The 72,089-nt window shown below is 49.2% G+C and overlaps 1 protein-coding gene across 2 annotated transcripts; it reads right to left on the bottom strand.

Annotated features, from left to right (window-relative positions):
- Positions 1-36,458: 36,458 nt before the first annotated feature.
- LOC112900209 (mitochondrial inner membrane protease subunit 2-like) lies at positions 36,459-38,628 on the bottom strand. 2 transcript variants are annotated; one of them, XM_025968990.1, is made up of 3 exons: positions 38,165-38,621; positions 37,914-38,079; positions 36,459-36,861 (listed from the first exon to the last, which is right to left on the bottom strand). In XM_025968990.1, exons 1-3 carry the CDS (start codon positions 38,383-38,385, stop codon positions 36,754-36,756), a joined length of 495 nt encoding a protein of 164 aa, XP_025824775.1. In that variant the 5' UTR covers positions 38,386-38,621; the 3' UTR covers positions 36,459-36,753. The 2 variants fall into 2 exon arrangements, with proteins under 2 accessions (XP_025824775.1, XP_025824776.1); XM_025968991.1 differs by lacking the exon at positions 36,459-36,861 and adding an exon at positions 36,905-37,726 and having other exon boundaries at positions 38,165-38,628.
- Between the last annotated feature and the right edge of the window lie 33,461 nt (positions 38,629-72,089).

Raw genomic sequence — 72,089 nt, 5'->3', positions numbered from 1 at the left:
GCATCGTTTCGGCTTCCCCAACTCCATCATCACGGACTTGGGATCAAACTTCACGGCGAACCAGTTCTGGGAGTTCTGTGAGAATGCTTGCATCGAAGTCAAATATGTCTCGGTTGCACACCCCAGAGCTAACGGACAAGTCGAACGGGCGAACGGCTTGATCATTGACAGCCTCAAGAAGAGACTCTATGATGAGAACAGTAAGAAGGGAGGAAAATGGGTGCATGAGCTACCACATGTCGTCTGGGGGCTTCGGACTCAGCCGTCCAAAGCCACAGGACAAACACCTTTCTTCCTCGTGTATGGATCCGAAGCTATCCTACCGGCCGATATCATGTGGAAGTCCCCAAGGGTCGAAATGTACAATGAAGGCGAGGCGGACGAGGCGTGGCGGTTAGAGCTCGATTCCGTGGAAGAAGCTCGCTGTACCGCCCTTGTTCAGTCAGCCCGGTACCTGCAGGGGATCCGGCGATACCATGATCGCAACGTCACGGAGCGGTCATTCAGCATCGGCGATTTGGTCTTGCGTCGCATTCAGGACGAGTCCGGCCTACATAAGCTCAATTCAAGGTGGGAAGGCCCGTTCGTCGTCAAGCAGGTCACAAGGCCAGGGTCTTATCGACTACAATTCCCTGATGGTCGCGAGGTCCCGAACTCCTGGAACGTTCAAAACCTACGCAAGTTTTACCCTTAAATCGAGACCCGGTGATCGCTAATTCCCCGGGGGCTCCGAAGATTTTCTTTCCCCAGACATATTTGGAGGCCGTGAGCCACATAACTCGGGTTGTACATGCTGGCAGGGGTCACGTGCAAACATATATACAAACAAATCGACTTCTTGTCGCCCATGACGTGGGGGCCACGGCCACGGTCATCTCCTTTCGACTTCCGTTTCTGGCGGAGCCCTCGGCTCCGGCCAACTCCTTGGCATATCGAGTTCTGCCGCGACCTTCGATGGTCGCACGCGACAGCAGTCGCACTTTTTTCCAACGCAGTCGATCCGTTCGACTGGCTTACACCTAGCACGTTGGAACGGCTCGCATACAGAGCTACATTGACTACATTCTGAGTGGCTGCACTCAGAACAGTCTTGTTTTTGCCAACAGCATGGCAAACTCACGGCACTGCCCGCACCTGCTCCTTGCAAGTTTGATCCGTTTGTCCGGGTCCTACCCAGCTTGCGGAGCACGCTCGCAGAACGAGCGCTCCTCGACAACACTCCGAGGCCTCGAACTCGGGGTAGTCCCCTTTTCGCCCTATGCACGGCAACCCCGCGACGATGCTCGCGTTTTTCCCTAACAAGTCTAGACCCGCTCGATCGAGTTGTGGCTACTCTGTTAGACAAATTCTAGCTGCCCTTCGGGTCGTTGCACCCAAGGACACGTCTCCTACTTGAGTCTCGTAAGCCTGGATCCCAATTCAGCTAAGACATGCAAACAAGTAGAGATGTCAAGGGAAGCATTTACATAAAAGAATGATTAAAGTGTTTCATACACCCTAATCCTGCAGTACATTGTGTACAATCTGTTCTGCTACAGGCTGGGCCTCCTGCAGGTACTCTTCGAACCGCTCGTCTGGGTAGTCCGCCGCCATTCCTTGCGCGAAGATGCTCAGCTGCACGGTCGGCACGAAGGACTTGACGTATGCGAGCGCATTGCTCACGCACGCGACCGGAGCCTCGGACAGGAACTTGAGCACCTTCTTCGGGGCTTCGCGGAGACGCTCCAGCAGGGGCCGCGGGCTTGCATCGCCTTCCTCTGGCGGATCCACCATGTCCACCAGCTCCTGGGCGGCCCCCCGAAGCTCCTCCAGTTCCTTGCGCTGCTGCTCGTCCTTCTCGCCCAGAGTTTTGACTTGCCGAAGGCAGTCGACGAACTGGCGTTCAGTGTCGCCGATCACCTTCTGCAGCCTTTCGACTTCATCTGTACGTCGATACAGCATATTCTTCACGTTAGTAAGCAACTCCTCTTTGTGTTTCGTTATTTTCCTAAGCTCTGTGATAAGGGTACTTCAGCATCTAATGGGGAGCTACTAAGGGAAAGTACTCGAGGGGAGTGCGGGCCTACCTTGGTGCGCCTTCTTCTCCGCCTTGCGCTGCTCCTGGTGCTCTGCTTGTTGCTCCTTGAGCTGTTGTTGGAGCTCGGAGTTGGCCTTCCCCATGTTTTTCAGGTCATTCTTGAGCAGCCAGGTCTCTCGAGTCCTTTCTTGCTTCAGCATATCAAGCTCCCGCTGCAGATAGCAATTCTTGATAATCTCCTCGGAGACGCGCTTGTCCAGAGCAGCTAATTCCCGCGTGTCGCTCACGACCGCGCGGAGTTTCTCCGACTTCTTCTGGGATTTGGTGATTACATGCTGCACAAAAGGAGGAGAGCGAGTCATAAACAACTCACCAAGGCGCACATCGGGACCATCACCCGAGTCTTACCATGGAGAAGTCGTACAGCTCCTTGAAGGTACTCGTGAAGGTCTTCAGGTTCTCCGCCGACAGCAGAAGGTCATCCACCAGGTCGGTAGTGATGACGTTCTGGTGCCCGGACCCGGCCCTCAACACCGCACGGGGACTCCTCGAGGGCCCGGCGGCATCCCCTGGCTGCGGCGGCTGGACACCTGCAGGCATACGAAATGGTAAACACATTACGCCCAGACCCCGGCAGCCAGACGCGGGCGGGTAATGCATACCTATGCCATCAGTATGAGCGGCGTCAGGGGCCTCGACTTGTTCCCCGCCACTGGGCCTGGCTTCCTCTAGTCGGGGCTCGGGAGGCGGCAAGTCGGGGAGCGCCGCATCCGCTTCAGGGGCCACCTCCGCGGGTACTGGCCCCTCAGGCGCCGGGGGCTCGGGGGCTGCAGCAGCCGAGGCAGGCGCCGCAGCCGTGCCTGGTTCAATCTGGAGTTTGACGGCGCTCGCAGCCCTGGTGACATCGACAACATTGTTATCCGAGCGGGCACGAGCAGGATCTTCAAGCGATTGAAAGGAAACTTACAGCGTCGACTTCTTCTTGGCAGCCTTCTTCACCCGCCAGGCCCGTCGGGGGACGCTCGTTGCGGATGGCGGGGTCTGGTCGGCCGATGGAGGGGTCCCCGCCACGGCGATTGTCACCATCGCGGCGGCAGAGAGGCCTGCCTCCACCCCTTCGGGTTCAGTCCCGGGCGGCGGAGCAGGGAGACTGCAAAGGGACGCTGTCAGTACTCAGCATCATGGAAACTTTGGAACTGGCCAAAACAGCAATTCCGTACCTGGAGGACTCGACTTCTTGAGCCTTGCGTTTGCGCACCTGGCGCTGGCCCTTCGGCACCGGTGGCAGAGCGCCGACCAACTCCATGCTCCGGTCGGAGGAGTTGTCCCCGCGCGGCTCCCCTCCGGTTCCTTCACTCGCCTGCGAGCCCACGCATTCGGTGGACTCGCTGCTGCCTTGGACCGCAGCAAGGCAAGCCGCCTTGGTGGCAACGGCGGCGGCAGGGCGCAGACCTCCCTCGGCTTCTTCCCCCGCTGGCAAGTCCACGCATTCGGCAGACTCGTTGCGGCTTTGGGTCGCAGCAAGGTGAGCCTTCTTGGCTGCCGTGGCTGCAGAAGGAAGGAGGTGATACGCTCGGGGGAGGTCCGGCTGCGGCGGGTAGCTGCAGTACAGCTCCGAGTGTCCCTGCAGAAAGTCCTTCAGTTCAGTATCGGTGTAGTAGCCGATCTCTTCAGCAAAAGAAGTCGAATACTTACCGGTGGGGACGGATGTTGCGCGGAGTACAATGTGGGCACGTACGGCACGGTGTTCACGTCCAGCAGCACCCGCTGAACCCGCTGGAGCGCGACTTCATCTGGCACCTCCTCTGTGCACATGCGAGAAGGGTCAGCGGGGCCGGTGTACTCGAAGCCCAGGCAACATCTCTGTTGGATGGGTTGGACGCGGCGCTTGTAAAATGAGAACATGACGGAGGCACCGGTCACCCCCTCCTTCTTCAGTGCCTCGATGGCCTCCAGTAGCTCCTTGACTTGTATCATTTCCATGCCGGAGGGTTCGAGGTTCCATTCCCCCCTCACCACTGGCGGATTGCTCGACTTCGTCGGCAGGGGGGAGCATGGTTTTCGATGTAAAACCAGAGGTTTTTCCACCCAGGAAGGTTGGAGGGGAATTTATATGAAAGGTATTTTTCGCCGGCCTGCTGTCGCAGTTGGATGCCGGCGCCCCCCACTACAGTGAGTTTTTTCGTGGTTGGCTGGGGTTTCACGCGGAAGAGGAAGCGGAATAGATCCCAGTGAGGTTCAATTCCGAGAAATGCTTCGCAAAAGTGGATGAAAATGGAGATGTGGCAGATGGAATTCGGGTTGAGGTGATGTAGCTCAAGCCCGTAGTAGTAAAGAAGGCCGCGGAAGAAAGAACAAGTGGGGAGGGCCAATCCCCGTTCGGCAAAATCGTAGAATGTGACGATTTCGTCGACATTCTCCATGGGGAAAGGTTCACGGAAAGAGGGGCGCCAGTTGACGAGATTTTTCTCTTGCAGCAACCCCTCGGAAACAAGTTTTTTCAGATTGTTGAGGGAGCACTTACTGTGTGTCCACTCCGCGGTCGCGGGCTCCGCATCCTTCTTCATTCCCTCGATCTCTGACTTCTTGGACACCATCTCCGGTGCGCCGGCCACGAGATGCTCGGGGGCTGCGGGGAGAGGGGCGGGGAGGTCGGGATGGGAGTTTTTCTTGGGGGAAGGCGGCGGCGCTTGGCTCGGATTGGGGAATTTGGTGGCTCTTGATGGAATGCAAATTGAAAGCGTGGTTTTTTCCTACAGTTATCGCGGGGTTAAATAACCAGCGGAGTGGGGGAAAGTTACTGTTCTGAAGTTCAAGAGTCGTTTCGTGGAATATTCCGAAGATGAGGGGTCATTTGGTGATCTGATTAGATTGAATATTTGATTAATCATTTTTTCAGGGCTAATTAGCTCGAAAAAAGGGGTTTTTCGAATCTTTGGTCTAATTACATCATTTGTACCATCGCTTTGGTCTCCCCTTAACGTGTCATTGTTTAGCCTGTATGCCACAATTTTTGGACCCTTATCTCCAATTTTGTGGGATTTGGATTCAAGGCTCGGGGGCTGCGGGGTACGTGGCATCGACTACTTATTTTTCAAATTTCTTTGAAGGGTAAGGAAGACTACAGACAAGTGGGACCCTCAGCCTGATTCTCCGATTCAACCTAAGGCTCGGGGGCTACTCCATATGGAGTGCGATTTTGCAATCGCACACCATATCAGAAATAAAATTCAGGGCATGAGCACCTCATAGCTTCGATGCAGCCAAGCAAGTACTCGAAGAAGGACTTCAAGACGAATCATCAGAAGAAGTCGAAGACTGCTTCGAAAGTACTCGATAAGCCTGCAGTACTCAGCTACGAAGAGCTCGGGGGCTTGTCAGACCCGGGACCACCGGGCTGGGCATGTCACGAAGTTTAAGAGATTAAGCCCATCTTATCTCTTATTCGTGTTGTTTATCTCTTGTTTATCCCGTTTAAAAAGGAGATAGAGCTAACCAACACAGAGAGGATCTACTCGAGATCAGTTCTGGTGTGATACCTCGGAGGGGGTTGGTTAGCATCTTTGTAACTCTGACCTCTCGGATATATAAGGGAGGTCAGGGACCCCCCTAAAAACAGAAGATCATTAGGTCATTCTACACCAAAGAGAATACAAACCACCATACAGGACGTAGGGTGTTACGCTCTGTGCGGCCTGAACCTGTCTAAAGTCTTGTGTTCTTTGCACCTTCGAGTTCCTGATCTCGACGTTCCCTCACCCAAAACTTACCACCTTGGGCATATCCCTCGGTGGGCAGCCGGTTAAACACCAACACGTAATACCCTATGTCCTGTGTGGTTTGTATTGCCTTAGGTGTTGATCGGAGTGATCATTTGTTTGGAGGGGGTCCCTGCTCGCCCTTATATAATTGGGGGGATAGGGTTACATGGAAGTCCTAGTCGAATCGAAGCCCAAGAGTCCTACCCAAGTACTATTCGGGTAGTTTCCTTCTGTTCCGACTAGTTTTACTACTATATGAGAAGTTCTACAACGCTACGAGTAGTTACAACAGGTGTAGAACGTAGGCCATGTCCCACCCCTTATCCTGTAAGATGTAGGTAATGTGCGCAGTCCCGTGGGCTCGGGTCTGACATGATTGTTGTGTTTCAAATAGATAACTTTAGATCTTACTTGGTTGGTGCAAAGGTTATCATTTTTACCGATCATGCTGCTTTGAAATACTTGCTCACCAAGAAAGATGCTAAACCTCGCTTGCTAAGATGGATCTTGCTACTCCAAGAATTTGACTTAGAAATCAAAGATAAGAAAGGAGTAGAAAATACTGTTGCCGATCACTTGTCGCATATGCCTATCACTAACACGTAGGATCTTCCCATCAATGATTTCCTGCGTGACTACATGCTGTTGAAGGTAATGGACTCCAACCCGTGGTACGCAAACATCATGAATTTTATGGTTTCATGGTTTCAGGATACGTACCACCGAGGGAAAACAGGAAGAAGTTGTTATACGAGAGCAGACGCCACCTGTGGGAGGACGCATACCTTTACAGGGTATGCTCTGATGGTCTGCTTTGAAGATGTTTTGCGATAGCTGAAGGTGCCAGATCATTGAAAAGTGCCACTCTGAACCGTATGGAAGCCACTATGGTATATTTTGCACTCAAGTGTCAATGTATGAGGCCACTCGAGAATTCATCCGACAATGCCGGAAGTGCCAGATGCATGGTGGCATCACCACTCACGATGATATGCCCCTTAACTACAACCTTCAAGTTGAGTTGTTCGACGTATGGGGCATCGACTTCATGGGACCATTCTCAAAGTCCAAAGACTATGAGTACATCTTGGTCGTCGTCGACTACGTGTCTAAATGGGTGGAAGCATTACTGTGCAGAGCTGCAGATGCCAAGCATGCCCGCAAGATGTTCCACGAGATCATTTTCCCTCGTTTCGGAACTCCCAGGATGGTCCTAAGTGATGGAGGATCCCATTTCATTGATAAGACCTTCCAGAACTTTTTGAGGGAGCTTGGGGCATAGCATAACATCGCAACTCCATACCATCCATAGACCAGCGGCCAAGCAGAAACATCCAATAAGCAAATCAAGAACATTCTGCAAAAGACGGTGAATGAAATGGGGAAGGGATTGAAGAATAAGCTACCTGATGCACTCTGGGCATAGAAGACAGCATTCAAGACCCCCATAGGCATGCCACTATACTAGCTGGTTTACGGAAAAACCTGTCATTTACCAATCGAGCTACAGCACAAGGCTCACTAGGCTATCCAAACTTGGAACATGGATAGCAAACTGTTAGGAAGAAATAGGAAGATCCAATTATCCTAGCTGGAAGAGTGGAGAGAAAAAGCTTACCACAATGCCAAGATATACAAAGGTAGAACAAAGAGATGGCACGACAAGAGGATCAGACCTAAGGAATTCAAAGTTGGAGACAAGGTACTTCTATTTAATTCCAGGGTGAAGCTCTTCAAGGACGGAAAACTACGTAGCAAATGGATAGGACCATACACAGTCGTCAACACATCTCCACATGGGGCAATCACGATCCAGGCCGATGAGATCACAAGTGCGGAATTAGATTGAAGAGGATGTGGCTGATGGGCTTGTGCTGAGGAGGATATGTTTTACAGATGTGCAGCCGATTGTAGTGTGGTTGAGGGTATGTGGCCGATAGGTGTGTGTCCTATGGGTATATAGTTAAAGGGGTGGGTGGCCAACATCTCAGTCGATAAATCGACTGACATAAGTGTGCTGACAGAGAAGGTTAACCAAACATCACAACAGTCTGCCATAGGGGCAGCAAATACATCAGGCATGGTGCACAATTTAACTTCAGTCAATCTATCGCAAGGACTTTGGCTACCAAACATCACAACAGTCTACCATAAGAAGCCCGTGCTTGACAAGACCCCCTAGACATGCCTAACCCACGTCCGAGCGGTACCACGACGCTATTGAGGTGGGCGGCGGTAAGGGCTCAAGAGCTCTCAAGGGGGCAAGGGCGCAGATGGGGAACGGCTCGGGCTCCGGCAGCGGGGAGGTGGAGAAGGCAGAAAGACGAGACTGCCGCGGTGACGGCGGAGGGGCCGAGAGCCCTAGTTATAGGCAGGGGGACAGAAAGCGAACCGCCACCTCGACTCCCACGACCGCCGTAATGACCGCGTTCGCCACATCGCATCACCCCATCCCATCGGGAGGTGCGCGCATGCGATGCCCGGCCCGAGCCCTTAGGGGATGCGCTCGGCGGAAAAGGGGCCAAAAGCCCCCACAGGTAAGAAGGGACACGGGCTAAAACTGCCCCAACAGCCCATTAAGGTCCAAGGGTTCGAAGGTTGGCCCACCGACGGCTTCACAACTGCCCTAGGGCACCACCAGAGTGAGGGGCGGAGATGGACGGGCCCACTAGCGGCTGGCACCCTGGCGTGCGTGCGCCATAGGCATCCCGGCCCATATCCAAGTCTTGACTAGAGCATGATCCATGGGTTTTCTTCGAAGAAAGGCAACGAGCCGTCTGGACCGGTCGAACAGACCTGATAACTATACGGATCGGCCGTCAAGAATCTGGAGTCAATCACCAGCTGACCCATGCCGGATCCCCGCAAACGAGAACTGGGGCCCCACTCGGATCAACCCGTTATCAGCTCACCGATCACCATGTTTCAACCAATGAGGAAAAATGTGGCACGGCTCAATCGTTCCATCTCATCGAAAGAAACCCTTGAAGGGAAGCGACTGCAAGATGAGACAGCCTCCTGACCAGACTCCCGCTAACGCGTGGGAGCTCGGGGGTCGGACTCGCAAGGAGATCAAATACGTGGTCGCATATGAAGCGAAGGTGAGAGCCGAAAGAGAGAGAGTCCTCTCCACCTTTTGGGTCCCTCCCGTACAGAGGGACCCCTAGGATAGCGCTCGACCCTTCTACGGGCTCGGGGGCTGCCATGGGGCGTCGGGATCAAGCGCCATAAAGACCCTCCATTTATTCCAAATTACCAAGGGGATACGATTACATGGTGCGCTCTAGGTGCATAAGAAAAGACATAACCTAGATTTGCCAAAATGACCTACATTTTTTATGGAGGGGGTGGCTGGCTGTGGGCTATGTAGAAGTACAAACAACTTAAGCGCTACCACGCAGGGTAGTGCTGAGAGTTGCCCGAGGTCTGTTTCAGCAGGGGCTGGGGATGGAACGGACGACTGTGTTGCAGTCCATCCCTTAACAGTGAGGCTATCTCAGAAGCAGGAGCAGTACGCGGCCGTCGACGCATATGTCTCGTGCCACCTCAACGTACGCCTCTACCACCATGAGGCGACCCCGGCAACGGCAGCGGGGAGGATGAGAAAGAGGGAAGCCAAGTGAGGCCGTACGGCACCAAGTGGAACTGATGTTCTCGCACGAAATCAAGGCAGGTGCGACAAGGCTTGCCTCCGCCTCCTACAGGAAGGAAGTAAGGAGACATGGGTGAGCCGCTACCTACCCAACAATTTCACAAAGAGCAACGAATCTGCCTCCACCCTCATGAGGAACCAGCACCTAAACCAAGGCAACCGCCTCACGAAGGCAAAGTTGAGGATCTGGACGCTCGAGTTCTCCTTCCTCACGCTTTTCCACTCACGGTCAATCCACTAACAACAACCGATGAAGGACCGGGATCCAACTCAAGCGAGCCGAACCCAGCCTCTAGGAGGCCTAGCTCTACCATGCATTGTTGGAGGTTCTGCTGGCTGGACTTGGTGAAACAACCAGGAGCCCACCACCACTATTTATAGCCGCGCCCAGGCAGGGCGTTGCCGTGGGGCTGGACGGGCCAAAACCAAGCGACCAACATTAAAAAAGCCTACCTGCCCTGATTCCCATCAACGACTGCAGGCCCGATGGGAAAGCATGGGATAAGATGGGGCGGGCAGGAGTTGGCCGAGATAGGAGCAGACAGTGGGCATCGCGCGAACCCCGAAGCAAACAAGGATGGGTGCAGCTAGAGAACCCACGCAGAACGATCCGACGACTGCAAAGGCTACTGCCAGCCGCAGTCAGCAGAAACGAGACCAACCGAAGGGACGCTTGGACCAAGGCGTCACCAGGGAGTACCCTCTGAACGCGCTAGCTAACCCTCTGCGTGAATCTCTGTCACACCCGATTTATAAGAACATAAATCGAGCAATCATATATGCGCCAGGATCAAGTCACGCATATATACAACAGATTATCAAGATATCACAACACATGTCACGAATAAGAGCGTATAAATTATAAATGAATATCTTTATTACAACTGAATCAAGAATCAGTTCAAGGAATGCGGAAGCGTAAAATGAATACATGAAGAGCTGGGCGCCACAGGGACGTCGACTGGGAGACAAACGCCTAGAAGTCGTCGAAGCCGCTGACGTAGTCCTCCACGTTGCCGGGCACTAAGCAGCAGTCGAAGATATCCGAAATAGAACAGAAGAGTAGAGAGGCAAGTGTGAGTACAAACTCGTACTCAACAAGTATAACACGAGCATGAGGCTCTAGGGTTAGCTGACTCAACTGCATTAGCTTTTAGTCTTGGCAATTTTATTAAAGCTAATTACTACAAGTGGATGAATTACCATAAACCCAATTGCATAATAAATTAATCAATATTAATTAAGAACTACTGAAAACCATCCAAACCAAAACCACCCGGGGAATCGCCCTCGTCAAAGGTTGATAACCCCACTAATCAGACGGAGGATCTGGGCCGCTCATGACTGTGAGCACAGCTGATATATCAGTTTTACACTCTCGAGAGGTTGCACAACTTTACCCATAAGTCGTGAGCTACGCTAGTTATTCATCACACTTCCTTAGGTGAGATGGCTAGCAAGCACACTACGAGACCGTTACAAAGGACACGTTGGTAAGGTGTAACCGCTAAGGATTCTGGATCAGCGACGATGGGGCCCACCTCCGGGGGTACAAGACACACAGCACAGACCAAGCCGGAGGAGCAGGGACCATTGAAGCTTACCACCCCTCTTGCCCACGCAGGTAAGTTACTCCGGAACCAACACGACCTAATTAGTAAGTCAAGACCGTCCCATTCCAGTCTTGTGGTTGCGCGGTTGTCCCAGGTTGTCTCTCTATGAACCGGTCCTTATGGAGAGTGGCCAACCAAGCACTAAGCACCGTGCTGGCCCCCTAAACCATGTTTCTACCAAAACATCTTTTAAGGAGACGTGAGCCGCTCAAGCACACAGCACAGAGGACCACTCTCAGAATTAAGTTGCATAAGACCATTAATCAATTTAATTAAAAAGGACCAAGTGTGTTATAGCGCAGCATCCTAGCACAACTAACCAAAATGCAACCCAAAGGATATATATATAGGATATAAAGTGGCTAGGAAAGTCCTTATAGGCATACAGTATTAAAATGCAGTATGAAATTGTATTAAAAAGTGATAGGAGGTTCATGTTATACTTGCCTTCCTCGTACTCTCCCGGCTGCTGCTCGAACTGCCCGGAAGAGGGCTGCTCCTGGTACTCGTCCAAAGGCTCTGCGTCTACTCACGATCATCAAACATAGTCCACACATACACACATGCACAAACAATAGCAAACTATAAGAAAACAGTACACCAATACAATAGAACAGCACATGAAACTAGCCTAGAACTATTCTACGCGTTACAACGATCGCGTGCATATAGAGAACACCTAAAACGGAGCTAAAACGCGAAAACTGCGCTTAAAACAGGATCCAGGGACCTATTTGTAAGAAAAACAGGGCAACCAGGGGCTTCTGGACAAAACCCGGGGACCTAAATGTAATTAAAGCCTAGATCTAGGGGCTAGCACGAGAAAAACCCAAGAGATGGACTGCGGTTTCAATTTCCAGGAAAGACAAGGCTTAAACGAATAAAATCAGGGCTGAACTGCAATTACTTTCGAATTAAGATGGACCGCGGGTTGATTTCCAAGAAGGACAAGGACTCTTTAGCAAAAAGACCACCACTGACCGGTACGCCTCCAGTTTGACTCGCGCGTGGGATGCATCTGGGCCACCGGATCAGAAATCAAAGGTCAGGATGAGGCGGCTCGGATCTAATCGGTTCAGCTCGGCTCACGACCGCGACGGCTCAGCTCACGGCTCGGTTCACCTCCCTTGGAACGGCTGCGTGGTCACCGGGTTCTGCCTCCGCGCGGCGCCTCGCCGGCGCGGGGAATTCCTGGCCATCCGGTCTCGATCTTAGGTGGAGCTCGGTCGGGAAGGAAGCTAGTGGCCCGCCTAACCTATCTAGGGTTTGATTGGGCACGGCTCTGCCTCCGCACTACGGTCACGGCGGCAAGCCCGTGTCTGCTTGGCGGCGCTCCGTCGCGAGGACGTTCCGAGCGTGGGACTGGCCTACCAGCTACCGCTTCTTCCCCAAAAGCACCAGGAGATTGGGAGGGTGCTTACCGAGGCACTAATTGGAACGGAGACGGCCTGCCGGGGCGTGACGGCGGTGCTTGGCGGGAAGGCGGTGCGGTGCTCGGCGGGGAGGACGACTGCCGGCGCTCTCCGAGCTTCGGATCTCTTTGGTCCGGTACGGGGGTTCCTGGGAAACGTTGAGGGGGGGTCAGGAGGGTGCGAGGCTCACCGGCGTCGATCAATTGCCCGGAGTGGCTGGCGGCTTACCGGACACCGAGCTGTGAAGAAAAGAGGCAGTGCAGGGGCGGCGGCGGCTAGGGCTCGCGTGCTCCAGAGGGTCAGGGTCCAGGGGGTGCGCGGGGAAGCCAAATAAGGGCCGGGCGGAGGCTGGACGCGCGTGCTCGCGGCGGCCGCGGAAAGTTCGGTGAAAACCGTGGCGGCGGAGGAAGCGGATCAGCTCAACGGCCTCATGCGAGACTGCTCGGGTGGCGAAGGTTCTAGAGAGGAGGGGGAAAGGGCCTGGTCGTGAGCCAGGGTGCGGCTCGGGTGCGGTTCGGAGGAGCGGGCCCGGATGCAGAGGCGCAGCCGGCGGGAAGAAACAGAGGAGGGGGGGATCGGTCGCTGGGAGGAAGGAGAAGGGGAAGGCGCCGACAGGCGGGCCCGAGCTGGCAGCGAGAGAGGGAGGGGAAAAAACGCGTGGGTGGCCGGCCTGAGGAGAAATGGGCTGGGCCTCGGGAAAGAAAAGAGAGAGGAAAGGGAGCCTAAGGGAGAAAAGAGAGTGGGCCGGCGTGGCCCATGCGGGAAGAGGGAGGGAAAGACAGGCCGGGCTAAGGGGGAACTGGGCCGGGGTAGAGAGAGCCCGTGAGTGAGAGAGGGAGGGGATTTGGGCTGGCCAGGCTTCTTTGTTTCCTTTCTTTTCCTTCTCCTTTTCTATACTCAAACATTCAAACAAACTATTTGAATTCAAATGCAAATTGGATTCAAACCTATGAACTCAACACAAATAAAACAATGCTGCAGCATGATTGCACAAACAATTTAATCCTATGATAGATTTTAATTACTTGCGTTATAAAATTACTTTAAATGCCATAAAAATTAAAGAAAAGCCTGGGAAATTTATTTAAGCCCAAATAAATTCATTAAAATTTAAGGAAATTACCTTAGGGTGTTACAAACCTACCCCCCTTACAGGAATCTCGTCCCGAGATTCGGATAGGCTAGCTAGTAAAGAGATCAGGATATGTCTTTCTCAGCTCGTCTTCTCGCTCCCAAGTAGCCTCGTCTTCTGTGTGGTGACTCCACTGAACACGGCACATCTTGACCTTCTTGTTTCTGGTAACTCTCTCAGATGTCTCCAGAATCTTTACCGGATGCTCGACATAGGTCAGATCCTCCTGCACATCCATCCCTTCTATCGGTGCTTGCTCTTCTGGCACCCTCAAGCACTTCTTCAGCTGAGATACGTGGAACACATCATGCACTCCTAAGAGATTGAGAGGCAACTCCAAACGATATGCCACTTCACCTTTCCGTTCCAACACCTTGAATGGACCAATGTATCGAGGGGCTAGCTTCCCTCTCACATTAAACCTGCGGATTCCTCTCATCGGCGAGATCTTCAGATATACATGATCACCCACTGCGAAGGTCAAATCTCGGCGACGAACATCCGCATAGCTCTTCTGACGAGTCTGAGCGACCCTCAGATTCTCTCGCACCTGCTGTACCAGCTGTTCGGCCTCCTCAACAATATCCGGACCAAACACCTGCCTCTCACCAATCTGATCCCAATACAGCGGAGTCCTGCACTTCCGACCATACAGGGCCTCGAAAGGAGACTTCTTCAGACTGGCCTGATAACTGTTGTTATACGAAAATTCTGCATACGGCAGGCATTTATCCCAGCTGGTACCATACTGAATAGCGTAGGCCCGAAGCATATCCTCCAACACTTGGTTGGTTCTCTCTGTCTGCCCATCTGTCTGAGGATGATAAGCCGTACTGAAGCGCAGCTTCGTATCCAACGAATCATGCAACTGCTCCCAGAACCGCGAAGTGAACTGAGATCCTCGATCAGATATAATCTTCTTTGGTACCCAATGCAGACAGACGATCCTGGAAATGTACAACTCTGCGAGTCTAGCACCAGAGTAAGTAGTGTTCACCGGAATAAAATGAGCAACCTTCGTCAACCGGTCCACTACTACCCATATGGAGTTGTACCCTTTCTGAGTACGAGGCAAGCCAACAATGAAGTCCATTGTGATTTCCTCCCATTTCCACTCTGGAATCTTCAACGGCTGCAATAACCCTACTGGCCTCTGATGCTCTGCCTTGACACGCTGACAAGTGTCACAGATAGCCATGTACTCCGCAACGGAACGCTTCATTCCATACCACCAGAATCTTGCCTTCAGGTCGTAATACATCTTCGTGCTGCCTGGATGGATAGAATATGCTGTATCATGAGCCTCACTCAGAATCAACTTCCTGAGGTCATTCACATCCGACACACATATACGACCCTTGTACCACAAGGTACCCTGATCATCCTCTCTGAAATGAGGGGCCTTGCCAATCTTGAGCAACTCACGAATCTCCTGCAGCCTCTGATCTTCCTTCTGATGCTGCCTGATCTCAGCCTCTAAAGTGGGTTCTGCCTCGAACGACGTACCCGAGGTGTGATGCAAGAAACCCAGACTCAACTGCTCAAACTCCTCGCATAACTCCTGAGGCATCTGAAAAGCCACGGCCATGTTAACATAGCTCTTCCTGCTCAGAGCATCTGCTACAACATTAGCCTTGCCCGGATGATAGTGAATTTCCAGGTCATAATCCTTGACCAACTCTAGCCATCTTCTCTGCCGCATATTCAGCTCACTCTGAGTGAAAATATACTTGAGGCTCTTGTGATCGGTGTAAATATCACACCTCTGCCCAAACAAGTAATGCCTCCATATCTTCAGAGCATGCACAACTGCGGCTAACTCCAGGTCATGAGTGGGATAATTCAGCTCGTGCCTGCGCAACTGCCGCGAAGCATAAGCTATCACTCTGCCTTCCTGCATCAGGACGCAACCAAGACCATCCCTCGAAGCATCACAATACACTGTGAACCTCTTGCTCTGGTCTGGCAGAGTAAGGACTGGCGCCGTAGTCAACCTCTTCTTCAGCTCCTCGAAGGCCTTCTGACGCTCATCAGTCCAAGAGAAACCCACGTCCTTCTCCAGTAAGGAAGTCAAAGGCTTCGCAATCTTGGAGAAATTCTCAATGAACCTTCGATAATAACCTGCTAAGCCCAGAAAAGAGCGGACTTCCTTCACCGTCTGTGGTACAACCTAGTCAAGCACATCCTTCACCTTCCCGGGGTCCACAGCAATACCTCCCTTGGAGATAACATGACCGAGGAACGGAACCTCGTCAATCCAGAACTCGCACTTGCTGAGCTTGGCATACAGCTTGTGCTCTCTGAGCCTCTGCAACACAAGCCTCAGATGCTTCTCATGCTCCGCTTCTGACTTGGAATATATCAGGATATCATCAATAAATATCACCACAAAGGTGTCCAGATAATCCATGAAAACCTTGTTCATCAGATGCATGAAGAAAGCCGGAGCATTGGTCAAGCCGAAGGACATGACCGTATACTCGTATAGCCCATACTTGCAAGTGAATGCCGTCTTCGGAATATCCTCGGAACGAATCTTCAGCTGATGATGTGACAGTTCGAGTACTTGCAATGCTAGAAATATATTTTGTTAGTGTGAACTATGTGTTTGTTAGTATAAAGCTCATGTGTGTTTGTGTGAAGCTTTTAAAAATTTAAAGTGCAAGTGAAAAGGGGTATTTTTGTAATTACAGAAAAATCTAGGGTTGTTTTCGTAAAATGTATTTGGATTAAGGTAATTTTAAAATAAGTAAAAGGTGGTGTTGTAAATATGTTTTCTTTATTTTATCCCTTGTAAAAATATATATTTATTTATTCAAAAGTTGCATTAGAAATGCAAGTGTTGAATTGTGTAAAAAAAATTTTGGGTAAAGTGGTAAAAACAAGGGTGCTTGTGTAATTTTATAAAAGTACAAGTCCTTTTACGCAAATGTTTGAGTTACAAAAGTAACTTACAAATTTACTCAGGGCTAAAGTGTAAAGTGCAAGTCATCATGACGAGTCTATTCCGTCATTATGACGTGTCATAAATTCTTGCATTTAGGTCCTTAATATTTTAAAATTACACTCTTAGGACAAAAGTAATTCAAATCCAACTTTTGCTCAAAATTTCACGTGCAAAGATGCGAGTTTTGAGTTTTTGAATTTGAGCCCTAAAGCAATATTGTAGAGCTTGAAAAACTCTCCAACTTTATTTTTGGGCATTTCTTCATTAGGGTTTTAAATCAACGGAAAATTTTGTTTTACAAATAGGCCCTTGTAATTTTCTGTAATTACGTATAAGTCCTTGGAGAATTCCATCCCTTCCTCTCCTCTGTTTTCTTCTCCCTGGTGCTCCCTTATCCTCTGCCGACGGCACTTCTTTTCTCTGGTCTCCACATTGGTTCTTTCCCCTCCCTCTCTCTCCTCCAAACGCAGCAGGCGAGCGGCTCTGCACGGCAGGGGGCAGGCGCGCGCGTGGATGCGGGGGGCCCTGCCCCAGGCGACGGCAGGTGCTGGGCTGGCGGCCAGAGCGCGCGCGGCAGCTCGGCTCGGCGGCAGGCGAGCGGCCCACGCGCGCGGGAGGCGCAGCACTGGCGGGGCGGCGCCAAGGCGGTGGCCCAGGCGCGGGGCGAGCGGAGCTGGGCGCGGGCGGCGGCAGTGCGCGGAAGCTGGGCGGCGTGCGGCCCGGTGAGGCGAACGGCGCGGGCCGCGGGAGCCGGTGGCGCGCGCGAGCGGCGCAAGGCGCAGGCGGGCAGCGCCGGGCCCAGGCGCGCGCGAACGGCGCGTGGAGCGGGCGGACCGGGCGCTGTGCAGGCAGGCAGGCGCCAGGCAGCGCTGCTACAAGCGGACGCGGAGCGCACGCGACGCGGGAGCGGGTGACACGCGGCGGCGGGCGCGGCCATGGCTCGGGTGGCGCGGAAACAGGCAATGGGTAGCTCCAGGCGTGGCGCGGATCGGTGTGCGAAGCGCGCGCGGCAGCAGTCATGCGCGACGCGGAGGAGCGCATGAGCAAGTGCTGTGTGCGGCGACTTGACTGGAGTGCAGACACAGGGAGCCGGTGAGGATACGGCAGTGGCGCGAACGAGCGCGCGCAAGTGGAGTGGAGGCCGAGCAGGACGACGACGTGCAGGCGTGCGTGTGCGGATGCGAGACCGGCGGCGCGTTGTGGAACGGTCTGCGCAAGCTTGAGCGCGGAGTTCATGGTGCGGGAACGCGCAGGCACACGTATGCGGAAGTGTCGATGAGGCTGTCGGCGATGGTGCAGGAGTGGCGATGGCGGCTGTTATTCAGGAACGGGAACCCAATCTTCAAGCCGGCGCCGACGCGAGCAAGCATAGGAAGGAGACGGTCGCCAGTCTGGGGCACCGCCATCAATGGAGCACGCCCGACGAAGGCCGACGAATTGAAAGGAAGGATGCAAGCTCGCTCGCTCAGTAGATACACGAGGAGCGGCAAGCCGAAAGGAAAGGCGGCAAAGCGGAGGTGGCGACCGGATGCAACGAGCTCGGAGGAGCCACGCACGACGAGTTCCTTTCATCCGTGCGGAAGTCGAGGCAGAGAGGGCGAGCGTGGCACGGCGAGGCGAAAGCGAAGGTCCGGACGGATTTGGACTAGCACGTCCTCGGATACGAGCGAGAGTGCTCTACCGGTGACCGGCTTGACTCGATTCAGCAAGCGCGTGCGTGTACAAGGCAACAGGCTATCTTCCACCCACGACAACCCTTCCCGGCGAACTTCTTCGTTATCCACGGGATCTCGTCATCGTCGAGCTTTTCTCTTCACCGATCCTGTTCGCCACGGGAATTCACTTTTCATCCGTTCTTCTCCACAACCAAGGTTTGCCCTAATCCACTGAATCTTCTTAATGCCGGCGATTCCTTTGCCGGAATGTCGTCGTTAACTTCCTATTATCTGTTTTCCCGACCAGGGACTTAATTACTACGTTTTAGAAAGTTCTAGGGTGTCCTTCGTAAAATTTTCAAAACTTTCCTTGTTTCAAATCAGTGAACATTTACGAGTTTGTGTTATGCTCTTGAATTGGAAGTCTTGACCGGTGGTCTAGGTTAAATGTTAGGGAATGAATGCTTTGTTTGTACCATATATTGTATGCATGTGTTTTAACTAAAAGATAAATCATAAGATGTATGTTTCAAGTGGAAAAGTGTGGTAAATTCGTTAATCCATCACACAAATGCTCCTATCCCTACCGTCAAGACGTTATCCTCGTCTTGATTGCTGTTTCTTTAGGTTCCTTGTCGTATAAGGATTCCCGTTAGTTCTTGTGTGTCTGCTGCTTAGCCAAAACATCTCTGCGGCTATGCTTCGGCGTTGGCTATTAGTTCAGCTGCTAAGCATCCGCTTTCCTTGAGTCTAGGATGTTTCTGTATAACAGCAGTCAGTCGATACTTCTATCATCGACCGATTAGCTGATATGGTTGTTACCTTTCTAGTATCGGCTACTGCCGATACAATTCTGTTGTTCCGTCCTGCATCGGCTATCACATAGCCGATCAATCTGAGGTGCACACATGATCTTAGGGTTCTTGCTATCGGCCGATCCAAGCCGATTCTAGTCGTTTTCCATATCGGTCAAACACGGCGGATCGATCCTTAGTTTTCCCACCCTTATCTATACACTTCTATCAGTCGATTTATCAACTGAGAAATCGACTACATATCTATCGGTTCTATGCCCTTAACCATACCCCATCGGCTGTACGTCACTCAATAGTTGTGCTAGCGAAATCGAGTCGATACAACCACACTTAGTTACCTAGAATAACGCTTAAGCACATCTTAGCTAAGACCATTGCTTTAGGAATCATCCTTCTGCCAAGGTAATCGAAGTCTTCATCGATCATCTAGGAACTCGATGCACCTTTCCATTGGCTAAACCTTTGTTGTTTCCAATCGGCTCTGTTGTAAGCCTCAACGAAAAGCTGATTCTAATTAGTTGTCCACCTACAGCTCTGTTTAAGTTTAACTTCAAATCTTTTGATTGTTATATGAATAGTGTGTGATATGAGTGCTGGATTGCAATTGTATTGTGAAGTAAGATAGTTTCATATGCACACTGTGAATGTAATGCTGCATTGCATGTAGATACGACTACTTCTGCAACGGTACCTACAAGTTTTCCCAGGAGTTTACGAAGGATATGTCTGAAGATCAAGTGAACGTCACCAAGGAATATCGCAAGCCCCGAACCAAAGTTCGGAAGATGTTAACATTTCTGACTTCAGACCCACCAATAAAGGCAAGCCCCGGACATATCCCACTATTTTATTTACACTGCAATCTATATCTATCTATATTATATCTTGCATTAAGTCTAGGAATTGAAGTGAAACCCTAGATGCATGAATCCTAGGAATCCAATGTAATGCTCCCGAGTCCTTATCGGATAGATGCTCCGCTAATAGGACCGGTAGAAGTCGAGTGATTTCCTGTCACTCGCGCGATATAGGAGTTGCATGTTTACATTCCTGCAACTACTATAAGGATGACGGACAGGGTCATGTGCTGTATCATGACCTGGAAGTTTACCCTGTCTGTTTTGTTAAAAGTTGATAAGGTCGATCCATGTGGTAGTGGTGGCTAAGTTTTTGAAAGTACTAGCCACATGCCGCGAAATATGGTAAGCGGTAAGCCTAGTACCCGATTGGCCCGGCAAGTGGACGCGCTTCCACCACTCGACTTTTATTTTATGTTTACACGCACCGACGTGTGGGAGTACGTTCTGCAAGGCAGACAGGAATACGGGTTTTGTAGTCGCGCTACAGACGTATGTCCTGTACACATTGGGTGTGCGTACGGTCCTGCAGTCGCTTGTGGTGGCCCTGATCCACAACCCGGAATATGAGGGAAACGGTTGCTTGGAACGCCCTGTTGGTATTCCGAGCGTGTGAGTTAGGTTTACCTTGCAAGGTTAAATTCGATTCGAATCGTCCGCCTCTCACGAGGATTGAGACTGCTTATCCCTTCTGCCACATTGAGTAAAAAGTGTAATTGATGATGAGATAATCTTGACGGATGATAATATCTATCATGCTTGTTTAGTATAGGTGCTAACCTAGAATGGCTAATCAAACTAGAATCTGAAAGCTAAAACTTGAAAGTAAATTATACTCTTAGTTGCTTTTCCGCTAAAATAAACCCAGAGCCTTTACAATGCCTTCATAAGTCTAATTATGGGCTAAAGTATACCCAATCCCGGGTAAGCCTTGCTGAGTATTAGTATACTCAGCCTTGCTAGTTTTATGTTTTTCAGGTTGGTTCTGCCACAGCTGGTATCAGAGCTATAAGGTTACTCTGGAGATACATTTTACCTTAAAAATGCTTTCAGTATAAAGTTTGACCAACAAAATGTTTAGCAAAGCCGTGTTGGACTCGTTAAGGATTGAGTTTAGTACGTAAAGCCCTAGGGTAATGCTTATAAGGGAAATAGAGGCGGCTATAACATCTATATATATAACCCTAACTACCAGCATTACTTTTCTGTCAAAACTTAAATTCATGCACAACTCCAACTTTACATTCTGTAACGACATCTTCGATCGTGAGGTAAGAAGGTAAGGATCCTCAGCCAACTGAGGGAGCTTGGCCTTCCCGTCGGTGATGCGAACCGAACGCTGTTTCTCAAGCAGTGGCCTACTTGAGATGCTGCCAATGTACCAACTTCAGTTGATTACATTGGGAGTATATGGTTCGGCGCAGGGTATGGCGATCGCAGATCATACCCCCGCATTTTGCGGTACCCCCGTGAATACGTTATCTCGATAACGTATGTTAACGTTGTCTGTACGGCGGTAATTGTACAGATGCTGTTTCTATAGTGAACAGTAATGATTGGGGACGCTTTCATGACATGCTGGCATGAAAGGTTCAACATATATATATTGTGATTTTCTGCAGGTATGCTAACCTCGTTACGTAAGCTTGAACGTAAGAACGACTAGTATATATATAGGGAGAGACGTATTTATATGATGCCACCGTACTTAACCACGTAAGACCAAGATTACTTGGCAGTTATTTTTGTTTGTGAGGACGTGTAGAACATGCATACATTATGATATCTTGGATTGACCTGATTGCTTTGTTTGATACGTTGATGTACTGAAATATGCGCTTGTATCTGAATGCTTGTTTTGACTTTGTGTGGTAGGAGCCGACATAATCTGATAGGCTATCCTAGAGTTGGGAAAGTCTTTAGTGAATCAAATCAGTTGGGTCATGTTTGGACCTTATCGTCGATCTTAGCTTGACCGCTAAATCAAATCCTTGATCTCGTTTTAAATCTGTTTCGGCAGAACCATTGAATTCCTTCCTTTGATGGTTACATTTTGATAATCATCAACAAACCCTTCAATTCATCATTCAGTGATTTATCCATCCTTTCATGATGTTGTACCTTATATTGTTGGCTATTCCGGTTACAACATCTGAAAGTTGTACCTTCGATTTTTGCTCAGATGATTTTGGATAAATTAAAAAGATGTATGACAATAATTACATTTTGCATACAATTCTCCCGGCAAAAGTCATGCATCATAACACATACCATCTTTGGTCAGTGCATGGTGTTGCATCATCATCGAAAACCCATAGACTAACTAACGGGTGTGCCTCCGATACAACTTCAGGTTGCCTTCGGTTTCCTAAGATCTATCTTGCTGCTGTTGGCACTACAAGGTTGCTATTCTTCTTTTGTGGTGGTGTTTAATCACATGACCATGATGCCGTGTCGGAACCTAAGGCCTCATGTGCACTGCAGTCACATGATTGAGCCATTAGGAGCGCACTGGCGACTAGGTCTATGTGACGTAACCCCACTGCAATCTCTTTCTATGCAACCTTACTAGTGTCCTAACTTTTGATCCTTGCCCAAGGATATAGACCTACCCAGGTGTTAGTCATGAGAGAACGGTTGTAGGATGCAAGTCATATGCATCATCAACTCATGAGGGTATGCATCATACTTCATGCATTTTATACGAGCATACATTGCAAGTATCATCATCCTTGCATCATGGTGTATACATCATTTGGTCGACATCATGGTAATTGCATTGTGGCATATGCATCATTTTGGTCATGCATGGGATTCCTCATCCTCATGTTGCATCATCATTGTAATCATACATCTCAGCAGTGCATCATGTTCATGGTTATATACCGAGCATTGCACTCTGAATTGAAGCATCTTATCATTATCCCTTGATTGCATCAGCATCAATAGGCATGTTTTACAATCAATCTCATCTAAATCATTCAGATAATAAATTCTGAGCAAGAATGTTTTAAACATCACCTATCAGTCTCTTATGCTATCCTCACTTGCTATCCATGAGCTTTGTGATGAATGTCGCTGACATTTATCATCTTCATGGTGATCTTAACTTTATGAGAACTTGATCACCTTTCTCTTTCTTCTCTCGTCATACTCATTCGCTATGCCAACTCCTATGCCATAGACAATCTATCGATGCTCTCGTTGTACTCCTCTCGTCGTACTCCAATGGCTTTTACCATCAACATCAATCATCCCTAGTGTGATTGCTTTTTGTCACTTTTGATGTGTGATTTGCTTTTCTTCCCTTAAAGAGTCTTTCGTCCGAATCTCGGGACGAGATTCTTTTTAGGGGGGAAGGCTGTGACAGTTCGAGTACTTGCAATGCTAGAAATATATTTTGTTAGTGTGAACTATGTGTTTGTTAGTATAAAGCTCATGTGTGTTTGTGTGAAGCTTTTAAAAATTTAAAGTGCAAGTGAAAAAGGGGTATTTTTGTAATTACAGAAAAATCTAGGGTTGTTTTCGTAAAATGTATTTGGATTAAGGTAATTTTAAAATAAGTAAAAGGTGGTGTTGTAAATATGTTTTCTTTATTTTATCCCTTGTAAAAATATATATTTATTTATTCAAAAGTTGCATTAGAAATGCAAGTGTTGAATTGTGTAAAAAAAATTTTGGGTAAAGTGGTAAAAACAAGGGTGCTTGTGTAATTTTATAAAAGTACAAGTCCTTTTACGCAAATGTTTGAGTTACAAAAGTAACTTACAAATTTACTCAGGGCTAAAGTGTAAAGTGCAAGTCATCATGACGAGTCTATTCCGTCATTATGACGTGTCATAAATTCTTGCATTTAGGTCCTTAATATTTTAAAATTACACTCTTAGGACAAAAGTAATTCAAATCCAACTTTTGCTCAAAATTTCACGTGCAAAGATGCGAGTTTTGAGTTTTTGAATTTGAGCCCTAAAGCAATATTGTAGAGCTTGAAAAACTCTCCAACTTTATTTTTGGGCATTTCTTCATTAGGGTTTTAAATCAACGGAAAATTTTGTTTTACAAATAGGCCCTTGTAATTTTCTGTAATTACGTATAAGTCCTTGGAGAATTCCATCCCTTCCTCTCCTCTGTTTTCTTCTCCCTGGTGCTCCCTTATCCTCTGCCGACGGCACTTCTTTTCTCTGGTCTCCACATTGGTTCTTTCCCCTCCCTCTCTCTCCTCCAAACGCAGCAGGCGAGCGGCTCTGCACGGCAGGGGGCAGGCGCGCGCGTGGATGCGGGGGGCCCTGCCCCAGGCGACGGCAGGTGCTGGGCTGGCGGCCAGAGCGCGCGCGGCAGCTCGGCTCGGCGGCAGGCGAGCGGCCCACGCGCGCGGGAGGCGCAGCACTGGCGGGGCGGCGCCAAGGCGGTGGCCCAGGCGCGGGGCGAGCGGAGCTGGGCGCGGGCGGCGGCAGTGCGTGGAAGCTGGGCGGCGTGCGGCCCGGTGAGGCGAACGGCGCGGGCCGCGGGAGCCGGTGGCGCGCGCGAGCGGCGCAAGGCGCAGGCGGGCAGCGCCGGGCCCAGGCGCGCGCGAACGGCGCGTGGAGCGGGCGGACCGGGCGCTGTGCAGGCAGGCAGGCGCCAGGCAGCGCTGCTACAAGCGGACGCGGAGCGCACGCGACGCGGGAGCGGGTGACACGCGGCGGCGGGCGCGGCCATGGCTCGGGTGGCGCGGAAACAGGCAATGGGTAGCTCCAGGCGTGGCGCGGATCGGTGTGTGAAGCGCGCGCGGCAGCAGTCATGCGCGACGCGGAGGAGCGCATGAGCAAGTGCTGTGTGCGGCGACTTGACTGGAGCGCAGACACAGGGAGCCGGTGAGGATACGGCAGTGGCGCGAACGAGCGCGCGCAAGTGGAGTGGAGGCCGAGCAGGACGACGACGTGCAGGCGTGCGTGTGCGGATGCGAGACCGGCGGCGCGTTGTGGAACGGTCTGCGCAAGCTTGAGCGCGGAGTTCGTGGTGCGGGAACGCGCAGGCACACGTATGCGGAAGTGTCGACGAGGCTGTCGGCGATGGTGCAGGAGTGGCGATGGCGGCTGTTATTCAGGAACGGGAACCCAATCTTCAAGCCGGCGCCGACGCGAGCAAGCATAGGAAGGAGACGGTCGCCAGTCTGGGGCACCGCCATCAATGGAGCACGCCCGACGAAGGCCGACGAATTGAAAGGAAGGATGCAAGCTCGCTCGCTCAGTAGATACACGAGGAGCGGCAAGCCGAAAGGAAAGGCGGCAAAGCGGAGGTGGCGACCGGATGCAACGAGCTCGGAGGAGCCACGCACGACGAGTTCCTTTCATCCGTGCGGAAGTCGAGGCAGAGAGGGCGAGCGTGGCACGGCGAGGCGAAAGCGAAGGTCCGGACAGATTTGGACTAGCACGTCCTCGGATACGAGCGAGAGTGCTCTACCGGTGACCGGCTTGACTCGATTCAGCAAGCGCGTGCGTGTACAAGGCAACAGGCTATCTTCCACCCACGACAACCCTTCCCGGCGAACTTCTTCGTTATCCACGGGATCTCGTCATCGTCGAGCTTTTCTCTTCACCGATCCTGTTCGCCACGGGAATTCACTTTTCATCCGTTCTTCTCCACAACCAAGGTTTGCCCTAATCCACTGAATCTTCTTAATGCCGGCGATTCCTTTGCCGGAATGTCGTCGTTAACTTCCTATTATCTGTTTTCCCGACCAGGGACTTAATTACTACGTTTTAGAAAGTTCTAGGGTGTCCTTCGTAAAATTTTCAAAACTTTCCTTGTTTCAAATCAGTAAACATTTACGAGTTTGTGTTATGCTCTTGAATTGGAAGTCTTGACCGGTGGTCTAGGTTAAATGTTAGGGAATGAATGCTTTGTTTGTACCATATATTGTATGCATGTGTTTTAACTAAAAGATAAATCATAAGATGTATGTTTCAAGTGGAAAAGTGTGGTAAATTCGTTAATCCATCACACAAATGCTCCTATCCCTACCGTCAAGACGTTATCCTCGTCTTGATTGCTGTTTCTTTAGGTTCCTTGTCGTATAAGGATTCCCGTTAGTTCTTGTGTGTCTGCTGCTTAGCCAAAACATCTCTGCGGCTATGCTTCGGCGTTGGCTATTAGTTCAGCTGCTAAGCATCCGCTTTCCTTGAGTCTAGGATGTTTCTGTATAACAGCAGTCAGTCGATACTTCTATCATCGACCGATTAGCTGATATGGTTGTTACCTTTCTAGTATCGGCTACTGCCGATACAATTCTGTTGTTCCGTCCTGCATCGGCTATCACATAGCCGATCAATCTGAGGTGCACACATGATCTTAGGGTTCTTGCTATCGGCCGATCCAAGCCGATTCTAGTCGTTTTCCATATCGGTCAAACACGGCGGATCGATCCTTAGTTTTCCCACCCTTATCTATACACTTCTATCAGTCGATTTATCAACTGAGAAATCGACTACATATCTATCGGTTCTATGCCCTTAACCATACCCCATCGGCTGTACGTCACTCAATAGTTGTGCTAGCGAAATCGAGTCGATACAACCACACTTAGTTACCTAGAATAACGCTTAAGCACATCTTAGCTAAGACCATTGCTTTAGGAATCATCCTTCTGCCAAGGTAATCGAAGTCTTCATCGATCATCTAGGAACTCGATGCACCTTTCCATTGGCTAAACCTTTGTTGTTTCCAATCGGCTCTGTTGTAAGCCTCAACGAAAAGCTGATTCTAATTAGTTGTCCACCTACAGCTCTGTTTAAGTTTAACTTCAAATCTTTTGATTGTTATATGAATAGTGTGTGATATGAGTGCTGGATTGCAATTGTATTGTGAAGTAAGATAGTTTCATATGCACACTGTGAATGTAATGCTGCATTGCATGTAGATACGACTACTTCTGCAACGGTACCTACAAGTTTTCCCAGGAGTTTACGAAGGATATGTCTGAAGATCAAGTGAACGTCACCAAGGAATATCGCAAGCCCCGAACCAAAGTTCGGAAGATGTTAACATTTCTGACTTCAGACCCACCAATAAAGGCAAGCCCCGGACATATCCCACTATTTTATTTACACTGCAATCTATATCTATCTATATTATATCTTGCATTAAGTCTAGGAATTGAAGTGAAACCCTAGATGCATGAATCCTAGGAATCCAATGTAATGCTCCCGAGTCCTTATCGGATAGATGCTCCGCTAATAGGACCGGTAGAAGTCGAGTGATTTCCTGTCACTCGCGCGATATAGGAGTTGCATGTTTACATTCCTGCAACTACTATAAGGATGACGGACAGGGTCATGTGCTGTATCATGACCTGGAAGTTTACCCTGTCTGTTTTGTTAAAAGTTGATAAGGTCGATCCATGTGGTAGTGGTGGCTAAGTTTTTGAAAGTACTAGCCACATGCCGCGAAATATGGTAAGCGGTAAGCCTAGTACCCGATTGGCCCGGCAAGTGGACGCGCTTCCACCACTCGACTTTTATTTTATGTTTACACGCACCGACGTGTGGGAGTACGTTCTGCAAGGCAGACAGGAATACGGGTTTTGTAGTCGCGCTACAGACGTATGTCCTGTACACATTGGGTGTGCGTACGGTCCTGCAGTCGCTTGTGGTGGCCCTGATCCACAACCCGGAATATGAGGGAAACGGTTGCTTGGAACGCCCTGTTGGTATTCCGAGCGTGTGAGTTAGGTTTACCTTGCAAGGTTAAATTCGATTCGAATCGTCCGCCTCTCACGAGGATTGAGACTGCTTATCCCTTCTGCCACATTGAGTAAAAAGTGTAATTGATGATGAGATAATCTTGACGGATGATAATATCTATCATGCTTGTTTAGTATAGGTGCTAACCTAGAATGGCTAATCAAACTAGAATCTGAAAGCTAAAACTTGAAAGTAAATTATACTCTTAGTTGCTTTTCCGCTAAAATAAACCCAGAGCCTTTACAATGCCTTCATAAGTCTAATTATGGGCTAAAGTATACCCAATCCCGGGTAAGCCTTGCTGAGTATTAGTATACTCAGCCTTGCTAGTTTTATGTTTTTCAGGTTGGTTCTGCCACAGATGATAACCCGAACGCAGATCAATCTTCGAGAATACACAAGCACCCTGAAGCTGATCGAAAAGATCCTCAATACGGGGCAAGGGATGCTTGTTCTTGATGGTGACTGCATTCAGATCCCGATAATCGACGCACATTCTCTTCGCGCCATCCTTCTTCTCTACAAGCAATACAGGAAAAGCCCAAGGAGAGAAACTGCGACGGATATAACCCTTAGCTAGCAACTCGTCGACAGTCTTCTTAACCTCCTCATGCTCGACAGGAGCCATACGATAGGGCCTCTTAGCAATAGGAGCTGTGCCAGGCAAGAGATCAATCGAAAACTCAATGTCGCGATCAGGCGGCATACCTGGCAAGTCATCCGGAAAAACATCCGGGAATTCAGACACCACGCGAATACCATCCGTGGGTCGAGCCTCCATCTGGTGAAGAAATCCAGAAGGCTCTGTGGCTCCAACAGTGACCTCCTGACCATCCGGTGCTGACAGAAGAACAGTCCTCTGAGCACAATCTATCTGGACTCCCCACTTGGCAAGAGTCTCCATTCCGAGGATCACATCAATGCCTTTGGAGTCTAGCACCATCAGATTCGCACTGAAATCTACCCCCCTTATGGCCACACTGACTCTGGGACAGAAGACATGAGACCTCAACTGCCCTCCCGGTGAAGATACTAACATGCACCTCTTTAATGTGCTAGTAGGAATGCCATGATGCTCAACAAAAGACTGGGTGATGAAAGAATGCGTAGCACCAGTATCAAAAAGCACTGTAGCAGGATGGGTGTTGACCATGAACGTACCAATAACCACGTTAGGAGCCTCGGCCGCTGACTCGGCCGTCACGTGGTTCACCCTGCCCTGAGCTGGGGCCTTGGGCTGTGATGCACGCCCCTGCTGTCCTGCCTGCGCCTTCCGAGGGCAGACGTTGGCGTAGTGCCCTGGCTCGCCGCAGTGGAAGCACACTTGAGGAAGTGCCGGAGCCTGCTGCCCAGGAGGAGGAGTGGGCGCTCCCTGCCTCTGAGCTGGTGGAGCCGGAGGCGCTGGAAGCCTCTGACCCTGTCCCGCCTGCTGCTGCTGCTGAGGACGAGGCGGAAACTGCTGCCGCTGCTGGTACTGCTGGGGCGGCCTCTGCTGCTGCTGCTGTGGAGGGTACTGGTAGCGGGGACGGGTGTTGCTGCCCGAAGAGGATAGAACCATCTTCCTCTTCTTATCCTCAATCTCCCGGCGCTTGCACTCGGTGTTGAGGGCCGCGTCAACCAGCTGGTTGAAGTTGTCGAAGCGGTGGTTCAGCAGCGCATACTGGATGTGATCATCCAGTCCCTCCTTGAAGTACTCCTGCTTGTCGCTATCACGAGCGACATCGGCAGGGGCGTAGCGGGCAAGCTGAAGGAAGCGGTCACGGTACTCCGTCACCGTCATAGATCCCTGAAATAACGTACACCGATAACAAGGATGGAAACCGCTCAATTGGTTAGGTTTTACGAAAGAAAATCGAGGATGGATCAAGCTCAAAAGGAATGGTAGGGAATTCCGTTAATTTTTTTTTACCTGCTTAAGGGCACGGAACTCCTTCTGCTTCATCTTCATAATGCCCTCAGGAATGTGATGGTTCCTGAAACGCTCACGGAACTGGTCCCACGTGAGAGCCTCACGATCCCGAGCTGGGTAGGACTCCCACCAGTCAAGAGCGGAGCCTCGCAGCTGCCCTGCGGCGTACAGAACTCGCTCCCGGTCGTCGCACTGCGCAACAACCAACTGGCGCTCCACCGAACGAAGCCAGTCGTCCGCCTGGAGTGGGTCCGTGGCGTGAGAGAAGGTCGGAGGGTGACCTCTCAGAAAATCCGCACGCCTGTCACGGGGCTGAGGTGGTGGAGGAGGCGGTGGCTGAGCATGAATCTGCTGCAGAGCCTGAATGGTGTTGTTCAGGGTAGCCATCATTTGCATCTGGAGCTGGAAGAACTGCTCCGGGGTTAGTGGTGGCGGCATCGGCAGCGGCTGACCAGTACCCTGGTTGTTCTGCTCCTGCTGGTCAGAACCGGAACCGGTGCGCCTGGTGTTCACCATCTGATTGCAACAAACGAAATTTATGAGAACGAGATATCGTGCAGCTGCGGAAATGAAACTTCGGAAGGATATGACAGAAAGAAGAAATATAGGTTTTACCCCCAACGTTCTAGCTCAATGTTATTATTTAGTTCGAATTGGGTTAGGTCGATTTGCATGAACAAGTTTAACACCACTAGCCTATGCAATCAACCAAAAATCCAAATCAAACATTTGCACAATAACAAACATTCAATATTCACAACTTAGTCGAGTTTTCCACACTACTCGACTAACACATTCGTTCTAGCGTATTTTCATCGGGACAACTTAAACTTATAAATTATAGGGTTAGGCGACTCAGGCCAACGTCTACGGAGAGCTCAAGCTATTTCTCGGAAAAGACAGGAGAGATAGCAAATCTAGAGCTTAAGACTCAAGGAATAGGAGCAGAAAAAAAATGATGGTTGAGGATTTGCGGAGGCAAGCAAGAGAAAAGAAGTCCTACACTCGACCAATTCTACCTAGGCTTCGTCCTACAGTCAACACGGCTCTGATAACAATCTGTCACACCCGATTTATAAGAACATAAATCGAGCAATCATATATGCACCAGGATCAAGTCACGCATATATACAACAGATTATCAAGATATCACAACACATGTCACGAATAAGAGCGTATAAATTATAAATGAATATCTTTATTACAACTGAATCAAGAATCAGTTCAAGGAATGCGGAAGCGTAAAATGAATACATGAAGAGCTGGGCGCCACAGGGACGTCGACTGGGAGACAAACGCCTAGAAGTCGTCGAAGCCGCTGACGTAGTCCTCCACGTTGCCGGGCACTGAGCAGCAGTCGAAGATATCCGAAATAGAACAGAAGAGTAGAGAGGCAAGTGTGAGTACAAACTCGTACTCAACAAGTATAACACGAGCATGAGGCTCTAGGGTTAGCTGACTCAACTGCATTAGCTTTTAGTCTTGGCAATTTTATTAAAGCTAATTACTACAAGTGGATGAATTACCATAAACCCAATTGCATAATAAATTAATCAATATTAATTAAGAACTACTGAAAACCATCCAAACCAAAACCACCCGGGGAATCGCCCTCGTCAAAGGTTGATAACCCCACTAATCAGACGGAGGATCTGGGCCGCTCATGACTGTAAGCACAGCTGATATATCAGTTTTACACTCTCGAGAGGTTGCACAACTTTACCCACAAGTCGTGAGCTACGCTAGTTATTCATCACACTTCCTTAGGTGAGATGGCTAGCAAGCACACTACGAGACCGTTACAAAGGACACGTTGGTAAGGTGTAACCGCTAAGGATTCTGGATCAGCGACGATGGGGCCCACCTCCGGGGGTACAAGACACACAGCACAGACCAAGCCGGAGGAGCAGGGACCATTGAAGCTTACCACCCCTCTTGCCCACGCAGGTAAGTTACTCCGGAACCAACACGACCTAATTAGTAAGTCAAGACCGTCCCATTCCAGTCTTGTGGTTGCGCGGTTGTCCCAGGTTGTCGCTCTATGAACCGGTCCTTATGGAGAGTGGCCAACCAAGCACTAAGCACCGTGCTGGCCCCCTAAACCATGTTTCTACCAAAACATCTTTTAAGGAGACGTGAGCCGCTCAAGCACACAGCACAGAGGACCACTCTCAGAATTAAGTTGCATAAGACCATTAATCAATTTAATTAAAAAGGACCAAGTGTGTTATAGCGCAGCATCCTAGCACAACTAACCAAAATGCAACCCAAAGGATATATATATATAGGATATAAAGTGGCTAGGAAAGTCCTTATAGGCATACAGTATTAAAATGCAGTATGAAATTGTATTAAAAAGTGATAGGAGGTTCATGTTATACTTGCCTTCCTCGTACTCTCCCGGCTGCTGCTCGAACTGCCCGGAAGAGGGCTGCTCCTGGTACTCGTCCAAAGGCTCTGCGTCTACTCACGATCATCAAACATAGTCCACACATACACACATGCACAAACAATAGCAAACTATAAGAAAACAGTACACCAATACAATAGAACAGCACATGAAACTAGCCTAGAACTATTCTACGCGTTACAACGATCGCGTGCATATAGAGAACACCTAAAACGGAGCTAAAACGCGAAAACTGCGCTTAAAACAGGATCCAGGGACCTATTTGTAAGAAAAACAGGGCAACCAGGGGCTTCTGGACAAAACCCGGGGACCTAAACGTAATTAAAGCCTAGATCTAGGGGCTAGCACGAGAAAAACCCAAGAGATGGACTGCGGTTTCAATTTCCAGGAAAGACAGGGCTTAAACGAATAAAATCAGGGCTGAACTGCAATTACTTTCGAATTAAGATGGACCGCGGGTTGATTTCCAAGAAGGACAAGGACTCTTTAGCAAAAAGACCACCGCTGACCGGTACGCCTCAAGTTTGACTCGCACGTGGGATGCATCTGGGCCACCGGATCAGAAATCAAAGGTCAGGATGAGGCGGCTCGGATCTAATCGGTTCAGCTCGGCTCACGACCGCGACGGCTCAGCTCACGGCTCGGTTCACCTCCCTTGGAACGGCTGCGTGGTTACCGGGTTCTGCCTCCGCGGCGGCGCCTCGCCGGCGCGGGGAATTCCTGGCCATCCGGTCTCGATCTTAGGTGGAGCTCGGTCGGGAAGGAAGCTAGTGGCCCGCCTAACCTATCTAGGGTTTGATTGGGCACGGCTCTGCCTCCGCACTACGGTCACGGCGGCAAGCCCGTGTCTGCTTGGCGGCGCTCCGTCGCGAGGACGTTCCGAGCGTGGGACTGGCCTACCAGCTACCGCTTCTTCCCCAAAAGCACCAGGAGATTGGGAGGGTGCTTACCGAGGCACTAATTGGAACGGAGACAGCCTGCCGGGGCGTGACGGTGGTGCTTGGCGGGAAGGCGGTGCGGTGCTCGGCGGGGAGGATGACTGCCGGCGCTCTCCGAGCTTCGGATCTCTTTGGTCTGGTATGGGGGTTCCTGGGAAACGTTGAGGGGGGGTCAGGAGGGTGCGAGGCTCACCGGCGTCGATCAATTGCCCGGAGTGGCTGGTGGCTTACCGGACACCGAGCTGTGAAGAAAAGAGGCAGTGCAGGGGCGGCGGCGGCTAGGGCTCGCGTGCTCCAGAGGGTCAGGGTCCAGGGGGTGCGCGGGGAAGCCAAATAAGGGCCGGGCGGAGGCTGGACGCGCGTGCTCGCGGCGGCCGCGGAAAGTTCGGTGAAAACCGTGGCGGCGGAGGAAGCGGATCAGCTCAACGGCCTCATGCGAGACCGCTCGGGTGGCGAAGGTTCTAGAGAGGAGGGGGAAAGGGCCTGGTCGTGAGCCAGGGTGCGGCTCGGGTGCGGTTCGGAGGGAGCGGGCCCGGATGCAGAGGCGCAGCCGGCGGGAAGAAACAGAGGAGGGGGGGATCGGTCGCTGGGAGGAAGGAGAAGGGGAAGGCGCCGACAGGCGGGCCCGAGCTGGCAGCGAGAGAGGGAGGGGAAAAAACGCGTGGGTGGCCGGCCTGAGGAGAAATGGGCTGGGCCTCGGGAAAGAAAAGAGAGAGGAAAGGGAGCCTAAGGGAGAAAAGAGAGTGGGCCGGCGTGGCCCATGCGGGAAGAGGGAGGGAAAGACAGGCCGGGCTGAGGGGGAACTGGGCCGGGGTAGAGAGAGCCCGTGAGTGAGAGAGGGAGGGGATTTGGGCTGGCCAGGCTTCTTTGTTTCCTTTCTTTTCCTTCTCCTTTTCTATACTCAAACATTCAAACAAACTATTTGAATTCAAATGCAAATTGGATTCAAACCTATGAACTCAACACAAATAAAACAATGCTGCAGCATGATTGCACAAACAATTTAATCCTATGATAGATTTTAATTACTTGCGTTATAAAATTACTTTAAATGCCATAAAAATTAAAGAAAAGCCTGGGAAATTTATTTAAGCCCAAATAAATTCATTAAAATTTAAGGAAATTACCTTAGGGTGTTACAATCTCTAATTCGCCTAGAGGCTCGGGGGCTACACCCACTGGGTGCGCTCGCGTGCACCCACATGAGTCAAGCGGAGGGGGATCTCTCATCAATCGCGTCAATCAGGACACGGGAGCGAGCACGCCAGCAGAACCCTCTACGCGAATCTCTGATTCACCTAGAGGCTCGGGGGCTTACACCCAGTGGGTGCGCTCGCGCGTACCCACATGAGCCTAGCAGGAAGATAACACATCCGAACCACGTTAGCCCAGATGCGAGGCTGGGAATGCATTTGGCCCGGCGCGAGAGACGATGTCCAAGTAAAACGAAGCCCCTACATGGCTCTCAAAAGCCGCGCAGGAGCTCCGGGGCTACTGATAGGGGCGAACATCATGGATCCCCCAAAGTGCGGTCTTTAGGGAGCTAATCATGGATTAGCCCTCCCAAACTATGCAGCTCGGCCTGACCGGGCAGCCATGCGGCCGCGGACGGCCCATTGGCTGAAGGAACGTCGATGGCCCAACATCAGGCCCAGATGCGGGGCGAGAGCCACCTCGCCTGACCCCGAGGGCGCGGGCTCGGCCTCATCCGACCCCTATGGGAAGGGCTCTGCCTCGCCTGACCCCGAGGGCATGAGCTCGGCCTCGCACAACCCCCCGTGTACGGACGCGGCCACGCCCATCTCAGGGACGTGGGACCCTTAGGGTCACGCCGCGGGAGTGAAAGGTCACGTCGGAGGTCAAGCCTCTGACGCGAGAACAGGTGAGGGCACGCCTCGACATGACCTCCGAATGTGACAGGCCATCATGGCGAGCCCCCCGCGCCGGGGGTTAAGCCGCAAAATGTGCCGGGGGCTCACGCCGCCCATCTTGTCAGAGCGCACGTTGCCCACCAGACACGCCGGGGGCCCGCGCTTCCCGTCCTGTTGAGGCGCACATCGCACTAGGGAGCGGCGTAGGGACACCCTTCGTTATCTACAGGGCCAATAGGGCCCACATAAAGGCAAGGAGAGCAGCGGGATCCTAGGGACCCTCCTTTTTCTACTCCTTATCTCTCTCTCTCATGTATCCGATCGCTGCCCCTTAGCTTATAAAAGGGAAGGGAATGACCCCGTAGGGGGACCGAACCCTGAGACACTCACGCACTCGCATAACACTTTGTCACCAGAGACTTGGGAGCCCATTTCCTCTATCGACTGTTTCTAACCCTTGCTGCAAACCAGTTCAAAACACGAGCAGCTTGACCTGGATATAGGGACGTTCTGCCCGAGCCAGTATAAACCCTTATGTTTTCCTTGCACACCATCCGAGCCAAATGCGCAAGCATAAATTTACTAGTCGGCAGTCCGAAACACCGACAATTAGCATTGCCGAGTAGGAAATTTAACTGGTTTAGAAGTTGAAGAATTACCAAGTGGAACACTAAACAATTCAAGTTATATTTACAAATCGATGATTTGAACCTTGAAGTAAACAAATTAATTTGAACACTTCTCTTTTGAATCGGAGTTTGTTCTTTGTTGTTGGTTATATGTAAACTAAGAAGTTTACTAGTTAGATGAACAATGAACGTTGGATAAAATCTGGTACAGAAAGAGAATTTAATTTTCTACACAAATTAAGGTTCTTGAAAGAGAATCGAGCATTTTATAGTTTTGTATGTTGTTCGAATCGACAATAATATGTTGCTCCGATTACCCCTGCTCTTGGATCAATTAGGAACTCTTGTAGCCTGTAAGTTGCTATCCTGTAGCTTATGAACACTGAGAACTAAAGGACAATTGTAGCTATTGGTACCCTATTCTTCATGCAAGGGCCTGTTTCCCCAATAATCAAGCATTTAAAACTTTAACAAGTTCTCTTGATGGTTAATTTCAGAAGTTACAGCTTGAGACATAGCATTGATCAACGTCGTAGCACTGTTCAATGAAACCAAAGCTGAACAATGTAAAAGCTGCTAGCTTTTGATGCTTGGTGCCACGCAGGATGCCGTCTCAACCCAACTTTAAGCTACCAAAAGAATTAAGCTTCAGCTGCATTTGGGCTGTGCTGTCACATTGCTGAATAACTCAAATATAGCAAGAAAGCAAACTAAAAGAGAAGGAAAAAAGCTGAAGTGCAAATATATGATACATGTAACTGAAAGCCTGAAACTTGAAAACAGCACGAAACCACACAAAAAAAAACCATCTCAGTATAATATACTTATAACACTCTTATGTAGCTTATGAAACATGAAACCACCGCAAAATCAAACCAGAACTTCGATGGTAGTTAAAATGGTGGATAATACAAGTTACATGATAGGGCATCCCATTCCAACGAATGAGGCATCCACTATGATTAACTTTTGCCAACATTTCAAATCTTAATTTTTTGATTCATCTCTCAGTTCTCACAGAATAAATTAAGCTTAAATCAGCACAATGTCTTGTTCAAAGTTCTCATGAGTACTTGTTCACACAACTTATATAACAGCTGATTTCAGGAAATCATCGCATAGACCGGACATAAAAACGTTTCTTCTTAATGGAATGGGAAGATTTTAGTGTTGAGTCACATCAAAAAATAAAGCTCCTCACAACACATTTCCTACAAGGTTACAACTGACAGGAAGGTTGATTTGCAATCAGAGATAATATTCTCACTGTCACCAAAAGTGTCACATCCTCTAATTCACTGCCTTTGACAGTATAGTGCAGGACAGGCATCAGTCAATAGTACTCACAGTGGTGTCCTGCCCTAAAATGGAAAAATAATGCAGGATAACCAACCTAACAAGAGTTCTGAAAAGGTCATAGTGGCATAATCCTTCCTTCTGGCATTTTTCGGTCAACTCGACCAATTCTGTGGGGTGGCCAGACTACGTAAGTGACTCTGCCCTGCACCAGACCCAGAGGAACCTGCAGGTAAAAAATGTTTATGACATTTAGTAACAAGACCACAAATGTCTTGAAACTCAATTTGCTACAATGTGCAAACAAGTAACATAATGAGTGTGGCTGGACGCAACTTGTCTCTTTAAATGATAGAAAGATGTGAAAATAGCCAAACAGAAAACAGCTAAAGAGGCACTGAATTACTCTTTCTACTTGTCCTTTTATTCTATTTATTAAGGCTTGTAAGATATAAAGCCTGAGGGAAAATATCATCAACGAAAATGAATAGGATATGAGATATTCAAGGTTTCAATCTAGTTATTGACAAAACAAACTCAGGAAGAAATTGATATCCTGGATTTTCAATTAATTTGGAACTGCAAACTGGCTGTAGATGATCATGCCACTAGCACACCAAAATTGGTTCAAATATGACCCTGGGCCATGAGTTCCCGTGACTCTGCTTGGCATTTATTCCAAGGAGGCAATGCAACATTGTTAAATACACGACTAACAGTACAAAACAAAGATCGATAAAGAAAAAGCACTGTGTTGGTGCTCTTGCATTTGCAATAAGCATATTTGTTAAATGCCTCCATCCACCAAGATGTCAATCCAAGATCATGATGCATTCGAGATTAAGAAAATCACTGGGAATGAAGGAAGGAATTGGCTAGTTGATTTTGAGTGCAAAAATTGCCAGTTTGGTAGTAAGGAACTGAGACTATATTGTAGCACATACATTGTCAGGAAAAGATCCATGGATGTAATAGCAGCAGTTAATATCAAGACACCAACTTGTTTTCTGCGCCCCTTTATTCGAAACAATATTTTCTGCTCCATAGTAGCAGCAAAACTCACAACACCAAGCTAGGACTCAAACAATTTCCTGAAGATGCACTGAGATCAGCATCACCATGAGGTACTGAATAACCACAATAAACAAAGGCATTCCTCAACCAATCTGTGCAATTTTTCCTAGCTAAATAACGCAATCAATTGTGGCCGGCAAGACTGGCACGAAGTAGGGTTAGAAATTCATGTGAGCAAGCAGAGCAGTGGGGGAAGAAACTTACAGGGCCGTAGAATCTCGAGTCCATGCTGATGCCGGCATTGTCCCCTTCCACCCAGCAGTGTCCCTGCGGGATCTGCAGGATCTCTTGATTCTCCGGGACCTGGATCCAATCCCCCGGCAGCGCAATCAACCTCTTCACAAGCAGTTCATGGTGGTTCCTCGGCGAACTGGGACGAGCAGCAGCAGCAACAACAACAACATCAGGAGCCAAAGAAACGCCCAAGAACTCCGAGGCGGCGGCGAAATCCTTACCGGAAGACGACGACGTCGCCGCGGGAGAGGTCGTAGCGGTAGAGGCAGCGCTTCTCCACCAGCGCGCGTTCGCCCTGCTGGGCGTCCAGGGTGGGGTACATGGAGGCGCCGTCCACGGGGACGACGGAGGCACACTGGTCGACGAAGGTCATGCCGAGCACGGTGCCGGTGGCGCAGCCCTTCACGAACGGCCAAACGGCGGCCAATGCTCTCCTCGCCATGTGCGGAGCGGACAGGAACCCGCCCGAGGGAGGACGGCACCGCCGCCGATGATGATCCCGTCCCGTCTGGGAGAACGGCGATGACGGCGTAGCAGGGGGGAGTGCTGGTGTGAAAGCTGCAGCAGAGAAAGCCCTCTTCGTTGGGTTTCCTCCTGGACCGAATCCTCTCCGCCACGCGACTTCAAGGCGAGAGGCCTCTTCGCTTAGCCCAGTTCGGCCCCACCACCACCGGAGAGGGAGGGGAAGGATGGAGTAGCATAGGCCCACGAAAACTCTAGCACCGGAAACCAACAGCAGTTGAATTTTTTTAAAAAAGGTTAAAAATTTAAATTCGAAAAAAGTGTGCCGATTCGTAAATTTTTAGAAAATAGGTACCTCCCGCCCGATTAACGGGCGGGAGGCGTGGGGCCGGGGACCTCCCGCCCATCCAACGGGTAGGAGGTCCCAAAACTTTTTCCAGGCCCTTCCCGAGGATCTCTTCGCGAAGAGGCCCCTGACGCGGCCGCGGGGGCGTCCCGCCCGCCCAATGGGCGAGAGGTATGGCCCTACAGTGCGGAGGGGCATCCCGCCCGTTGGGCGGGCGGGAGTTCCCCCGCTATATAAGCCTCCACCTATCCCTAAATTCCCATTTTATTCAGAAAAATCAGAAAAAAAGAAAGAGAGGAGAGGAAGAGAGAAGAGGAAGCGGCGAAGCCCTGTTCACACGTCGGTTTGGAGGTATATTCTCGTTCTAGTCGTATAATTACTTGAAAATAACTATAATCTAGGAAATATTTCTTAGGATAGTTATATTTTGAATAGTTTTTAGTATTTTCAATTTTTTTAGTACAATTTATATTCTGAATAGTTTAGAATCTGGAAAATATAATCTGGGAATCGCTGAAACTTAGAGTCGTTGTGTAATAATATGTAGTATAACTAGTTTATTAATGATTGACAAATATGTCTTCCGAGAAGGGTACTTTCAGTATATATTACGGAGAAGGAAATGTGATTTATGGGCCGAATAGGGTAGATTTGAGTAAATTCAACTGTGCGGTCAGAGAAATTACCAGACCGCACGAGAGGATATTTGAATCCCTGTGCAACTGGTTAATGAGCGGATTAAAGATTAATCAGGAGACACACTGTGAGTGTTCAGTGCGTCATAAATCGTACCACTCACGCTTTGATCTGGGAGGTGATGCCACTTGCAAGCAACGAGGACTGGTTAACTTATCTGCAAAATGCAAGTGGCAATGGCCACTGGTACTACTTATCAATGTGCACCAGAAACTTTTGATAAACATTGAAGCTGCTGCGGGAGATGAAAATGTTGATGAAGAAGTTGAGGAGCCAAACATTGAGGCAGGTGGCACCGTAACATCTCAATGCATGGTTGATGAGGGGGAGAACATACCCCGTATTGTTGAACAGCTGCGAGACGAAGAACGTGAATTGGATGAAGCAATGAATGCCGATTCGTCTGATGATGACGAGGATGTGCCTGAAGAATGGGTAAGCAGCGACTTCAGTCATCTTGTCGTAGATGAGGGACCCAGCGTGCTTTGGGATTGCAAGGAGAACGAAGTTGTCCAGGGTACGAGGTACCACTCAATTGATGAGGTGAAGGAAGCTGTTAAGTGTTGGTCTCTCTCTTATGCGAGAGTTCAAAACAGTCGAGTGCGAGTCTCATAAGTACGATGTGGTATGTGTGAAAGAGGGCTGTACGTGGCGGGTGCATGCGTATAAGGGCAAATGGAAAGATTATTAGGAATGCTCAAATGTTACTCAGCACACTTGTCATTTGCCGGGCGTGCAGAAGTCCCATCATAATCTTACCTCGCAATACATTGCAAACAAGATGTACGGGATGATAGTAGACAACCTGTCATTTGAACCAAAGTCTATAATCAGGCATATTCAGGAGAAGTACAAGTATACCATCTCGTACGGGAAGGCATGGAGTGCAAAACAGAAGGTGTTAGAGATGAGGTTTGGAACATTCGACGCTACATATGATAATATTTCTCGATTGTTGGCCATCATTTGTCAGAGAAATTCTGGAAGCTATTATGACCTGAAAAGCCTAGACAGAGAACAAGGTCCGCCCTTTATATTACAGTGGGTATTTTTCAGCTTGGGTGTATGCATTAACTCATTCCAACACTGCTGGCCTATCCTGTGCATCAATGGGACCTTTCTCACAGGAAAGTGTAGATTGCAAATGCTGACAGCCATTGCAGTGGATGGAAACAATCAATTGCTTCCGGTTACTTTTGCTTTTGCTTTTGCTTTTGCTTTCTCATAGGAAAGATTTATTTTTAATGGCTTAATGTATCGTTTCTATCATAATATTTGGATTCTACGTTGCAAAATGTTATCGCTTAACCATCTTTATACAAGTTTTAGATACCGTAATCTTCTTCGTAAAATTAAACTAAAATTTTATATGCATACAAAAGAGTATGGCGAATAAATCTTCTATTTGAAAAAGTATGAATTTTAAATAGTTTATAAAACATAAATTCCAACAAAAAATAAGAAAGTGGGCACCTCCCGCCGACGGGTGGGAGGGATGCCTCAGGGGCCTCTTCGCGAATAAGAAAAGTTCCTTATTCGTGAAGAGGCCCTCGGGAGGGGCCTGGAAAAAGTTTTGGAACATCCCGCCCGTTGGATGGGCGGGAGGTCCCCGGCCCTACGCCTCCCGCCCGTTGATCAGGCGGGAGGTACCCATTTTTTGAAAATTTGCGAATCGGCACACTTTTTCGAATTTAATTTTTTATCCCTTTTCCAAAAAAAATCAACAGCAGTTTATATGAGGAAATGATTAGCCCTTTTTTGTTTTCAATATTTTTCTTTTTTCATGTAATCCCCGTGATCCGTGCCTAACAATTGTATCGCATTTTTCTTCAGCTAACTCAACAATTTCAATAAAGAGAGAAATTGTTCCAACAACAAACAGAAATATTCTGAGAAGAAAAATGTTTTGGCATAAATATAAGTCATTCTGAAAATTGTTTCGATGAAAAAACTGGACAAGAGAAAAAAATGTTCAAGAATATAAGTTATTCTGAGAACAAGGAAAAGGTTCTGAACGAAAAACTGATAAGTATAGACAAAAGGAAAAAACGTTGTAGCAAAAAGTAAAAGTTATTTTTGGAACCTTGCTGTTCTAAGATTTTTGCCCCCAATGCTCTAAAAAACATGTTATTTTTTAGAAAAATCAAAATATATTCATTTCTTATCTTATTTTGTTGCATTAATTGTGATTTTACTAGCAAATATGCTTTAGTAATAGTAGAGAAAAATAGATTCATGGTTGAAGAAAATTTCATCTAAAGATATTTAGACCGGTTTGGTACTTGGAGTCGCCGAGTCGGACGACCGATGTATGGGATCTCGGCGCAACTCCGCACACTCCCAGCCCGCACCATGTTCCATGGGAATTTTTATGATGAAACGAAGCGATCCGCTCTTCAAACAGATAGTATTTAGTTGTTAGCTGCCTCATCACTGGGTGATTGCTTTATCTTCTACAAGTGCATCATCATCACACAAACGGGACAATGCTCATTTTGCACTCTCGACCTTGTTCTGCAGCAGCCCCCAGCCACTCCTGGGAGCACCACAGCCACTGTCACCCATGCCCCCAACCACTTTCCGCATTGATTCATCAGAGTTGCTGCAATTTGTTCGTCTGATGGGTTCCTCTCGAGTCTACTGTCATAAACTGTTGCTTGCATGAACCTTGTTGACAATCAAAAGGCAGGTATGTAATGTAAACAGAGTTTACCGATTTTGTAATGGCGCCGGTTCAATCTAAAGCCTGTTTGCATGCATGGAACATACAATTCTCTCATTTCCTTTGGCTAACAAGTTGTCCGAGACTCCAAGCATCGTGTTGCACATATTCAATATTCTGAATAGGTTCAAGCATGTTTTGCACTGATATGACTCTCGCATGGCTGATTTAGTGATTTCTGATACCTATACTGGATAACTACAGCGGTGGGCTCCGTAAAATACTTGGTACTCACGATAAACTAAAATAGCTTACACACATACTTAGGTGCAGATCTACAATATTCATTTGCCTTATCGCTTTACCTACAACATCCCTAATTGCGCCGCAACGCACGTGGATTAGGGAGCATCAAGCTGACATTTCTTGCTTCAATTCTTGGTTGAGGATACTTTTTATCCAACCACCAAAGTGCACATCATGAATCATTACAACGCTGAACCATTGAGAGAAAGAATTTTTCAGTGGGCAAATAAACTCAACTCTTATTACTGAACCAAAGATTTCGATAAAATCGTAGACACTAGCATTGCAAAGAAAACAGAGACAAATCTAGAGACTTAACTACTATTTTACAGAATTGAGATGACGCTAACAAAAGACATGACTATTGATTTGTTCTTCTTCCGTTGGTGATGGCTTCACAGCATGAGGGCAAGCGTCTATTTCTTACAGAAGAGGCAGTAACACCTGCCCTTGATCCCTCCTTTCGTACACTTGTGTTGCTCGAGTGTAATGGAAGTTAATTTCGCCTCAAGCCAGCACTCAGCCTTGCATGACCAACTTTTGCAGAATGGGACCTTAATATATGTATAGCCGCAACTTTCTACAAAAATAATGAAAAATGTATATATATGCACATGTCATTAACTTATAATCTCATGTGTTCTTGATCACATGAAAATGTACATGAAACTAAGAAAACTGTGACACAATTTGAGTTCTTCTGGAGGAAAAAGATTATATTAGAAGATCACTTTTTCGGACAAAAACAAAAATCCAGAAGACTGGACACATGTGAAGTGAGAAAAAAGAATGGAAATTAATAAGCTGAAAACAGCAGAAGACAAATGCAAATAAGGAACACGAACCAGCCATGGCATGATTTGCTTGTAGCATGAGCACCAAAAGAAGGCAGCAGAGAATAGCGTGTTTCGCATTCATCTTGTTTGACATGGAAAGAATGGAATGTACGTCGAAGGGGTACATGTGAGCAGATATATATAGAGCCGCCACCAGACTTCGATCGTGAGAGAAAAAAGGGATCGGTGACCATTACTTCATGGATGGTGATGACTATTTCCATTGACCAGGAATTTTCCCACATATATAGCTTCTTGGTGTATGATAAAGCATAAATCAAATAGTAATTGCATGCTAGCAGGCAAAACACACATCCAGTTAGATCTGTTAGCGAGCAGAATCTTTCATGTCCCACCATGAATCACTGGGTGAGCAGCAATAGATAAGATTCTTTGACCGGGTTGATGCATGGAAACATGCAGGATCTGTTGCTTTCTGCCACTCCGTTCCTGGTTTTCAGTGCCAACAATTGACAGCAAGATGAGTGCCCGGTGGGTTGCCAACAAACTGGTGGCAGATTTAATTTCTACTCTTCTTGTTTTATTTTCTACTCTTCTTGTGAAACAAAGTTTCCTGTATCTAAATAAATATGATACCAAAAAACAGTCGCTACCAGTATAAAATATTGTTTAGCCCTTACAGTGCTTATATTACTTGATCTAAGTGTTTCATGCCATATGGTATATCAAATCAAAAGTATTCGTTAATGTCAACTGCCTCCAGAAATGGAACTGGAATAGGCCTGTCGGGGATGTAATTTTACAGGCGATTCCTAATGTGAGCCGACCACTTGTGAAAATCTCTGAAAAAAATATCTTTGTATCTTTTTTTAACTAAATTGGGTTTTCCAATAAAATTTTGGGAGGGATATGTTAGACTAATTGGGTCAAGGGCCTAATTAGCCACGGTCAATAAATCCCAAGGCCTATAAGTAACTGACAATTGATTTGGTGGTTTCAAAATGAGTAGTAACTGACCTTTCAATAGCTGCGAGTTACTACCTTTTATAGCATTAACTTGGACGTTCAAGGGACGTTGATGGTGCCTATAAAAGAGGAGCCTATTCTCTTATCTTCGATGATGTTACACTAGACCACTACCACTACTATGCTGCCCCTTTGTTGTCCCTGTTCCGGCATCCTGAGTGCACAGGCAACCCGGAAGAGTAGGCCTCCGAAGCTGCGTTCTTCTCCGAGACTCTGCACCCGAGAAGTAGAAGAGCGATCAAGTTTTTTGGGAGCGCATCAGCATGACTGCTCGCTTCGACTACTTCGACTTCCGACTGCTTCAACTACATCTCTGCCTGCTCGACGACTGCTTCGACTACTTCGACTTTCGATTGCTTTGACTATATCTCCGACTGCTCGTCAACTGCTTCGACTACGTCTCCGACTATTTCGACTACACCTTCAACTGCTTCGACTACTTCGACTACATCTCCGACTAGTTCGACTGCATCTCCGACTACTACGACTACCTTCTGGTGGCTGGAGCAACTGCACTGCGATCACCTGCACAGCATCGACTCTTGATTGACTACATCAAACAGGCTCGACTAGAAATGTCGAGTAACGGCGCATCCGATGCCTTCGGCATTGGCCCCGTCTCTGGGTACATCCTAAATTTCTTGTTTATGTTTGTTGTCCTCATTACAAGCACAATATGCCATGCTCCTATTTCTATTATGATTTATCTTGTGTTTCAGATTAAAATGAACTGTAATTTTGCTCTAATTCCAACAATCCAAAACCTTGATAGGCCTTTTACAGTTTCTGGTTTTGCTGCACACCTCAAACCAAATGTTTTTGATGAAATGAATTACAAGAGATGGGTTCGCAAGCTTGAGTTGTGGCTCATATCGATGAGCATATGGTTCATCACTGAAGGCCCTCCTACTGGGCCACTCACTGTCAAGGAGGACAGAGCGTACCAGACGGCTGATAACTTGTTTAGAGGGGCTGTGATCAGTGTTCTTGGAGAGAACCTGGTTGATGCTTACATGCATATTCCCTCTGGCAACGAGTTGTGCTATGCTTCGGTGTCTCTGATGCGGGTAGTGAGTTGTACATCATGGATCAGTTCTATGACTACAGGATGGTGGATGATCGTCCTGTTGTCGAACAAGCTCATGAGTTACAGGCGCTCACTAAGGAGCTTGACAACTTCAAGTGCAATCTGCTAGATAAATTTGTGGCTGGTGGGATTATTGCCGAATTGCTTCCTTCCTGGGAACTTTGCTACTTCTCTGAAATACAAGAAATAGGAGTTCACTGTAGCTGGTCTTATCGGCACTCTTGATGTTGAAGAAAAGGCGAGAGCAAAGGACACACGTGCTCCTGGCAATGAGGGAGGTTCTAGCGCCCATGTGGTGCAGAAAAAGAATTTCTAATCCCACAAGAACAAAGGCAAAGGGAAGGTTGAGTCCAAGCACAAGGCTGCTCAGACTACCAACTTTAAGAAGAAGAACACAAGAAAATGCTTTGTGTGCGGTGGTTCTTACCATTGGGCTCGGGACTGCAAGGATCGCAAAGATAAGCAGTAGCAAGGGCAGAAAAAATATGCTAATGTTATTATCGGCGATACTGAAAAGGGAACATCAGGGTATGGTGATCATACTACCGTTCTTTCAGTATGTCATTTACCAAATTGGTGGATTGACACCGGGGCCAATATACATGTGTGTGCTGATATCTCTTTGTTCTCTTCTTACCAGGTCATAGGGACTGGATCCATGTTGATGGGAAATGGTTCGAATGCGGCTTTTTGTGGTGTTGGTTCGGTCGATCTGAAGTTTACTTCGGAAAAGACCATGCGGCTAAAGAACGTGCAGCTTGTCCCCTCAATAAACAAAAATCTTGTTAGCGGATCTCTCCTTTGTAGGGATGGTTTTAAGTTGGTATTCGAGTCAAACAAATGTGTTGTTTCAAAATTTGGATCCTTTGTTGGGAAAGGATATGATTGCGATGGGTTGTTTCGCTTGTCATTATCAGACTCTTGTGATAAAGTTGTGAATCATGTGTGTAATGATGATGCATCTAATATTTGGCATTCACGGCTTTGTCATGTGAATTTTGATTGTTTGTTGCAGCTTGCCAGTTTAAGTTTAATTTCGAAATTTATTTTGGTCAAAAATTCTAAATGTCAAGTATGTGTGCAATCTAAGCAACCGCACAAGCCTCACAAGGCTGCAGAGGTGAGGAACTTGGCACCTTTAGAACTCGTCCATTGTGACTTATGTGAAATGAATGGTATGTTGACTAAAGGAGGGAAGAAATATTTCATAACTTTGCTAGATGATTCAACTAGATACTGCTATGTGTATTTGTTTAGGTTAAAAGATGAGGGGCTTTATTTTTTCAAGGTCTATAAAGTTGAGGTTCAAAATCAACAAGAGAGAAAAATAAAATGTGTTAGATTGGATTGAGGTGGAGAGTAATGAGTTCAATTTATTTTGTGAGGAGCATGGCATTATTCATGAGAGAACATCACCTTATTCCCCTGAGTCAAATGGAATAGCTGAAAGGAAAAACCGCACTCTAACAGAGATGGTCAACACCATGTTAGAAACAGCTGGACTTCCTTGGGAATGGTGGGTTGAGGCTATATTGACAGCTTGTCGTACTCTTAATAGAGTTCCTATGAAAAATAAAGAGAAGACACCATTTGAGGAATGGGAAAATAAAAGATTAACACTCTCATACTTGCGCATTTCGGGTTGCTTAGCGAAGGTTCATGTTCCAATTGCTAAGAAACGCAAGCTTGGACCGAAAACAATTGATTGTGTCTTTCTAGGCTATGCTTTTTATAGTGCCGGATATAGATTATTGATAATTAAATCTGGTGTACCTAACATGCATGTTGGTACAATCTTGGAGTCCAGAGATGTTACATTCTTTGAAAATATTTTTCCAATGAAAGAGACACATAATAGTTCTAGTCATGAATTTGTGAAAACCCCTGAAAATAATGATGAAATAGTACGCATTGAACAACCACTTGAGAAAAAACAATGAGAAGAATGATAATGAAGTGACTCGAAAGATCAAGAGACAAAGGACTGCAAAGTCTTTTGATGATGACTTTATTGTGTACCTTGTAGATGAAACTCCAAGAACCATCGCTGAGGCTTATGAATCATCTAATGCTGACTATTGGAAGGAAGCAATCAGAATTGAGATGGATTCCATAATGACTAATGGGACTTGGGAGGTGGTCGATCGTCCATATGGGTGCAAACCTGTAGGATGCAAGTGAGTTTTCAAGAAGAAGCTTAGGCCAGATGGTACTATTGAAAAGTACAAGGCAAGTCTTGTGGCTAAGGGTTATACCCAAAAAGAAGGTGAAGATTTCTTTGAAACTTATTCACCTGTTGCTAGACTGAACACCATTCATGTACTACTCTCCTTGGCTGCCTCACACAGTCTTCTCGTTCACCAGATGGACGTTAAGACAGCTTTCCTTAATGGAGAGTTGGACGAGGAAATCTATATGGATCAGCCTAATGGATTTGTAGTAGAAGGTTAGGAAGGAAAAGTGTGTAAGCTGTTAAAAACTTTGTACGGTCTGAAATAAGCGCCTAAGCAATGGCATGAGAAATTTGACAAGACTCTCACATCAGTAGGCTTTATTGTGAATGAGGCCGACAAGTGTGTGTACTATCACTTTGGTGGGGGACAAGGAGTGATCATGTGCTTGTATGTCGATGACATACTGATCTTTGGGACAAACCTCAATGTGATTGAGGAGGTCAAGAGTTTTTTATCTCAAAGTTTTGAGATGAAAGATATGGGAGTGGCTAATGTAATTCTGAACAATAAGCTGCTGAAAAAAGGCAATGGTGGGGTCACACTTGTGCAGTCCTACTATGTGGAAAAGATATTGAGTCGCTTTGGATATAGTGACTGCAAATCTGTTCCCACGCCTTATGATCCTAGTGTAATGTTGCGAAAGAATCGAAGAATCACAAGAGATCAATTGAGATATTCTCAAATCATTGGCTCGCTAATGTATTTAGCTAGCACCACGAGACCTCACATTTCGTTTGTTGTGAGAAAACCCAGCAAATTTGTCTCAAATCTTGGAGATGAACATTGGAAGGCTCTCGAGAGAGTGACACACTATCTGAAGGGCACTACAAGCTATGGAATTCACTATGCTGGGTATCCTAAGGTACTACAGGGCTATAGTGATTCAAACTGGATATCTGATGCTAATGAAATAAAAGTCATGAGTGGATATGTGTTCACACTTGGAGGTGGTGCTGTTTTCTGGAAGTCTTGCAAGCAGACCATCTTAATGAGGTCAACAATGGAAGTAGAACTCACAGCATTGGATACTGCCATAGTGAGGCTGAGTGGCTTCATGAGCTGTTGATGGACTTGCCGGTGGCTGAGAAACCATTACCAGCAATCCTAATGAACTGTGATAATCAAACTGTGATTGCTAAGGTGAACAGTTCAAAGGACAACATGAAGTCATCCAGGCATGTGAAAAGACGGTTGAAGTCTGTTAGAAAAATGAGGAATTCCGGAGTAATAGCATTGGACTACGTTTAGACAGACAAAAATCTGGCAGATCCATTTACTAAAGGTCTTTCATGGAATGTAATTGACGAGGCATCGAGGGAGATGGGATTGAGACGCACTTGAGAGTTTTGTCATATTGGTAACCTGTTCTATTTGATCGGAGATCCCATGAATTAGGACAACGAAACAAGCTATTGATAAACTAAGAAGGAGAGTACTTTTGTACAAACCCACTCCATTGAAGATGCACTCTCTCCTTTTCTACATGGCAGGTTGGTTAAAACCTTAATGTGATCCGCGTGGCTTACTGAAGCAAAGATGTTGTCCTGCAGAGACATCTTTTGAGGAACACATCTATATGAGTTTGACTGCTAGTCATAGTCTATGAGATTGGGGAATTTCTAGAGACTTATGAAAGGTCTAGGAGTACGACTTATATGCTCCATCCAGAGGGGAGGCAATTTGCAGCCCGGTTTCGGTTAAGGATATAAGTGAAACTTGTTTGCACAAGACTATCAATTCAAGGCATAGTCCATTGTTCAGTTGTGGCCAAGTGTAGCTTATGTTCTAGGTGGATGTTCAACCCTAACCAGGTCTCCATCAAAATGCCGATATATTAAACAGTAGTGGAATTGAACATGTGCCTTGGAATTTGGTGGGGATTGTTAGACTAATTGGGACCAAGGGCCTAATTAGTCACGGTCAATAAATCCCAAGGCCCATGAGTAACTGACAATTAGTTTGGTGGTTTCAAAATGAATAGTGTTGGTGTTTTACCGGCTGCCCACCGAGGGATATACCCGAGGTAGTAAGTTTAGGTGAGGAGATGCCGAGATCAGGAAGTCGAAGGTGCAAGGAACATAAGATTTAGATAGGTTCGGGCCGCGAGGTGCCTAATACCCTACGTTCTGTATGGTGGTTTGTATTCCCTTGGGTGTAGAAGTTGTGTTTTGAATGGCTCCCTGCCCTCCCTTATATATCCGGGAGGTCAGGGTTACATGGATCCTAGCCAATACTAGCCAAGGAATCGTTGAGTAGTATCCTTCTGTACCGACTAGCTTTATCTCCTACTCAAACGAGTAGAAAACAACATAAATAAGAGATAAGATGGGCTTTATCTCTTAATCCTGTTTAAACTACGTTATGTACACAGTCCTGTAGCCCCGGGTCTGACAAGCCCCCGAGCTCTTCGTAGCTGAGTGCTGCAGGCTTCTCGAGTACTTTCGAAGCAGTCTTCGGCTTCTCTTGAAGCTCTGTCTTGAAGTTCTTCTTTGAGTACTTTCTTGGCTGCATCGAAGCTATAAGGTGCTCATGCCCCGAATGATTTCTTTGGTACGGTGTGCGATTGAAAAATTGCACTCCATATGGAGTAGTCCCCGAGACTTAGGTTGAATCGGAGAATCAAGCTGAGGATTGCATTAATCTTGAATCCTCCTTACTTACTTTTCAAATAAATTCAAAAAAATAAGTAGTCGATGCCACATATCCCACAGCCCCTGAGCCTTGAATCCAAATCTCTCAGGTTTGGAAATAAGAATCCAAAAGTCGTGGCATGCAGTGAAAAAAATGTCCCCACGATAAATAACTGGTGTGATGGTACAAATGATCGAAGTTAGATCTGGAATTCGAAAAACCCCTTTTTTTGGGACAGTGAACCCTGAAAAATGATTAATCGAATATTTTATCTAAACAATCCACCAAATGACCCCTCATCTTTCGAATATTCCCTGAAACAACTCTTCAACTTCAAAACAGTAAAATTGTATCTAGCCGCTGGTTATTTAACCCTGCAGTAACGCTAAGTAAAAACTATGCTTCCAATCTGCAATCCACCAAGAACTTTCCAAATCCCCAAACAGAGCTGCATTCCGCCTTCTCCCTCTTGGAGAGCCCCAATCCAACCAAATCTCCCCGCCCCTTTCCCCACAGCCCCCGAGCAACTCGTGGCGAGCAGATCTAGAAATGGCACCCAAGAGATCTGAGAAGGATGGGAAGAAGAAGAAGGCGCAGCCACGTCCGGGGAGTGGACTCATAGTAAGTGCTCCCTCAACGACCTCAATAAACTTGTTTCCAAGGGATTTCTCCAAGACAAGAGTCTTGTCAACTGGCGCCCCTCCTTTCGCGAACCTTTCCCCATGGAAAATGTAGATGAAATCATCACATTTTACCATTTTGCCGAACAGGGTTTGGCCCTCCCCTCTTGCTCTTTTTTCCATGGCTTTCTTTATTTCTACGGGCTTGAACTCCATCATCTCAACCCGAATTCCATTTGCCATATCGCAATCTTTCATCCATTTCTGTGAAGCCTTCCTCGGAATTGAACCCCATTGGGATCTTTTCCGCTTCCTTTTCCGGGTGAAACCACAACCCACAACCAAACCAAAAATCTATCCATTGTAGGGGGCACCGGCATCCAACTTAGACAGCAAGCCAGCGATAGGTACCTTTCCTATAAATTCCCCTCCAACATTCCTAGATGAAAGAACCACTAGTTCTACATCGAAAACCATGCCCCCCAGCTTCCTGAAAAATCCGGCAAACCCCCAGTCGTGAGGCCAGAGTAGAACACCGAGCTCCCCAGAGTAGACCTAGACCAAGTCGATGAGTTGGTAGCCATCATAGCAGCTCACAAAGAAATAGGGGTGACCGGAGCATCCGTAATGTTCTCTTTCTTCAAGCGCCGGATCCAGCCACTCCAACAACGCCACACTTTAGGCTTCGAGTACATAGGCGCTGAAGATTCCTCTTGGATGTGTGCAGAAGAATTGATTGATGATGCCGCACTCACTCGGGTCAGGCGAGTGCAGCTGGATGTGGATGCGGTTCCCGACGTCCCGCAGCTGTTTTCAGCACCTCCAAAACTGGTAAGTATTCGACTACTTTTTGTTGAAAACAAGTTCTGCTATTCTGCCACTGCTAACTGAAAACCTTCTGCAGGGACACACAGAGTTGTACCGGAGCTACCCTCCACAACCCGACATCCCTCGATTGGACCACCTTCTCCCCAGCGCCGCAGCCGAAGCAAAGAGGGCTTGAGTAGCCGAGGCTCTGCCCGGCAGCGAATCCACTGAAGGCGGAGCCCCCTGGCGGAAGAGGAAGCTGAAGGAGAGACGAGAAGGAACAACTCCCCCGGACCATCCGTGGAGTTGACCGAAACTCTGCCTTTAGTCCCGCAGGGTCGTCGGGTGGTGCGCAAACGGAAAGCCCATGTAGTCGAGTCTTCCAGGTATGAATTTGCTGCCTTGTTGAATTGTCAAATATCGGTATTGTTGCACGCTAACATTGTCCATTTGCAGTCCACCTGCTTCTCCTCCCGAGCCTGAGCGCGAAGAGGTGGGAATGGATCCATCAGCTTTTGCGACAGGAGCGGTTACCATTGCTGTGGCGGGCACCGCGCCACCAGCTAGTGTGTGTCAGGCCCGGGGCCACGGGACTGGGTACATGACGTAGTTTAAAGAGGTTTAAGAGATTAAGTCCATCTTATCTCTTATTTATCTCGTTTATCTCTTATTTATCCTGTTTAAATAGGAGATAGAGCTAATTGATACAGAGGGAATCTACTCGAGATATGTTCTAGTACGATTCCTCAGCTGGTGTTGGTTAGTATCTTTGTAACCCTGGCCTCTTGGATATGTAAGGGAGGTCAGGGACCCCTCTCAAAACACGATCTCTAGATCATTCTACACCAAAGGCAATACAAACCACCATACAGGACGTAGGGTATTATGCATCTTGTGGCCCGAACCTGTCTAAGCTTTGTGTTCCTTGCACCTTTGAGTTTCTAATCTCGGCGTCCCCTCACCCAAAACTTACCACCTTGGGTATATCCCTCGGTGGGCAGCCGATTAAACACCGACAGCTGGTGCGCCAGGTAGGGGAGCGCGTCGAAGATCCACCGGAGAGCTCGATGGCATCTTTCAAATTCATCAGGTCAGTTCCCTCCCAGGGTATGACATTCATTTTTGGCTCGTGGGTCTGCATCGCAGATGGTGTGGGCAATTTTCGGCGATTCCTCATCGACATGAGGCCAAAGATCTCCGCTGCAGATTCCCGCAGCAACCTTGACAAGTTCGTCAATGGGCTCGACAACTTGCCGCTCCATGCTTCTGCAACAAGGATCGAGATGGAGTCTGCTCCAAGCTCGACTTCTTTCAGTATTGCGGCAACTTCCCCTAGGTTGGACTCATTCCAATCTAGGGATCTGCGTAGCTGATCCTAACTCGGTTCATGCAAGCCGGCCACTGATCTTCAGGAGGCCAACGTCTTTGGGTCCCTCTCCATGTTAGAGAAGGACCTGGACTTTCTGCTCCAGGACGGAAAGCTTGAAGCCACCGCGTGTCGGGGGGCCTCGGGTTGTTCTGGCGCCAGTGATCTGGTGGTCACCTCCCTGCCGGAGGGGCACATTGTGCATTGGAGGGGCATGGTGCTCTCTGATCTACTTGAGGCAGAGGGTCGACTTGTGGCTCACCTCGAGCCCTTGCCCTTTCAAGAAGGCAGGCCGTTGGCTACCGCGGCAGAGGGGTCGACTGAACTAGTCGACGCAAGCTCTCATGAGCTTTCCTCCCACCAGGTGCTAATGGCGGAAGAAGGCGAGGACGATGGGGATCTTCCCATCGTCAACTTTGAAGCGATCTCCGAAGATGAGATCACGGCCAACGCCGGTGATGAGAACGACGCCGATCGTGAGGCCCGGAGGGCCAGGAACAGGGCCCGCACAATCCGGCGGAGGAGGGCCAATGAACGTAGGCGGTCTATGCATCGTGAGCTTGACCCTGAGTTCGCTGCCGTAAGCGAACGGGGTTTCAGGACTCCGGTGGCCAACATCGCCAGAGTGACGGCCATCCTTGAGCGCAGTCATGATCCAGATATGCGTCAAGCACTCCTTTACGCGCAGAGGGCCTGGATCTAGCTAGATCAGCATAACCTGGTGTCCACCATCAGGGAGGAGCGCGTGGGTGAGAGTCGGAGCCAGGCTCACAGTCGAACGGCTGGCGGCCGTCCTCGACACCAGCTCAGCAACGACAACGCTCGCGGGAGCCAGGCCCCTGGCGGAAGGCAGCAGCCACCGCAAGGGGGTCATCCGCGATAGGCCAATCATTGACTTCCTCCAGAGGACCTGCGCCAGCACATCAATGAAGGTCGTGATGCGTGGACCGTGATCTCCTCCAGGTGCAAGGTCCGCGAAGAAGTCGAAACTGAAGGTACTGACTGTAGCGACCGATTCCCTACGTTTTCTACACGTTTCAGCAGCTACAAGTATCCAGAGGGCTTCAAACCGATCGGCATCACCAAGTACGACGGCAAGCAAGCTCCTCAGCAGTGGCTCTATTGCTACTCCACGGCCATTGAGGTCGCAGGGGGTTCGAATATCACCAAAGTTGTCTACTTCCCGATGGCTTTGGACCCTACGCCGCTCACTTGGTTGGAAAGCCTCAGCAACAACTCAATTGACTCCTGGGAGCGCCTCAAGAAGGTCTTCATCGACAACTTCCAGGGAGCGATTGATCGTGCAGGTACTCGTCATGATCTTGCTTAGTGTAAGCAGGAACGTAACAAGCTTCTGCGGTCCTACACACGTCGCTTCTTCGACGTCCGCGCCACCATCGCGAACATCTCGGAGGATGACATCATCGATTGTTTCTACAACGGCATCACCGACCCGGGCATCTACAGGGATTTCAGGCGGAACAGGCCGAAGACTATTGTGGGCCTTCGTGATATGATACACGATTGGTCCGAACAGGAGGAGAAGATGCGGGAGTGGTTCCCGCGGCGTCAAGATAGCAATCTGAGGCGACCAAACGACAACCGCAATGACAAAGGCCAGCGGGACTTTTCGGGTCCACCCCGGAAACGAAAGCCAGATGATATCATCGCGGCTATCGATCGTCCTTCGCGGGGCAAGAAGTCGACGACGCAGGAGGAGTTTGGGAAGCTCCTGCAGAAGAAGTGCCCGTGGCACCCAGGTGCCAATCATGTCGCCATTGACTGCTACCACCTTCGGAGGACGTTCAGCAACTCCGGTGGTGGAAAGAAGAACAAGAAGCCTGTGGACAAAGAACCCGAGGACGACGATCAAGAGGACCACGGGTGCAACCTAAAGTTTTAAGATACCTCGAAGGTCGTCAACGTCATCTTCGAGGGAGATGAGGATTTTGGTTCCAGGCGGGACCAGAAGCTGCTTCTTCGGGAGATTTTGTCCGTCGAGCTGGCGGTACCACGACCACTCCGTTGGTCGGAGGTCCCCATCTCGTTCTCTCGCGATGACCAGTGGACGAGCTTTTCGGAGCCCGGTAAGTTTCCCTTGGTCCTGGATCCTGTGGTGGCGGAGGTCAAGCTCACCAAGGTCCTCATCGATGGCGGGAGCGAGCTCAATCTCATCTTCGTCAGCACTCTGAAGAAAATGGGCTTGGATTTCAAGGACATGCTGGTTCCCAGCAAGTCCCCCTTTTACAGCATCGTCCCAAGTAACGCGGCACACCCGCTTGGTACGGTGGTCCTCCCAGTCACCTTCGGCACGCGGGAGAACTATCGTACTGAGTTCATCAAATTCGAAGTGGCTAACTTCGAATCTTCTTACCATGCAATATTGGGTCGTCCGGCACTCGCCAAGTTCATGGCAGTGCCGCATTACGTCTATCTGCTTCTTAAGATGCCAGGACTCAGTGGAGTACTCACTCTCCGTGGTGACCTGAAAAAGTCATATGACTGCAATCAGGAGGCGATCCAGTATGCTTCGACTACTCGCGTGCCAGATGCTTCGGGAGAAGTACTCATGGCCGCGTAGCAGCTTTCCCAGTCCGGGCTGGAGATTCCCTCCAAGAAGGCCAGCAAGTCGAGCATCCAGTCGACTGATGACGTGGCCCTCAAGACGATCCAGCTTCAGGAGGGAGATTCATCTAAGTTCGCTGTCATCGGCGCGGGCTTAGGTGACAAATAGGAACTCACACTCGTCAGCTTCCTTTGGGCTAACCGAGACATATTCATGTGGAAACCAGCGGATATGCCAGGGGTGTCCAGGGAGTTGATCGAGCATGCTTTGAATGTACACCCGAAGGCTACGCCTAAAAAGCAACGCCTGCGAAGGTTTGCCCACGATAAGCGTGAGGCCATTAAACGGGAGATCGCTAAACTTCTCGCGGCTGGATTCATTAAAGAAGTAATCCATCCAGAGTGGGTAGCGAATCCTGTTCTTGTAAAGAAAAAGAACAATGAATGGAGAATGTGTGTCGACTACACTGATCTCAACAAGCATTGCCCAAAGGACCATTTTGGGCTGCCGCGCATTGACCAAGTTGTCGATTCGACAGCTGGTTGTGTCCTTCTCTATTTTCTTGATTGTTACTCAGGTTATCATCAGATCACGCTCAAGGAGGAGGACCAAATCAAGACTGCATTCATCACCCCGTACGGGACTTATGCCTACAAAACCATGTCCTTCGGGTTGAAGAATGCAGGAGCGACCTCAGCGTGCGATCCAGATGTGCTTCGCGGATCAATTGCACCGGAATGTTGAAGCTTATGTGGACGATGTGGTCATCAAGACCAGGGAGTCCAGCGACTTGATTGCAGATTTGGAGGAAACATTTAGCAGTCTGCACAGATTTCGGTGGAAACTCAATCCTACCAAGTGCGTTTTTGGAGTACCTTCAAGGAAATTGCTCGGGTTCATCGTTAGCAACCGGGGCATCGAAGCCAACCCTGTAAAGATCACGGCCATCACTGATATGGAGGCTCCGGCCATAATCAAGGATGTGCAGAAGTTAACAGGTTGTATGGCGGCCATGAACAGGTTCATCTCCCAACTTGGGGAGAGAGGACTGCGCTTCTTCAAGCTCCTGAAATGCCAAGATAAGTTCCAATGGACGGAGGAGGCCGAGCGGGCCCTACAGGATCCGAAACATCACCTTCAGTCACCTCCGATCCTTACAGCACCATTGCCAGGGGAGGATCTACTACTCTACATCGCAGCAACAACTCATGTTGTCAGCAGTGCTATTGTAGTCGAGCGAAGCGAGGAAGGCCATGCGTTTGGAGTGCAGAGGCCTGTCTACTTTGTCAGCGAGGTCCTCTCCGAATCCAAGGTGCGGTATCCAGCTGTTCAAAAGCTTTTATATGCAATCTTAATCACATCAAGAAAGCTACGCCATTACTTCGACGAGTACAAGATCACTGTGATCACGGATTTCCCATTGGCAGATATTCTTCATAATCAAGATGCCACAGGGCGCATATCCAAGTGGGCAGTTGAACTGGGGGCTTTGTCAATCGACTTCAAGCCATGCACTGCAATCAAGTCACAGGCTCTAGTCGACTTCATGGCTGAATGGAGGGAGAATCAAGTCCCAAATCCAGTCGACAAGCTAGAACACTGGACCATGTACTTTGATGGGTCCCTCAAGCTTGACGGCGGTGGCGCTGGTGTTCTGCTTATTGCTCCACGAGGTGAACAATTGAAGTATGTCCTTCAGATCCTGTGGGCGGTATCCAACAATGAAGCCGAGTATGAAGCCTTGCTTCACGGGCTTCGTTTGGCGGTATCATTAGGGATCAAGAGACTACTTGTGTATGGCGATTCTCTTCTTATCGTTCAACAAGTCAACAAAGAATAGGACTGCAACAAGGAGACAATGGATGCTTATGTACAGGAAGTGCGCACGTTGGAAAGCAAATTTTCTGGCTTGGAGGTTCACCATGTGTTGCGGGAGCGTAATGTTGGCACGGATATCCTGTCCAAATTGGGGTCAACACGTGCTCAGGTCTCGCTGGGAGTTTTCGTCCAAGAGCTCAAGCAGCCATCCATCAAGTCTTCTCCGCAGGTAACCATCAACGCGGGTCCCCAACAACCCGATCGAGAGGTTATGGTGCTGGGGGAGGACTGGCGAGAGGCTTTTATTGACTTCATCCGAGATCAAAGGCTACCAGCAGGAATTGACGCTAGGAGCATGGAGGCGGCACGCGTCCTGCATAGAAGCAAGGGTTTTGTCCTGGTCGACGGCAAGCTCTACCGGCGTGGCGCTCGGTCAGGAGTTCTCATGAAGTGCGTCACAAAGGAAGATGGCTATGACATACTGCGGGAGATCCACGAGGGCGTCTGCGGAAACCATGCGGCTTCAAGAATACTGGTGGGGAAAGCATACAGGTCCGGTTTCTGGTGGCCCACTGCAGTGACCGACGCGGAGGATCTCGTGCGCAGGTGCCAAAATTGTCAATTCTTCGGCAAACAGACTCATGTTCCAGCCCACAGCCTCATCACCATACCGCCATCCTGGCCTTTTGCTTGTTGGAGCTTCGACATGATTGGGCCCTTCACAATGGTGCCAGGCAGTTTCATCCATGTTCTGGTGGCTATCGACAAGTTTACTAAGTGGATTGAGTACAAGCCGATAGCCAAGTTCACGCCAGATCGGGTAGTCGACTTCATCTCAGATATTTTGCACCGTTTCGGCTTCCCCAACACCATCATCATGGACTTGGGATCAAATTTCACGGCCAACCAGTTTTGGGAGTTCTGTGAGAATGCTTGCATTGAAGTTAAATATGTCTCGGTCGCACACCCAAGGGCCAATGGACAAGTCGAAAGGGCGAACGGCTTGATAATTGACGGCCTCAAGAAGAGACTTTATGATGAAAACAGCAAGAAGAGAGGCAAATGGGTGCATGAGCTGCCACATATCATCTAGGGGCTTCGGGCTCAGCCATCCAAAGCCACAGGACAAACGCCTTTCTTCCTTGTATACGGATCTGAAGCTATTTTACCAGCCGATATCATGTGGAAGTCTCCAAGGGTCGAAATGTATAATGAAGGCGAGGCGGACGAGGCGAGGCAGTTAGGGCTTGATTCTGTGGAAGAAGTTCACTGCACCGCTCTTGTTCAGTTAGCCCGATACCTGCAGGGGATCCAGCGATATCGTGATCGCAACGTCAGGGAGCGGTCATTCAGCGTTGGTGATTTGGTCTTGCGTCGCATTCAGGACGAACCCGGCCTACACAAGCTCAACTCAATGTGGGAAGGCCCGTTCGTCGTCAAGCAGGTTACGCGACTAGGGTCATATCGACTACAATGTCCCGAGGGTCAGGACATCCCGAACTCCTAGAACATCCACAACCTGCGCAAGTTCTACCCATAATAAGATGCCTGGTGACAGCTGAATCCCTGGGGGTTTAGAAGATTTCTTTTCCTTGAATCAATTCGGCGGCTATGCGCCATGAGATTCGACTTGTACATCCTTTTACGAACACAAGGAGGCTACTGACATGAGCAGTACTTGTATAAATCGACTTCCTGTCGTGAATGTTACGGAGGCTATGGCCACGATCATATCTGATCGCTGTCATTTTTTGACGGTACCCTCCACTCCGCCCAAATGCTCTACATATCGATTTCCGCCGTGACCTTGGATGGTCGCACGTGACTGCAGTCACATTTTCCCCAACATAATCGATCCGTTTGACTGGTTTATACCCAGTTTGTTGGATGAGCTCGTATAAAGAGCTACCTCGACTACATCCTGCGTGGTTGTACCTAGAGTAGTCTCGTTTCTGCCAAGAGCACGGCATACCAGTGGCGACACTCGCATTTGCTCCCAACAGGTCCGATCCGTCCGTCCGGGTCCTACCTAACTTGTGGAGCGCGCTCCTATGAGGAGCGACCCCGACTACGTCCAGAGTCGATGCACTCAGGGTAGTTTTGCCTTAAGCCTGGCAATCGCACGATGATGCTCGCGTTCTTTTCTAACAGTTTTAGACCCATGAGTTCGGGTTGTGGACAACTTGTTAGATAAGTTCCTACATGGAGCTATGGCTACCTTTAGGGTCGGTGCACCTAGGGTAGTGTCTACTACTTAAGCCTTGTAAGCCTGGATTCCAATTCAGCCTAGGCACATACACAAGTAGAGACATCAAAAGAAACCATATATACAAGGAAGTGAATACTTGTTTTTAGTACCCTAATCCTGCATTACAGTTTGAACTATACGTTCTGACATAGGTTGGGCTTCTAGGAGGTATTTGTCAAATTGATCCTCGATGCAGTCCGCCGCCATGCCTTGAGCAAATATTTCCAGCTGCGCATTCGGCAGGAAGGACTTCACGATCGCGAGGGCGTTGTTGACGCATGTGACAGGTGCCTCGGAGATGAATTTGATTACTTTCTTTGGGGCCTTGCAGAGCTGCTCTAGCAGGGGTCGGGGGTTTGTTTCGCCTTCTTCCGGTGGATCCACCATGTCCACCAGCTCCCGGGCGGCCCCCCTGAGGTCTTCGAGTTCTTCACCCAGCGTCTTGATTCGCTGAAGGCTGTCGACGAACTATTGCTCAGTGTCGCCGATCACCTTCTGATGCCTCTCGACGTCATCTGTACAGCGATAGAGCAGGTTCTTCACGTCAGTAAGTAGCTCTTCTTTACTCATTAAGATTCTCCTAAGCTCTGTGGTGGAAAGCTTTTTAGAATCCAGGCTGAGTCATACAGTGCAAGTACCCGAGGGAAGCAATGGCTTACCTTGGTGCGCTTTCTTTTGCTCCTTGAGCTGCTCCTGGTGTGCGTGCTTATGTGCCTCGAGCTCCCTCTTCTGTTCCTCGAGTTGTTGCTGGAGCTCGACATTGACCTTCTCGAGATGCGAGTTCTCCGTCCTCTCATCGTCAAGGCATCTTCTCAGGGCAGCAAGTTCCTTGTGGTTGCAGGCAAGGGTCTTCAATTCTTCTGCTTGTTTCTAGGAGTGGGTGATCACACTCTGCATAAAAAGGGAAATCCGGATAAGCAACTCGATATAGTCACTGACAGAAAAGTGTTCAGGTCTTACCATGGCAAAGTCATGCGCCTTCTTGAGGTTCTCTATATTGCCATCTGTTAGCAGCAGGTCACCCGCCAGGTCGGAGGTGACGGCATCTTGACAACCTGACCCAGCCAGCAGTAGCTCAACGGGTCTCCTGGAGGTTCCCACGGCTTCTTCAGTAGTCGGCTGCTACGCACCTGCAATCACAAATATTCTCAGCATACAGCATGCGGATCCCGGTAGCTAGCCGGGGCGGTCAGATGCTCACCTGTGCCATCCGTAGGAGCGGTGCTAGGGGCCTCGACTTGTTTCTCGCCACCAGCCCCGACCTCGACTTGTCGGAGCTCGGGAGGCGGCAGGTCGGGCAGCATCGTGTCTGCCCCGGGGGCTGGCTCCACGGGCGCTGACCCTTCTGGGGCTGATGGCTCGGGGGCTGACGCAGCTGTGACTGGCCCAGCGCTTGAGCATTCCTCTCGGGTCGAAGACCTGGGGGCTAGGGTAGTCGAAGCTGGCGTCAGCTGGACGTCCGTAGCACTTGCAGCTCTAATAAAGTCGAAGTCAGTCAACACACAAGTTGAAAGATCAAAATATTTGCTATGCAACCAGAGGCAGACTTACAGTACAAATTTCTTCTTAATGGCCCTCTTCATCCGCACGGCCGGACGCGGCATCCCCGTTGCTGGCGGCGGGGTTTCACCAGCTTGTGGCGTGGTCCCCGGCACGGCGATGGTGATGGCTGCGGCGGCCGATGGGCTTGTTCTTTCTTCTTCGGGCTCAGCCCGGGAGGAGGACGCGGAAGGACTACAGGAGGCCGTTGTAAGTACGATCCAATATTAATGTATCGCATTAACAACAAACCAGTAAGCTCTTACCCGGTGGATTCGAGTTCCTGCACCTTTCGTTTGCGCACCAGTCGACGGCCTTGCGGCACCAGCGGTAAAGTGCCGATCAACTCCACGCTTTGCTCAGAGGAGTTGTCCCGACGTGCTTCTCCTTCAGCTTCCTCCTCCGCCTGAGAGCTCACGTCCTCGGCGGACCCGCTGCGGCGTTGAGCTGCAGCAATGCGAGCTCTCTTTGCCTCAACAGCGGCACTGGGGAGGAGGTGGTCTGGCCGGGGGATGTTGGGCCGCGGCGGATAGCTACGGTACAGTTCTGTGTGTCCCTGCAGAAGGTTCTTCAGTTAAGTAATGGAGTAAAAAGAGGTTATTTTCTACAAAAAGAAGTCGAATACTCACTGGTTTGGGCGGATTTCGCGCGGAAAATAATGTTGGCACGTGCGGCACGGCGTCCACGTCCAGCAACACCCACTGAACTCGCTGGAGCGCGGCTTCATCTGACAATTCCTCTGCGCACATGCGAGAAGGATCAGCGGGGCCTGTGTACTCGAATCCCAGGCGATGGCGTTGCTGGATTGGTTAACGCGGCATTTGAAAAACGCGAACATGACGGAGGCACCGGTCACTCCCTTCTTCTTCTATGCCTCTATGATGTCCAGCAGTTCCTTGACCTGATCCATGTCCCCACCGGAAGGTTCAAGATTCCACTCTGGCCTCACTACAGGCGGTCTGTTTGATTTCGTTGGGAGGTGGGGAGCATGGTTCTCGATATAAAACCAATGATTCTTCCACCCGGGAAGGTTGGAGGGGAATTTGTACGTGAGATATTTGTCGCCGGCCTGCTGTCGCAGTTGGATGCCAGCGCCCCCCTCAACGGAAAGATTCTTTGATGTGGGCTGTGGTTTGATACGGAAGAGGAAGCGGAAAAGATCCCAGTGGGGTTCAATTCCGAGGAAAGCTTCGCAGAAATAGATAAAAATTGAAATGTGGCAGATAGAATTCGGGTTGAGGTGATGAAGCTCAAGCCCGTAGTAATACAGAAGGCCTCGGAAGAAGGAACAAGAGGGGAGGGCCAATCCCCGTTCAGCAAAATGGAGAAATGTGACGATTTCGTCAACATTTTCCATGGGGAAAGGGTCACGGTAAGTGGGGCGCCAGTTGACAAGGTTCTTTTCTTGCAGCAACCCCTCGGAAACTAGTTTGTTTAGATCGTTGAGGGAGCACTTACTGTGTGTCCACTCCGCGGTCGATGGCTGCGCTTCTTTCTTCTTCCCTTCAATCTCTGACTTCTTGGGCGCCATCTCCAATTCACTAGCCATGAGATGCTCAGGGGCTGCGGGGAGAGGGCTGTCGGTGTTTAACCGGCTGCCCACCGAGGGATATACCCAAGGTGGTAAGTTTTGGGTGAGGGAACGCCGAGATCAGGAACTCGAAGGTGCAAAGAACACAAGACTTTAGACAGGTTCGGGCCGCACGGAGCGTAACACCCTACGTCCTGTATGGTGGTTTGTATTCTCTTTGGTGTAGAATGACCTAATGATCTTCTGTTTTGAGGGGGGTCCCTGACCTCCCTTATATATCCGAGAGGTCAGAGTTACAAAGATGCTAACCAACCCCCTCCGAGGGATCACACCAGAACTGATCTCGAGTAGATCCTCTCTGTGTTGGTTAGCTCTATCTCCTATTTAAACAGGATAAACAAGAGATAAACAAAATGAATAAGAGATAAGACGAGCTTAATCTCTTAAACTTCGTGACATGCCCAGCCCGGTGGCCCCGGGTCTCACAAGCCCCCGAGCTCTTCGTAGCTGAGTACTGCAGGCTTATCGAGTACTTTTCGAAGCAGTCTTCGACTTCTTCTGATGATTCGTCTTGAAGTCCTTCTTCGAGTACTTGCTTGGCTGCATCGAAGCTATGAGGTGCTCATGCCCCGAATTTTATTTCTGATATGGTGTGCGATTGCAAAATCGCACTCCATATGGAGTAGCCCCCGAGCCTTAGGTTGAATCGGAGAATCAGGCTGAGGGTCCCACTTGTCTGTAGTCTTCCTTACCCTTCAAAGAAATTTGAAAAATAAGTAGTCGATGCCACGTACCCCGCAGCCCCCGAGCCTTGAATCCAAATCCCACAAAATTGGAGATAAGGGTCCAAAAATCGTGGCATACAGGCTAAACAATGACACGTTAAGGGGAGACCAAAGCGATGATACAAATGATGTAATTAGACCAAAGATTCGAAAAACCCCTTTTTTCGGGCTAATTAGCCCTGAAAAAATGATTAATCAAATATTCAATCTAATCAGATCACCAAATGACCCCTCATCTTCGGAATATTCCACGAAACGACTCTTGAACTTCAGAACAGTAACTTTCCCCCACTCCGCTGGTTATTTAACCCCGCGATAACTGTAGGAAAAAACCACGCTTTCAATCTGCATTCCATCAAGAGCCACCAAATTCCCCAATCCGAGCCAAGCGCCGCCGCCTTCCCCCAAGAAAAACTCCCACCCCGACCTCCCCGCCCCTCTCCCCGCAGCCCCCGAGCATCTCGTGGCCGGCGCACCGGAGATGGCGTCCAAGAAGTCAGAGATTGAGGGAATGAAGAAGGATGCGGAGCCAGCGACCGCAGAGTGGACACACAGTAAGTGCTCCCTCAACAATCTGAAAAAACTTGTTTCCGAGGGGTTGCTGCAAGAGAAAAATCTCGTCAACTGGCGCCCCTCTTTCTGTGAACCTTTCCCCATGGAGAATGTCGACGAAATCATCACATTCTACCATTTTGCCGAATGGGGATTGGCCCTCCCCACTTGTTCTTTCTTCCGCGGCCTTCTTTACTACTACGGGCTTGAGCTCCATCACCTCAACCCGAATTCCATCTGCCACATCTCCATTTTCATCCACTTTTGCGAAGCATTTCTCGGAATTGAACCTCACTGGGATCTATTCCGCTTCCTCTTCCGTGTGAAACCCCAGCCAACCACGAAAAAACTCGCTGTAGTGGGGGGCGCCGGCATCCAACTGCGACAGCAGGCCGGCGAAAAATACCTTTCATATAAATTCCCCTCCAACCTTCCTGGGTGGAAAAACCTCTGGTTTTACATCGAAAACCATGCTCCCCCCCTGCCGACGAAGTCGAGCAATCCGCCAGTGGTGAGGGGGGAATGGAACCTCGAACCCTCCGGCATGGAAATGATACAAGTCATGGAGCTGCTGGAGGCCATCGAGGCACTGAAGAAGGAGGGGGTGACCGGCGCCTCCGTCATGTTCTCATTTTACAAGCGCCGCGTCCAACTCATCCAACAGAGATGTTGCCTGGGCTTTGAGTACACCAGCCCCACTGACCCTTCTCGCATGTGCACAGAGGAGGTGCCAGATGAAGTCGCGCTCCAGCGGGTTCAGCGGGTGCTGCTGGACGTGAACACCGTGCCGTACGTGCCCACATTGTACTCCGCGCGACATCCGCCCCCACCAGTAAGTGTTCGACTTCTTTTGCTGAAGAGATCGGCTACTACACCGATACTGAACTGAAGGACTTTCTGCAGGGGCACTCGGAACTGTACTGCAGCTACCCGCCGCAGCCGGACCTCCCCCGAGCGTATCACCTCCTTCCTTCTGCAGCCACGGCAGCCAAGAAGGCTCACCTTGCTGCGACCCAAAGCCGCAACGAGTCCGCCGAATGCGTGGACTTGCCAGCGGGGGAAGAAGCCGAGGGAGGTCCGCGCCCTGCTGCCGCCGTTGCCACCAAGGCGGCTCGCCTTGCTGCGGTTCAAGGCAGCAGCGAGTCCACCGAATGCGTGGGCTCGCAGGCGAGTGAAGGAACCGGAGGGGAGCCACGCGGGGACAACTCCTCCGACCGGAGCGTGGAGTTGGCCGGCGCTCTGCCACCGGTGCCGAAGGGCCAGCGCCAGGTGCGCAAACGCAAGGCTCAAGAAGTTGAGTCCCCCAGGTACGGAATTGCTATTTTTGCCAGTTCCAAAGTTTCCATGATGTTGAGTACTGACAGCGTCCCTTTGCAGTCACCCTGCTCCGCCGCCCGGGACTGAACCCGAAGGGGTGGAGGCAGGCCTCTCTGCCGCCGCGACGGTGACAATCGCCGTGGCGGGGACCCCTCCATCGGCTGACCAGACCCCACCATCCGCAACGAGCGCCCCCCGACGGGCCTGGCGGGTGAAGAAGGCTGCCAAGAAGAAGTCGACGCTGTAAGTTTCCTTTCAATCGCTTGAAGATCCTGCCCGTGCCCGCTCGGATAACAATGTTGTCGATGTCACCAGGGCTACGAGCGCCGTCAAACTCCAGATTGAACCAGGCACGGCTGCGGCGCCTGCCTCGGCTGCTGCAGCCCCCGAGCCCCCGGCGCCTGAGGGGCCAGTACCCGCGGAGGTGGCCCCTGAAGCGGATGCGGCGCTCCCCGACTTGCCGCCTCCCGAGCCCCGACTAGAGGAGCCGGACCCAGTGGCAGGAAACAAGTCGAGGCCCCTGACGCCGCTCATACTGATGGCACAGGTATGCACTTACCCGCCCGCGTCTGGCTGCCGGGGTCTGGGCGTAATGTGTTTACCATTTCGTATGCCTGCAGGTGTCCAGCCGCCGCCACCAGGGGATGCCGCCGGGCCCTTGTGGAGTCCCCGTGAGGTGTTGAGGGCCGGGTCCGGGCACCAGAACGTCATCACCACCGACCTGGTGGATGACCTTCTGCTGTCGGCGGAGAACCTGAAGACCTTCAAGAGTACCTTCAAGGAGCTGTACGACTTCTCCATGGTAAGACTCGGGTGATGGTCCCGATGTGCGCCTTGGTGAGTTGTTTATGACTCACTCTCCTCCTTTTGTGCAGCATGTAATCACCAAATCCCAGAACAAGTCGGAGAAACTCCGCGCGGTCGTGAGCGACGCGCGGGAATTAGCTGCTCTGGACAAGCGCGTCTCCGAGGAAATTATCAAGAATTGCTATCTGCAGCGGGAGCTTGATATGCTGAAGCAAGAAAGGACTCGAGAGACCTGGCTGCTCAAGAATGACCTGAAAAACATGGAGAAGGCCAACTCCAAGCTCCAACAACAGCTCAAGGAGCAACAAGCTGAGCACCAGGAGCAGCTCAAGGCGGAGAAGAAGGCGCACCAAGGTAGGCCCGCGCTCCCCTCGAGTACTTTCCCTGAGTAGCTCCCCATTAGATGCTGAAGTACCCTTATCACAGATCTTAGGAAAATAACGAAACACAAAGAGGAGTTGCTTACTGACGTGAAGAATATACTGTATCGACGTACAGATGAAGTCGAAAGGCTGCAGAAGGTGATCGGCGACACTGAACGCCAGTTCGTCGACTGCCTTCGGCAAGTCAAAACTCTGGGCGAGAAAGACGAGCAGCAGCGCAAGGAGCTGGAGGAGCTTCGGGGGGCCGCCCAGGAGCTGGTGGACATGGTGGATCCGCCAGAGGAAGGCGATGCAAGCCCGCGGCCCCTGCTGGAGTGTCTCCGCGAAGCCTCGAAGAAGGTGCTCAAGTTCCTGTCCGAGGCTCCGGTCGCGTGCGTGAGCAATGCGCTCGCATACGTCAAGTCCTTCGTGCCGACCGCGCAGCTGAGCATCTTCGCGCAAGGGATGGCAGCGGACTGCCCAGACGAGCGGTTCAAAGAGTACCTGCAGGAGGCCCAACCTGTAGCAGAACAGATTGTACACAATGTACTGCAGGATTAGGGTGTATGAAACACTTAATTTTTCTCTTATGAAAATGCTTCCCTTGACATCTCTACTGTGTTTTCGTGTCTCGGCTGAACGGCGATCCAGGCTTACGAGACCCAAGTAGTAGACGCGTCCATGGGTGCAACGACCCGAAGGGCAGCTAGAATTCGTCTAACAGAGTAGCCACAACTCGATCGAGCGGGTCTAGACTTGTTAGGGAAAAATGCGAGCATCGTCGCGGGGTTGCCGTGCATAGGGCGAAAAGGGGACTACCCCGAGTTCGAGGCCTCGGAGTGTAGTTGAGAAGTGTTTCTTCTGTGAGCGTGCTCCGCAGGCTGGGTAGGACCCGGACAGACGGATCAAGCTTGCAAGGAGCAGGTGCGGGCAGCGCCGCGAGTTTGCCATTCTTTTGGCAAAAACAAGACTGTTCTGAGTGCAGCCCCTCAGAATGTAGTCGATGCAGCTCTATATGCGGGCTGTTCCAACGTACTAGGTGTAGGCCAGTCGAACGGATCGACGGCATTGGAAAATGTGTGACTGCTGTCGCGTGCGACCATCGAAGGTTGCGGCGGAACTCGATATGCCAAGGAGTTAGCCGGAGCCGAGGGCTCCGCCAGAAGCGGAAGTCGGAAGGAGATGACCGTGGCCGTGGCCCCCGCGTCATGCGCGACAAGAAGTCGATTTGTGTGTATACATGTTTGCGCGTGGCATCTGCCATCGTGGAAGTAAGAAAGCATGTACAACCCGAGTTATGTGGCTCGCGGCCTCCAACTTAGCTCGGGAAAAAATCTTCTGAGCCCCCGGGGAATTGGCGATCACCGGGCCTTGACTTAAGGGTAGAACTTGCGCAGGTTCTGAACGTTCCAGGAGTTCGGGACCTCGCGACCCTCGGGAAATTGTAGTCGATAAGACCCTGGCCTTGTGACCTGCTTGACGACGAACGGGCCTTCCCACCTTGAATTGAGCTTATGTAGGCCGGACTCGTCCTGAATGCGATGCAAGACCAAATCGCCGACGCTGAATGACCGCTTCCTGACATTGCGATCATGGTATCGCCGGATCCGCTGCAGGTACCGGGCTGTAATATCCAGGTAGTTAGACAACTAGATACTAAGTTTGGGTGTATTACATGTAAGCATGTTATAGTGTATACAAGTTGTACAAAGCAATAAGGATGTAATTGTAAATTATGAATTTCATAAGTTTTTATGTGCAATTGTGTGAAAATACTCTTAAATGTCAAATTTATTTGACTAGAGCAAAGTAAAGCACAAATGTTAAGTTAAAATCCAAAAGAAATAGACTTTATATGAAATTAAGGACCTTTATGTAATTAATACAAAGATATAAGGATTTACATGTGAAAGGGTAAAAAGATAAAAGTAAAACTTAGTTTTACCTAAGGACTAAAGTGTAAAAAGAGCTAGTCATGATTACTGCAGAAGAACTTACAAAAAGACCCCAAACATTAGGGCATTTTATTTTAATTAACACATAAAGTTTAAAATTTGAATTGTGCTCAAAAACTCAAAATAAAACCGTACCCTTTAAGATTTTAAACCCAAGCCTTAAAGCAATATTGTAGAGTTTGAAAAACTCTACAACTTTCATGTTGAGCACTTTTTCATTTGACCTTTGTAGCAGTGGGAAAATTTTAGTTTACAGAGGGGTCCCTGAACTCTTTGGAAATTACGAACAAGTCCCCCTGACACCCCCTGCTTCGTCTTCCTCTGGCGCGCGCCGCTTCCCTCTCTGCGCCGCTCCTGCCACCGCCGCTCGCCGCCGATACCGCGCCCCGAGCACCACCTCCTGCTGGTTTCCTCTCCCACGCGTCGCCCTTTGCCTTCTCCACTTCTGCTCCTCTCCCTTTCTGGCATCCCCCGAGCTTGCCACACGCACGCCGTCGCCGTTCGGCCGCCACCGAGCTGCCGCCGTGGCGGGCTCCAAACCCAGTGCCTAGCTCCTATGTTTGCGAGCGCATTAGCACCACTGGGATCTCCTCGACCTATTCTAACCATCAATTCGCCAGCTCCTCGCCCCTAGCCCCCGGAACGCCGTAGCCATCGCCGCCCGAACGCCAGCAAGCACGAGCTCACCGTCGTCCCGCTCCTCTGCAGCTGCTCCGCTTGCAACCACCTCGCCTTTAGCTCCACCGCATCCTCGCGCAGCTGTTCGGCCAACCCTTCTCCCCGCACGACCACCGTAGCGCCGCCGCGCTGTTCTTCCCCTGCCGCCGCCTCGGCACCGCCGTGGGCAGTCCATCCCAAGCCATTTCACGCCACCTCCGTGCTCTAGCCTGCACCACATCACCCCCACAACGCTCCCCGACCGATCCATTGGGTTCCTAAGGCCTTCCATTGGCTTCCCGACGAGCTCCCCGAGCTTTCCTGTCGCCGCCGTGTCGGTTCACCATGGGACTCCCTCTCTCGGCCTTCCCTAGCCCCAAGTAACCCCGGCTCGAGCTTTCTTGCATTCCCAGGAAGCTTCCCAACCTTTCCATCGACATCCAAACGCCCGGAGCACCGCTCTTGCCGCTCCACCTCGCCGCCGGCCGCAAGCCTCCGCCGCGCCATCACTCCGAGCTCTCTCTCTTCGATTCCGAGCTAGCACAGGTGCGCAAGGGTCCCTAGATGCTTCTCCACCCCTCTGTTCTCACCCTTAGGGCTCGCCATCGCCGGAATAGGCCGGTCAACGTCGGGCTTTTAGCTTGACCGGGGGGGAATTGGGTGGAGGACTGCGGGTTAAAAGAAACAGAAGTCTAGGGGGTTTTGTGCTAAATCTAGGGACTGTTATGTAAACCTTATTTGAGTTTCCTGCTGTGAACTTTGAAAATGCATAGAAAACAGTAGAAAAATCAGAAAAATACGAAACTGGTTGGGTTAGAAACCTTGTAATAAATTCTACAACTTTTGTTTCATAAGCATGTTATGGAAATGAATAGTCTGTTCTGTATTTTAAATACAAGTAAAGGGATGCTTAAATTAAATCTTATGATCCATAGCCTTGTTGCTGTTAGTTTTTGGAGCATGTGTTGTAAGTAATGTAAATAGCTCTGTGTAAATTTTTGAGACCCAGATCAGCCCTCTAGCTAGAGTATTTGGTTACTTTTGTTATAAGTTAATAAAAGCTTGGCAAATTAATTTCAGAAGTATCTATGCATATTTAGGGATGAAATTTTTATTATGGTTTAGTCTTTATGAGTGTGATATAAGATAAAAATTTGAGAAATAGAAACCTAACATAAATTGAGTTATAAATTTCAAACTTAGATTTCAAGATAAATCATAAATAATAATTAGAATGCATGAAAATTTATGAAACCTTTCTGGAATGCTAGACTTAAGTAGTTTATGATGTTCTTAAGTTTTGAACCCTAATTTTAGTATGAAACTCTAGTTATAATTACACCTTGAAATTTCAAATCTTGATCTTGTTTAATTAAGTAAGTTGTTATTTATTGTATAAAAATATCTAGAGTAATGTTATTTCAATTAAACCCACTTAGGGTAATTTTCATAAGTATTAATTTAATTTTACTAAATTAAAATTTGCCTAAAAATTAATTCAAGGTTAACCATAATTAAATAATAACCTAAAGTTAATTACAAAGTTTAACTAATAAAATGCATAGGAATTGCTAAGTGTGTGTAGTGTTGCTTAGGGTAATTAGATACACTACCTAATAAAATTAAATTGGATGTTTAGGGTAACCCCCGGTTGCCTAATGAGATTAGTTAGTTTAATTAGTACTCGATAAATGACTGCCCAGTACAGGGTAGTTAGATAATCATCATAATGTGATCTTTCTTAAGTTGGATTGCAACTTTATTGTGAATTACTATAAAAATATATGCAGTTTCATAACTTATAACCTTGCATCTCATATAGACTCGACCACTCTCGCTGACGGGGATTATCAGCTGATCCCGGAACAAGAGGAAGTTTATTCTGAAGACCCCGGGACTCTTGTCGCGGATTTCTCTGAAGCCCCGAACCAAGGTTCGGAAGAAAATATTTTGACTAACCCCAACCCCACCAGCGAAGGCAAGCCCCGGACATAACCCCTACTTTACTACACTGCAACCTATATTATTTACATATATCTATATGCATTAGGTTCTTAGGAGTTGTTTGGAAACTTAGTTGCATTATTCTAGGAACCAATGTATTAAACACTAGAACTGGAGTCCGACTAGCTGCTCTGCTTATAGGACCGGTAGAAGTCGAGTGATTTCCTGTCACTCGCGCGATATAGGAATTGTAATGTTTACATTCCTGCTATCACTATAAGGATGCCGGACGGGAGTTGTAAGGTATCATGGTTGAGATGATACCCCGTCTGTGTTGTGGAATTTGATAAGGTCGCAGTGTGTGGTAGCGGTGGTTAAGCGTTTGAAAGTACTAGCCACCTGCCGTGAAATATGGTAAGCGGTAAGCCTAGTAACCAATCGGCCCGAGGAGTGGACATACCTCCCACCACATGTATTTGCTTCTTTTGGTTACTTTGTTCGACGTGTAGGCATACGTGTTGCTGGGCAACCAGGAGTACGGGTTTTGTAGTCGCGCTACAGACGTACGTCTTGCACTTTGGATGTGCGTATGACCTGCAGTCGCTTGTGGTGGATCTGATCCATGAGTCGGAATGAAAGGCAAACGGTTGTTTCGGAATAACCCTGTGGTATTCCAAGCGTGTGTGTTAGGTTTACCTTGCAAGGGTTGAATCTCGATTCAGAATCGTCCGCCTCTCACGATGTATGAGACTGCTTATTCCCTTTACCACATAGAGTAACAAGAGCAATTATGTGATTATCAAAGATGATGTTTGAGTAAAGATTCTACCATGTTTGAATAGTTATAGGTGCTTACCTAGAATGGTTAATCAACTAGAACCTGAAAGCTAAAAGTTGAAAATAAGGATCTACTCTTTGTTGCTTTTCAGCTGAAAACCCTACCCAAAGCTAAAAGCCATCATGAGTCTAGTTATGGGCTAAGATATACCCAATTCCGGGTAAGTCTTGCTGAGTATTAGTATACT

This window comes from Panicum hallii, chromosome 7 (assembly GCF_002211085.1).
Source record: "Panicum hallii strain FIL2 chromosome 7, PHallii_v3.1, whole genome shotgun sequence".
Taxonomy (NCBI): Eukaryota; Viridiplantae; Streptophyta; class Magnoliopsida; order Poales; family Poaceae; genus Panicum; species Panicum hallii.
Note: the sequence above shows the minus strand (reverse complement) of the source record. Positions and strands in the feature narration are given on the sequence as shown.

What these genes read in the sequence shown, in the direction of transcription:
- LOC112900209 (XM_025968990.1), bottom strand. Translation starts at nt 38,385, where the DNA reads ATGGCGAGGAGAGCATTGGCCGCCGTTTGGCCGTTCGTGAAGGGCTGC. An exon ending in GGCGACGTCGTCGTCTTCCG is followed by an intron (nt 38,080 to 38,164) that starts GTAAGGATTTCG and finishes TGCTCGTCCCAG; the next exon opens with TTCGCCGAGGAACCACCATG. An exon ending in ACTCGAGATTCTACGGCCCT is followed by an intron (nt 36,862 to 37,913) that starts GTAAGTTTCTTC and finishes TTTTACCTGCAG; the next exon opens with GTTCCTCTGGGTCTGGTGCA.